We start from the raw sequence: 72,089 nt of genomic DNA on the forward strand, positions 1-72,089 counted from the left end.
TAAATTTCATAGAACAGGGTATTTATACTTAAGGGACTTTTCCCAGCGAGAGAAATTCTATTCTTATCAACCCTTTTATGTATGTACATAAAGAGAGATGTTTGTGAGTCTATAAAAAGTATCCTTGATCTTGTTTGATAGACTGCCCTCGTCAGAGTGAGCAGGCTTTCAAGTGGGTGACTTTGTATGTGAGAATGAAAGGCCATGTGTGTGCCAAATCCCTTCTCACCAGCAAATGTAACAGGATGAAAATTATTGGAGGAAAAAGATTTCAAAACAGGTCAGTTCTCATTTTCTCCTCAGCGGGTGCTACCAGAAAGCTTGAGAAAATAAGACATGACCATTAAACACAGCAGACAAAACAATATGTACATCAGTCAATGCCTAGAAACGGGCTTTGAGTTTTTATTTATTACTAGTTTTCATTAAATATGTATTACCCTAACGATGGGCATATTACAAAGACAGACATTTCAGAGACAAATTATATGATGGTCTAAAAAAGACTGTCAGTTCCTTGGCAAGGAAGGGTAGCTAAATTTTTAAAATCATATGACTGTTATGGAATAAATTTTTATAAATCAAGCATCAGTAGAACAAATCTTTTATCAGTCATGGAGAGCATCTCCAGATTTCCACACAAACCATATAGACATGTGCAATATACTCAGATGTCAGACTCTCACAGAAAAGGCACACTTTGGTACTCAAGATCTGTCCTATTTGCTTAAACAATACTGGTGTGCATACATTAAAGCAGTGATACAGAAGAGTCTCTCTGTCCCCCTTTCCAATGCAATTACAGATCGGCACCTGCAGGACTGCAGTACTTCCTGAAAAGTCAATACAGAAATCCAGTGTATGTTCTCCTCTCCCTTTATTAGAGGAATTGACACCAGTATAAACTATATTATCAAGTAGCTCTCACCAGAGAAAGCCACAGGCAGCATCACCCAAAACTCTCAGTATCTCTTACAGTGAAGTTATAATGTGACTAGACCTCTGTTGATTAAAATTTTGAAATGTAATACTTTATGACTTGTTCAGTTGTCTTGTGTTCTATACCCATTTTGTCCTCAACATTCTATATAGAAAATTACAGTCTCCTGCAAGTACCAAGTTTGTGATCATACTTGGAGTGCTAATAATGATGTACAGTGTGTTCCATCAGCTAATGGATAAGAATTAATGGCTTCTGGGTTTGAATTCGGGTCTCTAAACTCATTTTCAGTAATGAAGTTTCTGACCTCTGAGTTCCAAGATGTAGGACAAGGAGATGTCTGGTCTGAAATTTACCGGAGCAGACGTTAAGAATTCAAATCAGGACAGGCTCTAGAAACTACAGGGAAACCCTGTCTCAAAAAAAAAAAAACAAAAAAACAAAAAAATACAAAAACAAAAAAAAAAGAATTCAAATGGGTTACTTTTCGGAAGGAGGGAGAATAAATGTAGAAAATTATAGGGCTAACATTAAAACCAAGGAAAACACTATAGAATATTAGCATAGAGATATTTACTGACCATGAGAAGCATTGCAGAGAAAAACAGAAGAGCAATAGGATTTTTTCTAAAGATGTTATAGGCATGGTATATAGCTCAGTAGTAAAGCATTTTTCTAGCATAAGCAAGGCCTTGAGTTTGGTCCTGCATACTTCACAAGAAAGAAAACAAGTACTGAAGACAGTTGGAGTTTTTTAAAATGTCATATAAATCTGTGAATGAAGGAAGAACAGGAGTCTGACACAAACTTGGCTGTATTAGTTATTTTACTATTTCTGTGATTGTGCAACTAATAAAAGATGACTTTTACTAGGGCTCATGGATTCAAATTGATTAGAGTCAATGACAGTTCAGCAAAGGCATGGCAGCAGGGTCGGCTGAAAGGTCACATTTCAAACTACAAGCAGGATTCAGAGGACACACTGGAAATGGTACTAGCTTTTTAGAAACCTTATACGTTCTCTCAATACATACCTTGTCAACATGTCATGTCTGCTAATCCTTTCCAGTTTCCCCAATTCTGTACCAAATACTCAAACATATGACCCTATGTAGGTGATTGTCATTTAAACTACCGCACTAGTTTTCTTCCATCTTACTGTTTACTAAAATCACTTCATTTTGCACTGTTTGCTATACTGATACTCTATTTTGTAGTGTTCACTATACCAATATTCTGTGTATTGTGCCTGACAGTGTAATCCTAGTCAACTGACTACCTATGGTTGATAGGTTTTATACCCTAGAGGAGAAACTGTTACTGCAACTGTCCTTAAAAGACACAATTCCCAAATGTCTTTTAAAAAACCTATCTTTACATCTTCAAAGAACTGTAGCTCTCAACCCTCGTTAAAGAAGTTTTTCTTTGTAGCAGGTAGAGTCTCTCACAGAAATTCACAGGCAGAATAAATGATCCTCGTATCCAACCCCAACTGTTACATCTCTATCAAAACTATTATATCTAAAGCTTGGGAAACACTGGGCAAATGAAGACAGACATTTTAAAAGCCAGGAGACCACAAAGTCTACATGGACATAGTGTCTTCTAGAAATGACAGGGAGCAGCACTCTTGAAATCTCAACAATATATTTACCTAAGCAAGACCATACAATGACAATACCACTTGACATTTCCATGTAGATGATAAAAATCTCACAAAGCACCTCTGTCAGATGATAAACTACAGGCAGTTAATGTTCAAACACATACACACATATATGTATATGTATGTACGTATTTGATAATTACACATAAGGATGAAGAAGTAATGATGTTGAGACAGACTGGGAGAGGAACAATGAAGATATTAAAGAAGAAAAGGGTGAGGTCAAAATGATGTAAATTCAGGATTGATATTTGAAACTATCAAAAAGCAGTAAAATAAAAGTAAAAAAAAATATGAAAGAAGGTATATAAGTTGAAGGAGGACCCATTTTCAGCTCAAAGACATATAACACCACCAAACACAAAAAGACCCCTACTTTAAAAATACCAAAGCTTTCGAAGTAAAAATTACTTAGTAGCATCATTATAGGATAAACTGACTGCTTTCGAAGAATGACAATGATGCAGGAGGGACCCAGGTGCCTCATGTCCAGCTAGCCAACCACAAGCTATACCAGAGCAATATCATCACACACCTGGATGTAACTCACGTCCTCTACAAAATAATTCATGTAGCCTACCCATTATCTGGAAGAATTAAAGCTAGTCAGTTATGCAGTTTTTCTTAGGATGCGAACAACTTACAGTTTTATATTGCACTAAAAAAAGTAGACTGCAAATCATGCCAAAAACGGGATGGAAGCCATGACTGATAACAAAACAGGATATGGAAAGTGATGGATCTAATTCTTCTTAGTAACACTGAAGTCAAATCGACACCCTGTACTTTGTGCAACAGAAAGAGGTAAGTCACCATGTCTAGAAATAGCTATAAACAGACAAGAAAATTGAGAAAGGACATGAGAGAAAGAGAAGGTAGGACATCTGAAAGACAGTCACTGTTAGGGGTAAAATAATTACAACCTGTAGCCAGCAGTGGTGGCACACACCTTTAATTCCAACACTTGGAGGCAGATGCAGGTGGATCTCTTTGAAACCAAGGTCAACCTGGTGTACAGAGAAAGAGTTCCAAGACAGCCAAGGATACACAAAAATCCCTGTCTCAAAAAACAAACAAAGAAACAAAATATAACCTGTGTATTGATAAGCACTTTGGGGACACATACAAAACAAATAATGTGTCATTTCTGTGTGAGCTTGTGAAATTAGTTTTGAACATCCTCATTAATTTTTAAAAAAAATCATTAAAGTTTGTCAAAGACAAAGAAAGAATTTTTAAGGAGAAAATCTAATACTGAGAAGAGGTGCTTGAGATCAAGAAAGGATCACCGAAGTGGGGCAGAAGTGGCAGGCTCCAAAATTGTAGATTTTAGAAGCCATGTACAAAATGTCACTTTTAAGGGGTCAAAAGAAGGTGTCTGAGAAACCCAGGACTCAGCAATTGTGAGCTCAAAAAACAGGAGATGTGACTCAGTCAGTATCTGAATAATTACTCTATCATGGTTTAACTGCCTTTGAGCTACACAGACAAACACACTGAATTAACATAATCTCCTCCCCACACAGCAGGACATAACACACTTTGTGTTCACAGAAAGATGAAAAAAAGGAAAGTGGTTTTGGGAAAAACAACAAAACATATTTTAAAGACAACTAACATATCAAAAATACGCTGCTATATTTGAAGTTACAAGTTAAATACAACTACAAATTAAAATAACAACTTAATATTATGAGGAAACTAACATAAATAGAATATACAAATATTCTCTATCAAGGAAACTTGTGGGAATAAGTAAAAAGACAAAAGAAAATCATTTGGGGGAATGAAAATTAAATTTTAAGAAAGAAATTTGTGCTAGTTAGATTGATGTCATCTTGACACAAACTGTAGTCATCAGAGAGGAGGAAACCTTGATTAGGAAAATGCCTCCCTGTGAAGATGCATGGAGTCTGGGCTGCCACCTGGAGCCATGGTAGAATCTGAAGACCATGCTGTCGCTGAGCCCATGCTGATCTGAGAGGTCTGCACTGCCACCGGGACCCAAGCTGTTGCTGGTGGCCTTATCTGACTGAGTCTATGGTTCTGATGCACTTGGGGTATATGTTGATGTCCATTCCCAGAATTACCACAGAAGAGCTTGTGAACCATGTGTTGAAGTACTGAGGTAATGCTGAGCTGCTCCATCACTTGCTGTCCCTGGGATAGGCGATCCAGTTAACCCTGGTTCAGGAGAGCTGGCCCTGCCCCTGGGAAACCTGGCCCCACCTCTCACCACTGGCATGGGAGAGCCGGCTTCTCTCCTCCCCTAAAGATGATTTCAGCAGCCTGGACTGACCAGTTCAGCTACCACCCAGGCACACACCTACGGCTCCGAGTTGACACTCCCCAGCATCTTCCCAATCATCATCTAGCATGTGACATGCTAGAGTATATGAAAGGGACTGATCCTGTTGAATAGCAGCTGCATGATCTCCGTGATGTGGGTCAACAGCACAATATCTGGAAAGAGGTTAGATAAGCATCTAGTATCAATGGCATCCCAGAAGCCAGAGGCCTTGAAACTAACCAACAACATATTACACAATGATCATTCACAAATAAGTATGTCTGGACAAAAGAGTATACTGCATGACATATAGCCGCTCCCAGCACTGATAAGATGAAAGAGAAGGCAACAGAGAGGCTGGAAAGAGAGGAGCAATGTGGGGGTTTGTTTAATTTATTTTTTGCTTGTTTCTTTTTCTTTTTGTTTTGTTTTATTTTTTTAAATTAATAGTCTTATTTGAATTTTTTATTTTTTATTATTTTTTAAGCTTTCCTTTGGGGTTATGCTTCAAGGGTAATAGGCAGATATTGAGGGATGGGAATGGGTAAGATTGGGGTATATGATGTGAAATTCCCAAGAAATCAAAACAAAATTACGTTAAAAAAAGAAAATGCCTCCATAAGATTAGGCTATAGGCCAGTCTATAGAGAATTTCTTTAGTTAGTGATTGATGGAAGAGGGCCCAGCTCATTTTGGGTGGTATACCCTGTGTAGAAGGAGCAGCAAGCTGTGTCCCACCACCCAGCTAGATTTACCAAAATAATTACACAGAAACTGTATTCATTTAAACACTGCTTGGCCCATTATCTCCAGCCTCTTACTGGCTAACCCTCACATCTTAATTAACCTATATCTAGTAATCTGTATATCACCACAGGGTTGTGGCTTACTGGGAAGATTCTAACCTATGTCCATCTCGGGCCGGAGCTTCATGGCATCTGCCTGACTCTGCTTTCTTCCTCCCAGAATTCTGTTTTGTCTACTCCACCCACCTAAGGGCTGGCCTAGCAAAAGGCCAAGGCAGTTTCTTTATTAACCAATGAAAGTAACACATAAACAGATTACACTCCTACACCATTCAAGATGCTGCCTGAAATGATCAAGGCTCACAGAATGGACTTGATGATAACTCGAAATTTCCTGTAGGTCCCCATAAGATTATCAGCATCCTCAACCAGCAGGAAGTAGCCTGGAATACTCCACCCACATTCCCAAAAAATGGACTATGGATATTTTCCTTTTTTTCAAAAAAAGGGGGAAGTGGTGCAGGATAATTGTCTGTATTCTGTCATTCATGTTTTAAATAAATGCTGATTGGCCAGGCAGGAAGTATAGATGGGTCAACTAGACAGGAAGTAGATGTGGGGTGATGAGAACAGGAGTATTCCTGTTCCCTTCGCATTCCTGCCCAGACCACCAAGAAGCAAGATGTAATCTACCCAGCTGAGAAAGGTACTGAGCCATGTGGCTAGCATAGATAAGAACAATGGGTTAATATAAGCTACAAGAGCTAATAAGTAGCCTGAGCTAATGGGCCAATCAGTTTTGTAACTTATGGAGATCTCTGTGTGATTTTCTCTGGGACTAAAAGGCTGGGGGACTGGACAGGACATAAACCCCAACAAGTTGGCCCTCATGTTACACCCCTGGGCTGGTGGTTCTGGGTTCTATCAGGAAATAGACTGAGTAAACCATGTAGAGCAAGCCTGTTAGCAGAACCCCTCTATGGTCTCTGCATCAGCTCCTACCTCCGTGATCTTGCCCTGTTTGAGTTCCTGCCCTGACTTCCTTCAGGGATGCACAGCAATGCTGAAGAGTAAGCCAAATAAACCCTTTCCTCCCCAAACTGCTTTTAGGTCATGGTGTTTTATTGTAGCAAAAGTTACCCTAAGACATGTTGGTACAAAGATTGCTGTGACATTGGTACCAAGATTATCGGGGATTGCTGTGACATTGGGAATTGTGTGATCATGTTGTTTGGGGTAGGACTGTGGGAGGACTGTGAAACTTTGTACAAGAAAAGCTGTTGAGTATCCAGTGCTTGGGGAGTAGCTGTGTGGAAGCTTGAAAGATAAGAATATTGAGAGCAATGCAGAAAATGGAGGCCTGGGTTGCAAAATTTCAGAGGGAAGTGTAAAGACTCTTATCAGGGCAATTCATTTTTTTTTTTTTTGAATTAAGATTCTGTATTCCTGGTTAACTAGGGTTGAAGAATCAGCTGTGACTAGCAAGATGCCAGAACACTAAACAAAAGCTTTGTTTTGTTTCAGTACTCAGTGCTAGTCAGCGGGAGCTAATAAATTATCAGTAGTAAAAAGAAACCAGCATTATCTAAGTGAAATCCTCTGGGACGTGTTTCCTTGGGCTCAGCACACAGACACTGTGGTTGAGAGATGATCAAGGTTGTACCTCCCACTTGCAGCTGAACTTGATAGTACAGTGTCACTCAGGTGATACTTCTTTAGAAAGCATGCAAGAGTCATGGAGAGAAGCTGAGGCTTGGCACTGTGAGAGACCAGAAGATGCCATTGGTGAAGGTGCAGCCTCAGAAGCACTTTAAGGTCCAGGACTGAAAAGGTTATACAGAGAAGTTGAGGCTTGGTACCATGAAGAGAGCCTATGACAGGTTATTGGTAAAAGAGCAACCCAGTTGCAGCAAAAGTTAATTGATTTATTTATTTCTTCAAATTTAGTTTTCTTACTGTTTTTATATAATTTGGATACTCAGCCTCTTTTGCATGTGCAGTTGGTAAAATGTATTCCCATTCTCTAAGCTGCCACTAGAGTCTAGCATTTTGGAGATGCCAGTACCATGCATGGTGCAACCAACAAGATCAACAGCAGTAGTGGAGTGGAGCCTGTCCAGTCTTAGAAGACAAGCTGTGTGTGCTGTAGAGAGCAGAGGAAGAAAACGGACCCAAGCCCTTTGGAGGAGCCCAGGAGAACCAAGAGGATTTGAGCCATTGGTTATGCCATTATTATTATTATTCATTCTGTACACTGTTGGAGTTGGGTTTTATTTCACTCAGATTGTGACTGTGCCCTGGTTCTTCCCTCTTGAAGTAATAAAGTATGTAATTTATTTTAAATTGTACAAGTGCTCATAGTTGAGAGACTTTAAACAGACACTCACACACAAAGAGAGAGAGAGAGAGAGAGAGAGAGAGAGAGAGAGAGAGAGAGAGAGAGGGAGGGAGGGAGAGAGGTAGGGAGAGAGAGAGAGAAGAGTAGAGAGACAGAGAAGAGATTTGGGTTTTTACAGAGAAATTGGATTTTACAAGAGACTGGATATTTGTAAAGAAATAATTTTTGAAGTGTTTGAAGGTTAAGGTGAGACCTTTTAACTTTGGAAAATGTTTTATATTGTGTTGTCTTTTTTAATGTGTGATCTTTGTGTAAAAAAGAAGGAAAAGTGACAGCTTAACATTATGTTTTTGTGTGTCAAATTGATAAGGAGTCAGTTATGCTGGCTAGATTTTTGTCAACTTGACAAAAACTATAGTTATCTCAGAGGAGGAAACCTTGATTGAAAAAAAAAATGCCTCCATAAGATCAATTGTGGCCCAGGCTGTCAGTGGTTCTCAGCTTCTGGGTTGCAAACCTTTTATGGAGTTCATCAACCCTTTCACAAGGGCCACATATCAGAAATCCTGCATATCACACACTAAATTTTGATTTATAAGAGTCACAAAATTACAGTTACCAAGTAGTCACCACATCATGAGGAACTCTAATAAAGGGCCTCACCATTAGGAAGGCTGGGAACCATTGGAGCATTTTCTTGATTAGTGGTTGATGGAGGAAGGCCTAATCCATTGTGGGTGGTGTCATCCCTGGGTCAGTGGTCCTGGGTTCTGTAAGAAAGCAGGCTGAGCAAGTCATGGGAAATAAGACAGTAAGCAGCACTTTCCATGCCTTCTGCATGAGCTTCTGCTTCCAGGTTCCTGGCCTGCTAGAGTTCTTTTCCTGACTTCCTTCAGTGATGGACTATAATAAAGCAAACTGCAATAAACCTTTCCTCCCACACTTGGCTTTTGGTCATGGTGTTTTATCTCAGCAATAATAACTTAAGACCAAATTGTAAGAAATATATTAAATGAAAACAGAAAATCAAATCAAAATGTGATAAAAACAAAGATTTGAAAACAGATAATCTATGAAGATATGATCTGACATTCACATAAAGCCTTTTTTCATTAGATCAGGTTCTGCAAAGGAAGAGAACACATACGCATATGTATGTATGTGTTTATGTAGATAGATAGATAGATAGATAGATAGATAGATAGATAGATAGATAGATAGATAGATAGATAGATAGATAGACAGATAGATAGACAGACAGATAGATAAATATGGGAATATAAAGTGGCTTATGAGCTGAGGTTCAGGTAATCCAATTAGTAGCTGACAGAAAGGTCAATTATCCAGTTATTCTTTCCAAGAGACTAAATGTCTCAGCAGCCACAATCTGCAACCTGGTGTCACAATCCCAGGGAATTCCTCAAAAGTTATTGATCTTAGACCTGTCTATATTGGAATAAGTAGCATCTAGTTACAGCAAAGGAAGGCCCCATCAACATGCCAGATTAATTTAAGAAGGCAAAACACAAAATATTTACTTATTCATGTCCTTTTGTATGGGTTACCACCAGAAGGTTTATGGTACATCTTTGCACCAAAGTGGATCCAGTCTTACCATGGATTGTCTCACCTAAAATGATTTATGAAGAAAATATCTCACTTGGGTTTTGATTCCAAATGTAAAGTTGACAACCAAGATTAGTTATCAAAGCCGTCATTTACTCTAACCAAACAAGTGGAAGACTTGCATGACAAGAACTTTAAATCTTTAAAGAAAGAAATTGAAGAAGACACCAGAAAGTGGAAAGATCTCCCATGCTCTTGGGTAGGCAGAATTAACATAGTACAGATGGCAATCATGGGAAAACCAATCTACAGATTCAATGCAATGCCCATCAAAATCCCAGAAAAAATCTTCACAGACCTCAAAAGAACAGTATTCAACTTCATATGGAAAAGCAAAAAACTTAGGATACTTAGTAATACCACTTTTGGGTATATACCCAAAGGATGTTCAATCGTGCCACAAGGACATGTGCTCAACTATGTTCATAGCAGCATTGTTTGTCATAGCTAGAAACTAAAAACAACCTAAACGCCCCTCGACCAAAGAATGGATAAGGAAAACGTGGTACATTTACACAATGGAGTACTATACAGCAGAAAAAAATAACATCTTTTATTTTGCAAGAAAATGGATTGAGTTAGAAAACATTATTTTGAGTGAGGTAACCCAGACACAGAAAGACAATTATCATATGTACCCACTCATAGGTCGTTTTTAAACATAAAGCAAAGAAAACCAGCCTTCAAACCATAATCACAGAGAACTTAGACAACAATGAGAACACTAAGAGAGACTTACATAGATCTAATCTACATGGGAAGTGAAAAATGACATGGTCTCCTGAGTAAATTGGGAGCATGATGACCTTTGGGGAAGGTTGAAGGAGAGAGACAGGGAGAGGGTCAGAGAAAAATGTAAAGCTCAATAAAAATCAAAGAAAAAGGAAAACATTAAAAAAGAAAAAAGAAAACAAACATTAGCACTGACTCTTCGGAAGAGAATGAACTGAAATACATTGAAGGGGTATTCTTTGCAAAAATATATAGAAAATAGTTTTCCACAAGATATATACTAGAAAAGTATTGTATTTTCAAAATGATGACTTATGGTTCTCTAGAATAAAGAAAATAAGAAGCCATGTTAAACTGAGTTCTCTCAGCTTCATCCTATTGTTCTAATCATCAGTGTCAATCCTTTTAATTTAGAAAAACTTCATCTATGGATGACAAGTTGGTCTCTCAAACCACTTCTAAAAGAAAGATCAAGTGTAAAGTGTTCTGTCTTTTCTGGTCTATTTTATTTGCTGTTCTGTCTGCTTTGTTACCATGATAGGCATCTCTTTGTTTAGGCTAGTGAAATTTCCTCCTATGATTTTGTTGAAAATATTTTCTGTGCCTTAGACCTGAGTTTCTTCTCCTTTCGTATTCTTATTATTCTCAAATTCAGTCTTTCCACAGTTTCCAATATTTACTAAATTTTTTGGCCAGGAACTTTTTTAAATAAGACATTTTTCTTTGGCCAAAATACCATTTCTTTGATCATGTCTTTAATGCCTAAGATTCTCTCTTCCACATCTTGTCCTCTGTTGGTGAGGATTGTCTCTGAGATACATATTTAATTTCCTAAATATGTGATTTCCAAACTTTCCTCAGTTTGTTTTTTTTCTTGATTCTATTTCTACTTCCAGTTTTTTTTCTTTTCTTTTCTTTACACTGTTCATGTGTATATTTGCAAATTTCTTTGAGGAAACTTTATTCAATTCCTTTTTAGGTACATTTGGCATAGTTATAAAGCCTATTTTAAGGTATTTTTTTCTTGTTCTTCAGCTATGTTAGAATATTCAGGTCTTGCTATGGGAGAGTTGATTGACTCTAGTAGAGACATAGCCCTATCTGTTATTGATGATGTTTTTATTCTGGCATCTAGGTATTTGAGTTTTTTTCTTTTTTTTTTTTTTTTTTTTGGTTTTTTCGAGACAGGGTTTCTCTGCAGCTTTTTTAGAGCCTGTCCTGGAGCTAGCTCTTGTAGACCAGGCTGGCCTCGAACTCACAGAGATCCGCCTGCCTCTGCCTCCCAAGTGCTGGGCTTAAAGGCGTGCGCCACCACCGCCCGGCGGTATTTGAGTTTTTGAAGATTATAACTCTAGAAACTAGTATCTGGTCTTTTCTTTTCTGGGTGGACATTTTGTTCCTTGGATTATGTTGCCTTTTGTAGTTCTTGGGAGAGTGTGGTGGCTGTCTTTTTCCTAGTAGAAAATTCTTTTCTGATCCTGATAAGTGTGGCCACTGGTGCTTTCAGAAAAAAAAAATATATTTCAACATATTGGGAGTTGAAACCTAGGAATGGGAGTAAGGGTAGGTTTGGAGGTGTCTGAAGAAGCCATAGGAGCAAAGAAAGCAGAATGTAGGGTCCCTTGGTACAAGAAAATAAAAACATTAAATATAAAAAATAAAGAAAGAATATTAAATGTTATGAAGTAAAAAGACCAAGTAGCACATAAAGGCAGACCTATAAGAAAAACTCCTGGCTTCTCAATGGAGATACTAAAAGCCATGAAGGCCTAGACAGATGTTCAATGGTCTATAAACACCACAGATGCCATTAGAGAATACTATATGCAACAAAACTTTCTATCACAGTAGATGGAAAAAATAAAACTTTCTATGATAAAACTGATATCTATCTACAAACCAAGTCTATAGGGAAAATTCTAACATAAAGTAGTTAACTATACCCAAGAAAACTCTGGTAATAAATAATTCCAGGTAAGCAAATCAAAAGAGAAGAAACACACACACACACACACACCACCACCAACAACAATAACAACAGCAACAACAACAACAAAAGGTTTCAAATTCCCAATAAAAAGACACACTAACAACAGAATCCTTCTCTCTGCACCCAAAAATCACATTAATATCAAAGAATGAAATCTTCTCATCATAAAAAGGAGAAAAAACTTATCTCCCATCCCCCAAAAAATGGAACTAGGAAGCAAGCTGGAGTAACATTTTAATGATCTAAGAAAATAGACTTGAAACCAAATCTAATCAGAAGATATAGGGAAGGACACTACATATTCAAAACAGGAAAACTCCATGAGAGAACACTACAATGTTAAAAATCTATACACCAAACACAAGGGCACTCAAGTTTATATTTGATGAAACACTAGTATACCTCAAATCACACATTGATCCTCACACACTGATAGTGGAGGACTACAATACCTCACTCTTGACAATTCACATTCATCCAGACAAAAACCAAACAAATGCTGGAGCAATGTTATAAACCAAATGAACCCAACAAATATATAACATTCACCCAAGCACACAAGAATAAACCTGCGCAGTACCCATGTAACTTTCTCCAAAATTAGCCACAAACTCAGACACAAACCAATCTCTACAGATACAGAAAAACTGAACTAGCTCCCTGCATCTTATCTCCCACCATCTAGATGACCTGGAATGTGAGTCTGGACAGTACAGTGACCTAGCATAGAAAATAATTAATAAAATGATTACTAATGCTATTCTTCTGCTCTGCTCATAGGTCTGTGCCTAGCCCAACTGTTTTCAGAGAGGCTTCTTACAGTAGTTTATGGGAGCAGATGCAGAAACCCACAGCCAAAAATTAGGCACAGAGAGAGCCCAAATTGGAGACCTCCATCAGGTCTATTCCCTCAGAGCTTGGGGAACCTCATGAAAGAGGGAAAAGAAGAATTGTAGAATCCAGAGGGGTCAAGGAGAACAGGAGAACACAGCCCAATGAATCAACTAAGCAAGTCACATAACAGCTCAGAGAGAATGAAGTGACAATCATGGGTCTTGAACAAATCTGTGCAGGGTCCTTTGCAAATATGTTATGGGTGACAAACCCTTATTTAAATCAACTAGAAGACACAGAAAGAATATCAAAATTAACAAAATTAAAAAAGGGAAAGAAAACAATAAACACTGAGGGAACCTAGAGAATCATAAGGAAATATCTTACAAAGCTATGCTCTACAAAACTGGAAAACCTAAAAGAAACAGATAAAGGCATCATGCACTAACATTAAATCAAGACCAGATAAACAATTTGAATAAACCTGTAATCCATAGTAAAATAGAACCATTCATTAAGTCTGCCAGCCAAAAAATACCCAGAGCTGGTTTTAGTACATTAAACCAGACTTTCAAAGAGTTAACAACAATTCTCCTCAAATTATTCCACAAAACAGAAACAAAAGGAACAAGATCACAGTTACCCTGACACCCAAAGTGCATATACAGCCAATACGGAAATAATTATAGACCAGTTTCCCTTATGAAAATATATGTAATAATTCTCAATAAAATGGAACCAAATACCAGGATATATAAAAAAATATCCACCATGATGAAATAGGTTTCAACTCATAGATGCAGAGATGGGTCAACATACATAAATCAATAAATGTAACCCACCATATAAAGCACAAAACAGAAAACACATATGAATCTCTCATTATATGCACAAAAGGACTTTGACAAAAATTTATAACCCATCATGATAAAAGTCCTAGAAAGATTAGGGACACAAGAACATACCTAAATGTAAACAAGATCATTGACAGTAAACACATAGTCAACATTAATTTAAATGGAGAGAAACTCAAAGCAGTTCCACTAAAATAAGGAACAAAATGAGGTTGTCCACCTTCCCCATCCCTAGTCAATATAGTACTTTTAGCTACAGCAATGAGAAAACTGAGGGAGATGAAAGGGATACAAATGAAAAGAAAGAAATCAAAGTATCTTTATTTGCAGATGCTATGGTAGTAACAAAAGTGACACAAAATTTTCAATGGAAAACCCCTCAAATTGAAATACATTTTCAGCAAAGTAGCAGGATACAAAATTAACTCACAAAATTCAATAGTCGTTCTAAACACAGATGACAAGTTGACTGAGAAAGAAATCAAAGAAAAGACACTTTCTCCAGTAACCTCAATTAATATAGAAAACATCATGGTGTAATGTTAAATTTACAAGTCAGTGGCTTCCAGTTTAGAATTTTTATGGGATTTCTGAATGTGTGACTGAGTGGATCTCTGATTCTTGTGCCTTTTCTTGGAGTTTCCCTTCTGTTTTGTTTTTTTGTCTTGACCAACTCCAATGTGTCTTTTTTTATTTTATATTATTTATTTTGTTATCCCATACAAGCCTGTTTGATTTCTAATGAAAGACAGGGAGTGGATCTGAATGGCATGGGAGGTGGGGAGGAATTGTGAAGACTAGAGGGAAGTGAAACTTATCATGTGAGAGAAAAATCTTTGTTCGATAAAATAAAGAATAAAGATTAGTATTTACATTTTAATCTTGAATGACTTCAACAAACCCGAAGACAGAATCTAGTTTGAATATATTCACAGAATAGAAAATGAAGCAAAGCCTTTTACAATGAAAGAATGTTTCTTTAGACTGTAAAGCCTGCAGTACTTCATTTTGAATATAACAGTCTGGGGAATATTTTCATAAGAAGCTTTGTTTTTTAAAGAACTACTAAAGAATTAGTTCCACTCCACACATGGGTAATTGAAAACACTGTGGCAAAATACTAGTGTTGAGCATGGAATATGTTTACTTGTGCAGCTGAAATCTAAAACAAATATAAAGGTGGCTATAAGGAAGACAGACAAGAATATAAATACTGCATGCTCTGATAATGAAAACTTAAGACTTTTTTTTTAGTTAGAGAAAGTCAAAGAAATAATGTAGACATATAACTCAAGCTAAACAACTGTCTCTCAAAAACACCTGCTATATAAGGGAAATAATGAAAACTTAAGAAGCATAAGAATTAATTGAAAAATAGAAGGGAAAGAATGCAGGTCCACTTTGTTATTTCTAATGAAATCAAAGGAATGAGTGGTGATAAAGGTACACACACAATAAGGATTTCAGGGGTTTGGATACTACACAGAACACTAAAGAAGCAGTGAGATGGCTCAGGAGGGTGAAAGTATTTATCACTCAAGTTTGACAGCCAGAATTGAAACCCAGGAGACAATGTAAAATGGTGGATATGGTGACATACATCTGTAAAACCAGCACTCTTCTGGCAAAACGGAAGACTGATGCTATCAATTAGATGAAGGCTCACAGGCCAGCTGGGCAGGAGCATACAGTGACAGAAACAAGAGAGACTCTGCTTTAAAGAAGGTTGGAGGCAGGATTGGCTCCTGGGAAGTCATTCTCTGATTTCCGCATGTTCTATGGTACATGTGTATACACACATGTGTACACACAAATGCACACACACACACACCATATATACATACTACACTTATAAAATATATAAATAAATTTAAATTTTAAATAATTGTATTATTTAGATAACCTAAAGAAGAAAAACAAACTTTTATATTACAAATATTTTTAAGATAAAGGATGGGGGCTGGAGAGATGGCTCAGAGGTTAAGAGCACTGGCTGCAATTCCAGAGGTCCTGATTTCAATTCCCAGCAACCACATGGTGGCTCACAACCATCTGTACTGAGATCTGGCACCCTCCTCTGGTGTGTGGGCATACATTGAGGCAGAATGTTGTATACATAATAAATAAATAAATCTAAAAAAATAAGATAAAGGATAAAAAAGTATTTAATTATATCCACAAATGCTCATGTATAGTTATAATTAAAACAGCAGGCAATACATAAGGCAGAAATAAGTACTTACTTTACCATTAAAAATGAGCTTGTGTTATGGGTTAAACTGTAATAAACTTTCTCCTTTATTAAAATGAAATTTAAACTAACATTTCTCACAGGATATATACATTAGACAACACAACCAATAACTTTAAGGATACGAAGGTGAGCACAATTACACCAGACCACACAGAGACTAAAGTGTATGTGCATGCACACACACACAGGTCACATACAAAACAAGCAAAATATCAAATAAACAAAATACTAAAATAAGCATCAGTGATGAGAAGAGATGGAATTCTAAATCTGAGGTTGTTTTCATAGTACGCAGAACACTTTAGAAAGCTTTGGGATGTTAATAGTTACCAAATAAAAGCCATTTTCAGTATCTGAGCAGCAGAGAGTACATAGGACATTTCATAGAAAAATGTGAGATGATTCTGGTTGGCCAGCATTAGAAATGTATTTTTAAAGAACATTGCCTCTATAAGAAAGTCAGGTCAACTAGACAAATAAGGCATAAAAGTTCTGAGCAACATGAACAATTGTCCACCAGGCTGGTCATTTATACTGTGCTTTAAAATATAGAAAGCACTTTCTTTTCAAGAGCCCACAGAAATCAAGAAAATTGACAATATATTTAGCCAGAAAAGAAAACAAACAAAAAGTAACAAGCACAGCTTTTAAAACAAGAACCATTATAAACAAGTCTCAAGAAGAAAACATAAACTAAAATCGCCTGGCCTACCTACAGTGAAGACTGAACACAGAAGAATCCACAGGAAAGACACAGCAGACCTGTCAGGAAACTAAGGGCAATGGATGAAGACTTGTACGCTAACATATGGATCAAACAATTAGAAGATGCAAAGCAGTACAAGCAGAGAATTAACAAATAAATCAACACGGTTAGCAGCTAAATAATGTCAACCTGAATCCCTGATAAAGGTGACAGGAGAAGGGGAGAAGCAGTGTGTTCCTTTAACCATGGCCATAAGCACTAGAGGAGTTTGTTTTTAGACAGAGCAACTAGGAATTGAACTGGGATTGTAGTGTTACCTGATTTGCTACTCAATTCATGGAATCTTCTGATAAAACCTATTTTTTCTTAATGTTAGTGATTAAGGGCAAGAGTTCATATGACCCCCACTGTGTAAGAATGAAGAGGTAGAATCTAGTTATGATGTTCAACACAATGTTCTATGTCCTACTGTGCTATCCAGTGGATCTTAGGTTTATGCAAGTATGTCTAAAGTCTGGGCAAATAAATAAGTATAGAGTCCAGTTTTACAATGTTGAAAAAGATGTAAGCAGAACAGAAAATATTTATGAGTGGCCAAAAACATTAGTAGTTTTCAATTTGATGAACTTTTCCCATATCAGACTGAATATATTCAATAATTTATTGAGTTATTTACAATAATATGCAGAAAATGCATATGCAGAAGTGATATATCTCCCAAAACATAAATAATTGAAATTTAAATCAATGAAACAACTAAACTATCTTTAAGACTGCCAAAGATTAGCAAAATTGTTCAATATTAGTTTTTTTAGCAAGAAGAGGGGGCACATATTGGGTATAGTATACTAGAGGGAGATTGGAAGACACAGGCACTGAAGGATAAATTAGAAAAAAAATGGGGTGGAAGTCACTTTAATTGGGAAGGGAAAGGGTGGGGTTATACAAAGAGTGAGAAATAGAATTAACACTAACAATGTTTGAATATTTCATAGGGAAGCATCATTTTTATAAGCTAAATATATTTTACATACGTAATTCAAATGAAGTTATGTCAATACTGATAAAGCAACCCTCCAAAGCCATAGACAATCTAAAACAAACCCACAGTGCTAGACATTGGAAACATCTATTCAAGTTGTTGGCTAGGGAAATCCAAGAGACTTCCTAACAATACAGAGTATTGGCATCACCCTTGGTTGCCTCCCAGAATTTGAAAGCAAGGCCCTCTTGCTGAAGACACCACACATTTCAGACAGACTTGGAGAAATCAAACTGGAACTGACCTTGAGGTCTCTTCCCTACAGACTTGCTCTCACAGGATCTGAAGATACTATACAAGCTGCCAGGAAGAAAAGCAATCAATAGTGCTACGCAGCTGTAAAACACATGAACCACAACAGTGACCTACACAGCAAGGCATCCACAATGGTGCAATAGTGACACTTTTATCTTGGAGCTAACCAACAGTTATCTAATTGGATTAAAGCCTTACTTAATAGAAAGGAATCAATGCCTTCTATTGCAAACCTGGCCAATTACCTGTAGCTAGAAAAGTCATAGACCATGGAGAACTAGTCTGCTACTGACATTTTTGTAAATTAATATAATTTATTACTGCATTCTAAATTACTTTCATTACACCCGCAGGTAAGTGGTTTTCATTTTTCATCAAAAAAAATCTTTTTGTAACAAGGGGAGATGATTGCAGATATCCACAGTTGATATAAAGTTAGGTAATATGCAACCTTGGGGTGTCCAGATCACACTAATATATCTACAATGTATCTCCTACACATAAGGCTCAGGAAAATTCACAGAAGATGGGGCAGAAAGATTCTAAGAGCCATAGAGGGAGCATGCCTTCTGCTAGATAGTGTTTTTTAGATATGACAGGGAAAATACACTCAGCAATATAGTGCCCAAACAAAATCTGCATAAGGAGAACACCAATTGATATGTTATTGTGACTAGGGAAAATTTCAAAAAATTCCACCACTGGATGAGAAACTATAAATAATCAATGACTGCTGAGAGAAGGAGAATCAGTTTTCTCCAGGGACATTTATTATTATTATTATTATTATTATTATTATTATTATTATTATTATTATATAATTTTTACCTCCTCCCCTCCTCCCATTTCCCTTTCCCTCTCCCCATTCCCCCCTCCCTCTCTAGTCCAAGGAGCAGTCAGGGTTCCTACCCTGTGGGAAGTCCCAGGTCCTCCCCCCTCCATCCAGGTCTAGGAAGGTGAGCATACAAATAGACTAGGTTCCCACAAAGCCAGAACATGGAGTAGAATCAAAACCCAGTGCCATTGTCCTTGGCTTCTCAGTCACCCCTCCTTGTCAGCCACATTCAGAGAGATCGGTTTGATCCCATGCTCCATCAGTCCCAGTCCAGTTGGCATTGGTGAGCTCCCATTAGACTAGACCCATTGTCTCAGTGAGTGACGCACCCCTCGCTGTCCTGACTTCCTTGGTCATATTCTCCCTCCTTCTGCTCCTCATTTGGACCTTGGGAGCTCAGTCCAGTGCTCCAATGTGGGTCTCTGTCTCTGTCTCCATCCATTGCCAAATGAAGATTCTATGGTGATATGCAAGATATTCATCAGTGTGGTTTTAGCATAGGCGAGTTCAGGTGCCCTCTCCTCAGCTGCTCCAGGAGCAAGCTGGGGACATCTCCTTGAACACCTGGGAACCCCTCTAGAGTTCCGTCTCTTGCCAACCCTCAAATGGCTCCCTTAATTAAGATATATACTTCCGTGCTCCCATATCCACTCTTCCTCCATCCCAACTGTTTCATTCCCCCAAGCTCTCCCCATCCTCCCCTTCTCACTTGTCTCTCTCCCTCTCCCCTTAAGCCCATCCTACCCCCACCCCCAAGCTCTCAATTTTGCCTGGCAATCTTGTCTACTTCCAGTATCCAGAAGGATAACTACATGTTTTTCTTTGGGTTCACCTTCCTATCTAGCTTCTCTAGGAACATGAATTATAGGGTCAATAACCTTTATTTATGTCTAGATCCACTAATGATTGAGTACATACCATATTCATCTTTTTGGGTCTGGGTTACCTCACTCAGGATGGTGTTTTCTATTTCCATCTATTTGCATGCAAAATTCAATGGGTTATCCAAACCCAAGTGCTTTTGTCTCAACACATTTACATAGAAGCATCAACAAATTGACTCTGTATGAATTTTTCTCTCTCTCTCCTCTTTTTCTGTCTGTGTGTATGTGTGTGTGTGTGCCTGTGTGTCTGTGTGTGCTTCTGTATGTGTGTGTGTTTGTGTGTGTATGTATGTGTGTGTTTGTATGTGCATTATGTCTGTGTGTTTAACTCACAATAATAGTTAAAGAAGAGATTATCAATTCGGAGGATATCAGGATCACAGGGGAAATTGAAAAGAGGAGGGAGAAAACAATGTGAATATAGGGCTCATTCTTAAAATTCTCAAAACCTAAAGTGTTTTAAATACATCTTATTTGGTAAAAAACATCCTTATTTCTAGAATTTATTTGAAACAAAACAACTAATATTCCACCAAATATTAATGTATATGGTACATTTTAGAGCTTTGCCTAACATAATAGAAGCTGAGAGAAATCTAAGTAATTAACAATAATGATTAAATAAATATACCTTTGTGACATATTACTTCAAATTTTAACCTTTCATTTTAAAATCTGTATAGTAAAGTCAAAATATATGATATAATTAATGAATAAAAGCAGGGCACAGAACAGTATGCACACAAATTCTGTATTACTAGTATATGGGTGCAAACAAATTGAAAAGAGGAAGAATTATAGCATTTAATATATTTCATGATGTTAACGATAGTATTACATTGATAGATTATAATGTCTTTATATATTCTCTGTTTTTAGTATATGTCCACATTTTCTACATAGAAATTGTATTTTCAAAATTAGAAAATAATGTCACCACAGTCAGTACAAAATACCTTGACATTTCTGATTTAATAAATGATTTTTAAAACTGGTTAAAAATCAGATGCCTAATTTTCAACTAAGTACACAAAACTCTGAAAATATATTCTAATATTTCCCATTTTCACAAGAAAGCCATGAAAGATGATGGACAAACTAAAATTTTGTGAGTTTTACTCATTGGACCAAAAGTAAAAGAACATATTAACAACCCTAAGTCCCAGGATTTGCAAGAAACTGCTCATAAAGAACTATGTACTCACATACCTAGAACAGATGCCACTAAATACCAAAGAGAGGATTCAGCTTTAACAGGGGATGGTCTGGGTAATACAGGAAGAGGAAAGGAAGTGTGAGGGAGCTTATAGTTTCCTTCTGACTCTTAACAGCAGGCACATATATCAGTTCTATATTGCATGTTAAAGAAACAGCAGAAACTAAACAGCCAAAAAGATTTTGAATACAGAGAACAAAGATAGAAGTCTCACATCACCTCATGGGGAGTTAAAATAGAGCTACCTCAATCAGGTCACCATGTTATTGTGATAGAGAACAGCATCCTAATATAGAATCACAAAAATAAAGCTACCTAATTTGTGCCCAAGGTGTTGCTTCAAATGTGTATAATATGCAGATGTTATCTACCCCTGGCTCACTATTGGACTTCCTCTTGCTTAGGGTGTCCTGAAATTTACTCTGTGTAATATATATAAAGAATATTTAATGTGCTCTTGACATCTTCAGTAAAAGATGAATTATGGACTAATTAGGCAGTGATTTAGTCTAACTTAAGAATAATATATACTTATATATTGTTTTCCTCTTAAGCACAGCAAATAAATTATATGGATCAAATGAAGTACACATCAGCAAAGTTATAAGAAAGTATTAAACTCTAAAGGCACTAGTAAGAAGATGAAAGGACTGAGACATATTTTTAATTAACACAAAATTTGAAATGTGAGGTCAAAGTCATATGAATCGGATATCTTATTAAACAACTTATTTTGTAACCGGCTTTACAAAAATATCAAGGATACAATTTTGAGCCAGTTTCTTTATTCATTAACCAATGGTACTCACAGCATACAGAGGTGAATCCCACATCACTCCAGGTCTGTACTTTCCAGGATATGCTCTTAAGTTCCTCCCTTCTCATCTATCAGATGAACCTTCACAGAAATGAGCATTAGTTGCCTTCTTGGCCTCATTACTTACAAAAACAAGACCTGTCTCAGTCTTATAATGTTGCAACTCATATAGCATGACCAGATAGATTATGTAGCAGTTTTAAGTATCCATGAGTTATAAAGCCATTGGGTTGGGGAAAGATTTCTTTATCACAAGAAAGTACAAGGTTATAAACATCCTACAAAAGCTTTCTACTAATACTTTCATATCAGTACCACTGGTAGAAGGTGTAGCTCTTGCAGTAAGACACATGTTTCAATACCACTACTATGACTTCTAGCTGTAAGGTTTACCTCTTGCAATAAGATACTTGCAGCAAGACAGCAAGTCATATGTTTCTCAAGGAGCAAGCCTCCACAGTAAAAGAGAATGGATTGCTTAGCTGTTGTTTAACATTTTCCTCCCTCACATAACTGATGTGGGATTCCCTTCTGTATACTGTGAATATCATTGGTTAATAAAGAAGCTGTTTGGGGCCTGTGATAGGGTAGAGCAGAGCTAGGAAAGAAAAGATAAACTGAATGCTGGGAGGAAGAAGGCATAGGAAGAGAGAAGCCACGTAGCCCCGCTGGAGACAGATGCCAGAACTTTACCTGGTAAGACACAACCACATGGCAATACACAGATTAATGGAGATGGGATAATTTAAGATATGAGTTAGCCAGAAATGTGCTTAAGCTATTGGCCAAACAGTATTACAAATAATATGGTTTCTGTGTGATTATTTCTGGACTTAGCAGTCAAGAACAAACCAGTGGCCTCCTACTAGAAAGTGGCCCACCAATGTGGTCGACTATATCCACGTAAAACCTGAGAAAGCTTAGAGAGCAATTCTAGACATAGAAAAAAGTTTAGCTGCAGTTTGTTTCAGCTGGTGGCATGCGGAAGCTCACTTAAGAGAAAAGGCCAAACAGTTTAGAAACAGTGGCTTTCTAGGCTGTGCTGCCAGCCCAAAATCTGGCTCTTTTAGGAGGCTGAACACTTAAAAGAGGTTTATGGGCAGCGTGCTGCAAGTTACTTGGTGGCAGCATGGGCCAACTTGTTCTCAGAGTTGAGGGAGTGAAGAAGGCACCAACCCGACAATCTCAGCGGCAGTGAACAGGCTTTTGCCGTGTTGTTGAACTGGGCAGAGCAAGCAGGTAGGGCCATATTTGCCCTAGCAATTATGCTGCTTAGGTTTTTAAGGAACACCTAGCATTTTAAGAAACCATCGTGCTCAGAAAAGGATTACAGATACACAATAGGACAGATTCAGACATAAAAGACGTCTAAATGAGACACAGTTTTAAATATATATATAGGCTTTTAAGAGAGAAGAAAAAGTGTAAAGAGACAACAAATATAAGAGAGTACAGACAGTTATAGATTAAAGAAGTAAATTTGTAGAAAAATTAATAGAGTAAGAAAAATAAGCCATGTAAAGGTGGAATATACACAGAGTCTGGATTATGTATGTTATTGGGGTTTCAATAAATTTTTTGACTGTGAAGGAGCTAAGTAACTAACATATCTACTTTAAAGTTATCTTGCCTTTAAAATTTGGGTTTAAAAATTGGTTGCTTTGAAAAAGAAGTTCTATTTTGTTTACACAAAGGATGAGAACCTATGGAATCCTTATAGACTAATGTGATTTGATGAACCAAGATCCCCCCAAAAGGTCTTCATGAAGATCCCCAAGAAAATTACTTTCACCCAAAAGAAAGCAAGAAGCAGTTTGAAGAAGACTATGCCCAAATTCCCTAAAAGATTGTTTATAAATCTTTCTTTACATTTAAAGAAGGATATAGATATAAATAATTTGCATTGGTATGGATCTTGGTTTATTGATGCAGATTTTAGATCAATCTTATTATATGAATGTTTCAGCTCTTGATTAGGGCATTGTGATTGTGTAGTTCATTTGAAAATGTAATGTATAATTAAGAAATATAGGTTAATAAATAATCATCTAGAATACCTAAGGGTATAGTCATGTTAGTTAGATTTCCTGCATGTATACTGCAGTTAGATAGATATTCTTCAAATCTTTCATAGTCCTTCAGAATATGGCAATTAAAATGTTTCAGTGACTTGACAATGAGACACATCTTCTCCTGGAAGAACCAGTCTATTTCAAGAGGATGATGGGCATCAAAGAGACCACTTGTGGAATTGATTTTTCATTTGGGCAAGAGACTGCTCTTTCCTGGACTGCCTGATGTTATGCTGTGTGAGCTAGACATACAGGACCCATGGAGAGATGACTGGTGAACTTGGCTAAAGATGATATGATCCTTCAAGGTTTCTGCTTCATGAAAGAGTCTGCTAGACATTCTTTAGGATGCAAAAGAAAGTGACTGCCAAGTTGCCAATATAGGTGGAACTGTATTTGAAATTTCCTGCTTTGTGGAAAAGTCTGCTAGATACTATGGGCCTCTAGGCTGAAGATGGATGTCCCAATGGCACAGAAGAACTTTGGGTCTCTGTGAATTCTAAAGTTTTGAAAGTTGCTTACAACGAACTTTTATTTACTTAGGTAATATTATATCCATCTGGAGTCTTTGGAGGAGTTTAAAAATAAATAGTTATAGTTATAATTTTCCTTATTTATGATAAAAAAGTAGATATAAATGTTGGAACTGTAATTCTTGCTTGGTACCTATTTTGTTATATGTAATTTTACTATGTTTAAGTTCAAACCTTCCTTTTTATTTAAACAGAAAAAGGGATGTGATGTGGGATTCACCTCTGCATGCTGTAAATACCATTGATTAATAAAAAAACTGTTTTGGGCCTATGATAGGGTAGAGCAGAGCTTGGTGGAAAAAAAAACTAAGCTAATGCTGGGAGAAATAAAGCATAGTCAGAGAACTTTACCTGGTAAACCACAGACACGTGGCAATACACAGATTAATGGGGATGAGTTAATTTAAGATATGAGTTAGCCAGAAATACACTTAAGCTATTGGCCAAACAGTATTGCAAATAATATGGTTTCTATGTGATTATTTTGGGGTTGAACAGCTGGGAACAAGCAACAACACATAATAGCATTTAAAAATATTCTGTTCTTGGAAGCTGCAAAATACACAGTTTCTAAAGCAGCACAAAGACTCCAGTTTAATATACTGAAGTTCTAGTAAATTTTAGAAGACTAAAATGTTACAAAACATATTTTATTATGTCATCTGAATCTAGAAAGAAATGTCTGCAATGTATCTATACAATTAAAAATATTAGGAAATAAGAAACAAATATGTGTAAGCAACTTATGTACTAAAAAAAGATATCATAAAGGAAATTTTAAAATAATAGAAGCTGAATGAAACTTCCAAAACCATGCAAAATCACATGCAGAACTGTGCATAGGAGAAAATGCAGATCACATCTTTAAATATAATATTTTGTGAAAAAGAAATAAAAAATCAAAGATCACATTAAAAGACTAACAGATTCTGATCTATGAATATAGCTCTGGTCTCTGATTCTCGGTCACGCAAGTAGTATGAGGCTTGGGTGCTATCTCATGTAGTGGACCTTAAGTTAAATCAAGTATTGGGTGGTGTCTTAGTTAGGGTTTTATCTGTGAAACAGCATATGACCACACAACTCTTACGAATGAAAACATTTAATTGAGAGGGCTTGCTTACAATTTCAGAGGTTCAATCTCTTATCATAATGTCAGGAAGCATGGTGGCATGCAGGCAAATATAGTGTTGGAGCTAAGAGCCCTACATCTCGGCTCAGAGGTAATAGGAAGTCTACTGACTATCACACAAAGGGAATCTTAAACAAAAGAGTTTACTCCCACAGAGACACAGTCCTCCAACAAAATCATACCCACTCCCACAAAGCCATACCTCCTAATAGTGCCATTCCTTATGAAATCATGGATGCCAATTACATCCAAACTACCACAGTTGGCTACTCCCACAAGTTCTGTGTTCCTATTGTCATAGCATATAGATCAATGCCTTATTCGGTCAAGTTCAGATAAGTACCTCCTGCAGCACATGGAAACATGATGAGACTCAGAGCTAGATATTATACAGAGAGAAAAAGTCTGGGGAGAAACTGAGAGGAAGAGAGGGAACAAAAATTGTAATCAGGAAATATAGTAGGAGAAAGAATGTATTTTCAATAAAAGGGAAAAGTTTAATTAAATAAACACAGTTGAATTCAGTGCTAAATATGAAGGAAATGTATACCATAACTAAGTGTGGTTGATTTCAGGAATTCAAGATTAGTTTATCATTAAGTCACTGATCAACTTGGAAATTAAATTTGGAAATTGAAAGCAATAACTCATAATCTCATATTACTAAATACAGAAAAAGTACTTAACAAAATATCAACTCATATATTAAAATACATTGTAACCAGAAATTGGAAAAAATTCTTCAGTTCAATAGAAAGCAGCCAATATCTTACTTGTGAAATATGTAACATGTCATATAATATGGCAAGAAGTAAAAATTTAAGTCTTTGAACACATGTAGAAAACTGAATGTCTTAGTGTATAAGACCAAAAGTAAATAGCAAACACTAAAAATAAAACATCACCCAGGCAGTGGTGGTACACGCCTTTAATGTCAACACTCAGAAGGCAGAGGCAGGAGGATCTCTGTGAGTTAGAGGCTAGCCTGGTCTACAAAACAAGTTCCAGGACAATTAGAGCTGTTACACAGAGAAACCCTGTCTTGAAAAAATAAAAATAGAAGAGCAAAACATCTTTAATGTAATATATTTTGCTATATGAAACCTCAAAAAAGTATTATATATCTGCACACACCTGTAGTCATAGTTACTTGAGAGTCTGAGGGGGAGAGAACCACTTTTATTCTGAGTTCAGAGTTGTGGAACATAGCAAGATCATATATATATAGCTTAAAATAAAACTAAATTTACTATATTTTAGGAACATTCTCTCTCCTCTTTTGAAGATTATTTACAATTACATTGTTTCTCCCTTCCATTCCATCCTTCCAAACACTCTTATATAACCATATTTACCTCCTTTAAGTCTATGCCGTCTTACACATGCCATTATACACATACACATGCTTATATATATTCATGTATATAACTATATATTCTTATTATATACACACCCAACTATATGTACACATGTATATAAAATATTCCTATATATTTTCCACTCAGTTTGTTTGCTGTTATTTTTATGCATGTTTCCAGGGTTATTTGTTACTAGATGACCATTTGTGTACTTTTCCCTGAAGAAGACTATTTCTCGCACTTTCAGAATTTCTTATTTTCCTGCAGTTTGTAGAGAGTTGAAGCCTCTTGGGCTTTACCCTGTTTGTTAAAACTTGTCTATTGTTATTTTCCTTGTTCAGTTCATGTTCATGTAGTCATGTTGGTGAGACTTTAATCAGTGTAGCTTCTGAAATTACTAGGAGATAAAATCTCACAGGAAGCTCCCTGATCCTCTGATTCTCACAGTCTTTCTGCCTCTTCTTCCACAATGTACCCTAAGCCTTGGGTGTGTGTGAAAGTGCTTTTTAGTATCCATTTGGTATCCATTTGATTGGACTCCACAATTCTGTGTTTTGATTGGCTGTGGTTTTCTGTAATGTATTTCATCTGCTATAAAAAGAAAGTTCTTTGATGAGGGGTGGAAAATGTTTTTATTTGTGTACAAGGAGAAACATTTAAAATGTAGTTAGGGATTATGCTGGTTTAATAGAGAAGTAGTTGTATGTTCTTCTCTGGGATGACTTCATTAACCCTCGGCAGTTGTCTAGATTTCTATTACCAGACATAATTTCTCTCTTATTTGGTGGGTCTTAAATCCAATTAGACAGCTTTTATTTACTGCCAATGTATACATCCAACTACTGCACATTACAGTTGTGCCCTGCAGTTAATTGTTGTGATTCCTACTTGTCATAGTAGGTTAATACTGCTCGTTACTTCCCTCCTTTTGGAAACTTACATGACACCTTTTGGTATTATAAAAGCTAGTCCTCAGAGAGGAGGCAGTCAAGTTAGTTACAGATAAGGGGTCTGTGGGTTTCTGAAGTGCATGGTGTCTTCAACGATGGGAACTTAACCTCAACCTCTGTGGAGATGCAACCAAAGGCAATATTCACAACCGATAATGTTTCGGGTATCTCCTGACCAAGAAGCTCAAGAGAGGGCTTCTTATGTCTGGTGCTGGGGCTTTCCTAGGTTGTCTTTGGCTCTGGAGGGAACATCATTATCCCACATGAGAAATTTTCATTCAAAATACATGTATATTTATATAGACATTGTGTGTGCGTGTGTGTATGTGTGTGTGTGTGTGTGTGTGTGTGTGTGCATTAGGAAGATAGCTAGAAGAATAATTTCTTTCAACATTTTCAGACATTGTAATTGTTATTGTATTCTCTTCACTCTTTCTTTATATAAACCTATCTCTCTATCTATAATTAGACCAGACATTTTTTCAGTTTCAATGACAAGATCACTTGTATCCTGGTATTCCCCTCTTCAAACTGTTTTTAATCATAAATTAAATGACCAAAGAAATCAACAAAATGAATATTCTAATAGACAAACTGTAGAGCCAAAAGTCAATCTCAAAATAAGCTTCATTTTTATATTAGAAGCCACAAAAAACCACCAAAAATATTCCATTCATAAAGTTACTAAAACACATATTTGAAACAAAATATAATAGAAATAATTACTACCTCTCTCTATGATTACTGCTCCTATGACTGAGATGTCTTTCAGCCTCAGGCAGAACACTTATTAACTGCCTATGGGACTGCAAACTCTGTACCCACTATAGGAAACAGTATGAAGGTCCCACAAAAACTAAATATGGACCTACCATATGACCGAGTTATAGCACTTGGGGGTTTATAACCATATTCTAGTCTAGAGATAATTGTTTATCCATGTTCATTGCTCTCTTCTTACAACAACCAGGAAATGGAAGCAGTCTAGATGTTCACCAACCAATGGATAGGTAATAAAATGTGATATATTTAGTCAAATACTATTCAATCTTTAAAAAATAAAATTATGAAATTTTCATGTAGATGAATAAATGCAGAAGCAATGAATCTCAGTGAGGCTGTTATGTAGAAAGATATGAATTCCCTTATCTGTGAATCTTATTTGAATCTTTAGATATGTGTGTTTCATTTTAAAACCCAGAGATTTCAGAAAATTATTGAGGGACAATGAGGAACACCTCTCAAAAGAGGGAAGTGAGTATTCACCGCCAAAAAAGGGCTAAAAGAGATTATCAAAGCAGGAAAGGAAAAGCTGAAGTATAGGAGAATTAAAGAGGTTAGGGTAGAGGAGTGGGTATGGGGAAAGATAGGTAACTAGAGACTTTTCAAAGAAACATGTGGAAACCTACTACTATAGAAGTGTCTAAATATAGTCATGCAACACACATTTATATCATATACAGATACACATGTGTATAAAAATAGTTAAAATGAAGTCACCTGATAACATGGCAGTAATACACCTATTAAACACCCAAAGGTAACAAATAAAAAGCTCAGAGACAAGAATGGGCTACCTCTTTTGAAACTGTTGGTCAGTAAGTTTTCCTAAGATCGCAAATACTATAGGTTATTGTCATTGCTTTCAGTTACCATCCAGAACTTGGTTATATAATCCCTGAACACAATGCATGCTTAAGTCATGGAACAGATTAAAGAGAATCATTTAACTTGGTAAGTCCTGGGATTCTAAAGACAAGGGCAGAAAGAGTCTAAGAGCCAGAGGTAGTGGATGACAAAAACATGACTTTCTGGACACTTCAGGAAAGCTGCACATATAGACTCCAAGTGGCTGCAATAGCATTCACAAAACCTGTGCAAGCCCAGGCTAGACCAGAGCATGGAGAGAGGAACTATGTACACAATTCCACCTCAACCATGGAGCTCTTGACCTTATATATGAAGGAATGAAGTGGCAGTTTTCTCCAAGAGTATAATCCCTGATAAATTGACCATTCTTCAGTGGAAAACTATACACCCAAGAATATTAAAGTAGTACAAATTGGTCTTGAAAGATTTTTTGAAAGGACATAAAAGTGGTGTCTTAGGGTTTCTATTGTTATGAAAAGATACAATGACAATGGTAGCTCTTATAAGAGAAAGTAATTAGTTGGGGTTAGCTTATAGTTTCAGAGATTTAGTCCATTATTGACACACAGGACTTGGTGGCATGCAGGCAGAAATGGTGCTAGAGACGAAGCTGACAGTTTTTTATCTTGATCTATAGGCAGCAGCAGAAGAACTCAACTTCTGAGACCTCATAGACTACACCCACAGTGATATACTTGCTTTAACAAGGCCACACCTACTCCAACATGGCCACAACTTATAATAATGTCACTCCCTATGGGACAAGCAAACAGATGAGTTTATGCTGGTCATATCTATTCAAACCACCAGATTCCACTCCATGACCCGCAAAGATTTGTAGCAATAACATAATGAAAAAATGCATTCAGTCCAACTTCGAAAGACCCCACAATCTGTAACAATCTTAAACTCTCTTCTGAGATTCATGGTGTCTCTTAAATGTAATCTGTTATAAAATGAAACTCAGAAAACAAATCAAATGCCTCTAGCTGAACCAAAACAAGACTAAAAACCAGCTGGGCAAACTCCAAATTCTGCATCTCCATATCTAATGTCAAAGTGCTCTCCAGATCTCTAACTCCTTTCAATTTTGTAGAAATCAACACACATCTTTCTCTTGCGCTGGTTCCACTCCCTGTCAGCAGGAATCCCAGGATTCTGACATCGCCAACATTTTGGGATCTCTAAGGCAATCCAGGCCTCACTCATCTTCACAGTTTCACATGATGATGTCTCTGAGCTTCCATGCAGGACACCCCTGTCACACACCTGGCTTTAGTAGTTTCCTTTATTTGTGGAGGGATGTTCCATAACACCTTTCTTCTACCTTTGACTCTAAAGCCAGAACCATGCAGTTGTAGCTGTTAAATTCTGCTGCTGAAACATGCCTCCCCTCATCCAATCACATACTCATCAGTTTTCTGTTTGCAGTGGTTTCCTTCATGGCCTAAGCTTGTCTGTCCTGAAACTTGATCTGTACACCAGATGTGCCTCTGCCTTCTGAGTGCTGGAATTTAAGGCATGAACCAGAAAACCTTGCTCAAAGCTTTTCTTTTATTCCTTTTCTTCAGTTGGATGCTTATCAAGGTGGGATCTCTCCCTAAGGTCTTCGTTCTCCTTATTCCATTTAATATCAGTCTTTTCTCCAATCTGTTTATCTCCTTGAACACAGGACTTAACCCCATTCTACTTCTTGGTTTCCTTTTCCATCTTCAAAACATATTTTTCTTGCCAAGCTTCCTGCTTTTCATTATAAATCTTCATAAGGGTAAGGACTAATAATCACATGACAGTGTTAATTCTAGGCTCCTTTGAGATTTCGTCTGTGCCATATCCTTCTTCTGGGTGACAACATATGCCAGGTCCTGCATGGTTTATTCATCTGTGCTTAAAGGGAAGCATGAGGATTAAAAAGTGCCAAGTAGTCAAGTAGAAAAATTAAAAATACAAAAGAAAAACAGAGACAGGGGATAGAGTTGGGAGGGCAACCCAGTGAATACTGAATCTACCCACATTTATTTCTCATAGGCTTTATATTTGAAAGAGGATAGGGGAGAGAAAAGTCTTCTTTACCACAATACAAAGAACAAACAAAGTAATCACCTTCTCAATACCCAGAGCATCAAGTAACCACACCCTAGGTCAAAACATCTTGTTAGTAACCACACCTTGGTTCAAACCTCCTGTCAATAACCTTGAAGGAGCAAGAAAAAGCCTAAACTCTCTGACGTTTTGGTCAAGGTAGAACAAATCCACATCCTGAGGGCTCCTGCGTATCTTCAAATGCAATTAATCCAAAACTCTCTAATTTAGCCTTGGGTAGACTTTTCAGACAAAGGCAGGAAGCAGCCACATTCTTCACCAAAATATTACAAGAATTGTCTCTGGGCCACATACTAACTTTCTTCTCCTCTGAAACCTCCTGAGCTGGGTCCTCACAGTTCAAATCACGGTCAGCATCACTGTCATCCATGCTCCTACTACAGTGAAACTCGGCTTAAACCATTCAACTGCTTTTCTAATACAAAATCCAAACTGTTCCCTATTCCTCCAAACAAAAGTATTGCCAGGCCCATTACAACAACACCCCAGTACTTGATACCAACTTATGTCTTAGTTAGGGTTTTATTGCTGTGAAGAGAAACAATGACCATGGCACCATATAAAATAAAACTTTTAATCATTGCTACCTTTCAGTTATCTTCATGGCAGAACATGGTGCTGAAGAAGGAACTTATAGTTCTACATCTTGATCTCCAGGCAGCAGAAGGAAAACTAAACAGAACTTCTGAGACCTCAAAGCTCACTCTCATGGTAGCATAATTCCTCCAAAAAGGCCACACCTCCTAGTAGTGCCACTCCCTATGGGTCAAACATACAAACACATGAGTTTAGAGGGCCAAATGTATGCAAACCATCAAAGATTGGTAGGTATAAAAGTGGTAGTATATTTGGGAAGTATTAAGGTGAGCTTTGAAAGTAATCAAAATGTGTTGTAAAAATTCTCTAGGAATCTAAATGCTCAGGAGATAGTCAAGAAAAGAGAAAAAAGTGAAGGAGGAAACTGAATAATGCTCAGCAATAAAGAGGAGACAATTTCCCCTCTAAAGGTTTAGGGAACACTACGGAGGAGGAGGAGGCAGGAAGTATATAAGAGGTGAGGGATAACTACAAGGGCAAAAGTAGAACAGCTGCAAACTTGACTTCACAACAGCTATGACAGCATGTACATGTCTTGTGAAAGACCAAGCCAGATGAAATCCCAGCATGCAAGAGGAGTTGGACAAAAATGCACCCTGCACTGGCAGTCTTTGTCTTCTAAGGGAAGAACAGCTTTCTCTATGTGCCTGAAGCTCCTGACCATGTTCCAATAGGATATACATCTAAGAATATTTGGGCTATAGAAGTTGGCCTTGATAGCCCCACAATGAATCTGGGAAGAGCTGATAGTAGGGTGAATATGCTCAAAACATGCCTCATGTAATTCTGAAAGAGCAGATAAAAATAATATGTAAAAGAAGATAAAGTATCAAATGAAAGAAGAGATTTGGCACATTTTGTACTTCGATACACCACTGGTGACGAGGAAAGTGACACAAGCAATTTGAGGAAACACAGCTTTGCTCTTAAAGTGAAGCCCATTTCTTTATTAGCCAATAATTCTAGAGTTAGGTATTTATGTAAAAGCAATTAGAACACTCACCCGTCAAACACTTCTACAAGGCTATTCACAGCAACATCTTTTATCATGAGCTGAAACCAGAAAAAGACCTAATGTCTGCCACAAAAAGCCTGTATAAACCATGGTGGATTCCAACAATGCAATAAAAAATAATAAACAACTGTAGGTGAATCTCAGAGATTCAATACTTTGAGACGCAGACGAGAAAACATTTCCATTTATATGAAGTCCTAGAAAATGCTAAAGAAACCGATAGTTTTAAAAGTCAAAAAGTGATTGCTTGTGGAAGAAAAAGATTGACTGGGAATAGGATGGCAAAACACCTGACAAAGTGCATTCTGCTTTTAAATAGACATGTTGGTACATTCATCAAAATATATTTATTTGTATGCTTTGGATGTGTACATTCACTGTTTGTACATTTAACCTTGATAAGGTAACCAGAGATTTAATTCTAGTGGGTAGGGTTAGGATTTGTAAAGTGTGTTGTTTATTTACCAGCTTGATAAAAATTTTAACTAATTTAAGAATAATAGAAGTGACATTTCTATAACGGTTTGGTTGGAAACATGATTTAAGGATATGAAAAGGCTAGAATATAGTTTTTAGTACTAGGTTGAAACTAGAGGTGTATGTAAAGATGTTATATACATTTAGCTGTATCTATATACTATCCATATGTGTAGTTTCTAGAACTTATGATGAAGGTCCTCAGGAGTAGGCAGCCATCGTTCACAAGGAACACTCCTGGCATCAGAATCTTCCTCTATAAAAACCATTGGCCACTCATAGAAAGTAGGGCTTTTTAAGGGGAAGGCCTAGATCCTCTTACTGTACTGAAAAGTAAGAGAGCACTCAATGATGCTGAGGATATATGAAAAAGATCCAGGGGCCACATTAAACCAGGTCTCACTCGACATTTATCCAGAAGCTCAGCATGAAATAATTGCTGTTGTAAAAAATGTTTTATGTCCTTTTAAGTAAATTAAAGTCCAAAGCTCAGTTAAATATAAAAACTTCATAGTCAAAGGAGACAAAGAACAAGAAACTCTTCTAGACTGGAGGAGAGAAGACGATGTGAAGTTGCTACAGGAGCAGGATCTTTTGCTAAATTCTAGTTCAAAGAGAGCAAGAAGGTGCTGTGGAAGGCATTGCAATAATGAAATGTGAATATGGACTTGAGACCAGACAACAGAATTACATCACTGTTGAGAGGGGCTGTTCATTTGTTTTCTGGCTGCCCAGGTCCAAAATAATCACACAGAAACTATATTAATTACAATACTGTTGACCAATGGCTTAAGCGTATTTTTAGCTAACTCTTACATCTCAAATGAACCAATTTCTATTGTTTTATATTTTAGCACAAGGCTTGTAGTTTACCAGTACCACTGCAATAGGCCCAAAGTAGCTTCTTTATTAACTAATGGTATTCATAACATACAGAAGGGAATCCCACATCACATCAGAAATAAATTTTCTTACTGATATCTGTGCTATAATTGTGTAAGAGAATAAGCTTGCTCTTAAGGGAAAAAAATTAGTGTGGTCTTTTGGAATAGACAGGTGCAATATAGTCAATTTATTCTCAAGTGATCAGGAAAAAGATATGAATGTATAAATGTATAGGTCAAATGTATAAGTCAGTCCTCATTATTCATGGCTTCCACATTTGTGAATTTGCCTACTCAGTAAGATTTATTTTAACCCCAAGTCAATAAAGTGTTTCAGCAATCATTTGGGAGCCCAAGCTGTGCAGACAAATATCTGATTTGCTGGGTTCCAGCTGAGCTCAAAGATGAGCGTGTTGCTTCCTTTGTGTTGTAAACGCAGATGTTTATTGTTTGTTTGCTTGTTTGTTTTGATAAGGAGACTATTTAGTGATACATTTTCATGACATTCTGATTTCACATGGCTGTTTTAGAGTTAAAAATGACTCACACTTGCTATCTTTTGTTTGTAAGAGCAAGAGGCTTGCAATGTTCCTGAGGAGCTAGCACACACATTCAACAAGCTTCATTCAGACACAATCCTGCTGTTTTATCATAAATTCGATGCTAATGAATCAATAGTAAGTATTAATTAAAGCTGGAAAATAGAAACATACAGAAAACAAGACCCTGCACTGATCGATTGATTAAAGAAGGCCATATCAGTTCATGGTAAACAAATACTTTATTTTCCACAGGAGTTGTAGTTCAATATTCACAGCAGCATATGGACTGTATTTACTATGAATAATGAGACCCAACTCCATAAATATAAGTATACACACACAGAAAGTACAACAGCAGGAAATGTCTGTGAATCTGAGCATGGGCATTTAGGAATTCCACTTGCTACCTTGTACATTCTTGGCAAATTTCAAATGTCATAAATTTTGACCAAAACATTATTTTAAATAAATTATTGCTATATATTTCTACTCTTAAAAAGCACAAATTGGAAGCTTTTCCTTGGTAAGTCTTGAATTCTGTGGAACATCATATATGTGTGACTTCCCATGAAAAGCTAGCCTGAGAAAGATGCCAGTGTGGCTGAAGGGGAGGTGACCAGAGAAATAGACTGAATAGAAAAACAAAATCACCAAAGTCCACAAATAGTAGCCTTGATATGCTGGTGACAGCTGAGCCTCGGGGAGCCTGCTTCCAGGTCATCAGGCAGCAAAAAGGAGAGAGTATGTTTATGCTAAGGGCATACTAGAGAGAGATAAGAGGAGTTTCTCCAATTCTAAAGACATAGTCAGACCCTACAGTGATGGTTCTCAGCCTTCCTAATGCTATGACCATTTAATAAAGTTTTTCATGTTGTGATGATCCCTAACCATAATATTATTTTCATATGCTACTTTATAAGTGTAATTTTGTTACAGTTCTGAATTGGAATATCAATATTTGACATGCAGGATATCTGATATGCGATCCCAGAGAAAGAGTTACAACTCAAAGGCTGAGAACCGCTGCCCTAGAGAGATAACTTCAGTCAGTGAAGAGTTTGCCTACAAACATGAGGACCTGAGTTAAATCCCTAAAACCATGTTCTAACATGCCAGGTACAATGACACATTTGTAACCCTAGGGTTGGAGAAACGGGTGAATCGATAGATTTTGTTGGCAAGCTAGTATACCCAACTTGTTAAGCTTCAGGGTCACAGTGATGTTTTGTCTTCCAAAAGAAAATTACCAGCACTTGGTGAAGCTTACCATAACTGTTCTCTGGCCTCCTCACACACAAACATACATATACTTGTGCACCCACGCCCACACATATGCAACCACCCCACTCACATATGAATAGGCACACACACACACACACACACACACACACGGGATGTAATCTCAGGAAAAGAATCAAAGTCATCGGGAAAGGAGACAGTCAGTCTGTGATACACGTACCTTATACATGAAGTTCCCTTCTGAGATAAGCACACGGACTGAAAAAGATCTATTTAACTACAAATGGCTCTCTGCCCTTCTCGTCATTTCTGACGGGCAGCCATTAAAGAGCTGATTGCAAATAGGCTGTGGGTTTCACTATTAATCAAGTACATTCCTTATGCCATGAACCCATTAGTTCTGCCATTAGATTCTACAGTTTATTTCTTGTACTAATGGGTTTGGACACACAGCATGTTTAGTTACACTTTTAGAGTTAAGGCTCATATTTTTCAGTAGGGAATTTCTTTATCAAGGAGACTGACATTGTTACACAAACAGAGAAGAAATGGATACAGAGTTTCAATGGTATTGAGTGTCTGACTTTTAATAAAAAATATAAATCTGGCTACTATTTCTATGTTATTCTTTTCACTTTAATTTTATAAATATAGCCCACAAAAATTCACACAGTGATTTCTTCATTCAATGAAGAAAAAATTAAAATAAAAAATCATTCAACATATTTATTCAAACAGACTGTAATGATATTCTTTGAGACCATTGTATAAAAACTGTTAAGGAAAAAGACCAAAATCAATTCAATAAAGAAGGAAAGAATATTTTTGTTAACATCAATAGATACTGGAAAGTCCCTCCTTTCAAGAAACACTCATAGAAATACACAATCACACACACACACACACACACACACACACACACAACTGTAATCAGTGGCATCACAGCTGGTTGAAGTGGTAGTGAATTTAGGAGAATAAATCTAGAACAGTATGTCTACCACTGTGCAGTTCATTTCAACATTACAAATACCTCATAATAGTATATTTCACAGGCAGTTCTTGAGGTTCAGAGCATGAAAAATCTGCTCATGGTTTAAAACAATGGTAGAGTCAAATTCTCCTCGATATCAAATAACCATTTCCTTGTTGAATTTTAAAAGATCAAACATAACACAACAAATAAAAGTGTTTTTAATTCTACTTATATGAATTAAGGAAAACTTCCAAAATATTAGGCTTTGCGTTGGTTCTTGTGTTTAGAAACGCTGCTGACTAGTTGGTAAAAGAAAGTGGACTATCACTTCACAAAGAAAAAAGCAGGCAAAGTGTGGCTTGAATAAGAATGGTCCCTGTAGGTGCAAGTGTTTCATGTTTGGTCCACGGTTGAGTAAACATTATGCTGAGGATTAGGAGGTGTGGCATTGGTGTAGGAAGTGTGTCATGGGTGGGGAGGTTGAGGTCTCAAATTCCTACTGCATTTCCAGTTGGCTTTTACTGCCTCATGTGTCCCCAAATGTGAGCTTTCAGCAAGGGGTTCAGCACTATGCCTGTCTTCCTGCTGCCACAGCCCATATCCCCATGGCCATAGAATCTAAGCCTCTGAAACTGTAAGCCAAAAACTAATCACTTTCTTTCATATTCTTTCTTTCACATGGTGTTTTATTACAATAGAAAAATGACTGGTCCATGGAGCAAATTCAGTAATGTATGCTATATTATGATAGGCTCAGGGACTAGTGAACTCTATAGAGGACTAAGTGAGGATTGGTAAAGTATTACAGGATTAGTGGTAGTGAATAATAATAAAAACTACTAACATTGAAACAGAACTGAATAGAATTATGGCTGTAATGTTTTCTGCTGGGAATATGGTCTTCTACTATTTGCATCTTCTACTACCATGGAAAAACTAATATTTTAAAATTTGAGAAGAGTATTTGAATTGCTTATCTAATTATTCTTGATCAATAAAAACTCAGGAGTCAGATGTTGGTGGAAGAACATGATTGATCAGAGAAGTGGCAGCGAAGTGATCACTGAACTCCTCTGTCTCTCCTTCCTTGATTTCAACAAGTCCAAGAATTTTTCTAAGACCCACACTATTATTTTATGTATTTCTCTATATGTCCTTGGTCCTCCATAAGTTCTATGGCTAATTTTGGTCAGCTAGTCTCTAGGTCTGCACTCCAAGTCAAAGTAAACATTATTAATTCCTCAGGTGTGTCAGAGCACAATCAAAAATATCCCACAACATCTCCCTCATTTTGTCTAAATAAAAAGGGAAGGTTTCAACTCTAACACAATAAAACTATATACAATAAGAACAATTATTAGGTAAGAATTACCTTCACAATTTCCAGTCCATTTGAATTTGACAAATTCATAGAAAATACTCCGCTATCTAATCTATTTGATAAATCCATAGTTTTATACCTAATTCACTTTCCATCCTAACTTGTATTACCAACACAAAACTATCTTTTTAGACCTCAAACATTTTCTTAGATAAACAATTTAAGCTTCTATGTATCTCAACCTTACATACCTCTTTTCTGAGTTTCTCTTCTGAATTTGGTAACAAGGAAAATAAAAACTATAACCATCTAGTCTTCAACCCCATCAAAGTCTTTAAAAGGATATAATACCACCTGAGTAAACAGGATGTGCAGAGCAAACAACTTCCAGAGATAGAGAAATTAAAAAGAAAGCTGGTTTTGTGGACAGTCATCCTAGGTTCCTCTGCACATGTTTCAGCATCCATCTTCAGCCTATAGGTCTAGAATATCTGTTAGACTTTTCTGTGAAATAGAATTTTTTTGAGGAATTGTATCACCTTGTCTTGGAAAAAATTCAGCAGTCCCTTTCTTTTGTGTCCTGCTTATTCGATTTGCACAGCATACTGCCAGAAAAGCAAGGGCAGTTTCTTGTCAAAATGGCTAACTTTGCCACTTTGAAAGCAAACTACATATGAAGGTTCTTCATTGCCTATCATTTTTTTCTGAAGTAAATTGGTGCTGCAATGAGCAGATTATTTTACTGTCATGAAAATCCTTATACTGTTAAAACATCTTAAATGACATATGCTGTAGTGTTTGAAAACCACCTATCCATTTAAATATATTTGTTTGACCTTGAAAACATATATAACATGGCCACAAATTTGATAGTTAAAGTTGACTAACTACTAGCCTATATTTCTTAATTGTCTTAAACAGTTTGTAATAATGGCCTTTAAGGACCAGAACTGTACATTATATTTTAAAATAAGCTGCAGAGTTATATTACCTTAAACAACAGTAGAAACAAATATATAATATATCAAATATATTAAAACAAAAACAACCTTAAATGTGTATTAATATAACTATGTCCATATTCCCAGATATTGTTTATAAATGTTATTTTACATTTAAAGGGGGATAGGATATAGCTATAAATAATTTGCATTGGTATGAATTTTAAGGTCAATTTTGTTATATGTATATGTATTTCTGCTCTTGATTAAGGTATTGTGATTGTGTAGTTAATTTAAAAATGTAATGTAAAATTAGAAAATATAGGTTGTTAATGGATAATCATCGATAATAGTCAAATTGTAGTCATGTTAGTTAGATTTTCTAGATGTGCATAGATAATATTTCAGATAGGCATTCTTCATATTTTTCAAAGACTACAGAATATGGCATTTAATGTTCTAATAACTTAGGGCTGTTCATGACATTGAGACACATCTGCTCCTGGCAGCACCAATCTACTTTAAAAGGAAGAAGGACATCAAAAAGGCTCCTTATGGAGTTAGATAGCCATTTGGTCAAGAAACTGCTCTTGCTTGGACTGTTACATAAACTGGACACAGAGAACCCTCAGAGAGAGGCCTGCTGAACTTGCCTAAAGGTGAGATGGTCTTTCGGGGTTCCTGACTCATGAAAGAGTCTGCAAGACATTCTGCAGGACACAGCAGAAAGTGACTAAACTGCTTTCAAAATTTCCTGTTTCATGGAAATGTCTCTGGATACTATGGGCATGAAGGCCAAAAATGGATGCCCCAAGGGTACAAAGAACTTTGGGTGACTGTACAAGCAGCGAGATGTCTTTGTCATGTCTAGAGTTGTGCAAGTTGCTTACTTCTTATTTACTTAGGTAATATTATATCGTTCTGGAGTCTTTGATGGAGTTAAAGAATGGTTAGTTATAGTTATAGTTTTCCTTAGTTATAATAAAAGATAAAATAGATCTAAATATTGTAACTGTAATTCTTGCTTGATAACTGTTGTGTTATATGCAATATTACTATGTGAAAGGGAAAGACTTTCTTTTTTGTTTAAACAGAAAAGGGGGAAATGGTGTAGGAGGGTCTTCTGTTTTGTGTTGACTTCATTGGTTAAATAAAGAAGCTGTCTTGGCCTTTTGATAGGCAAGCCCTTAGGTGAGAGGAGTAGACTGAACAAAATGCTGTGAGAAAGAAAGCAGAGTCAGGCAAACACATGATTCTCTGACCCGAGATGGATGTAGGTTAGGATCTTTCCCAGTAAGCCACCACCTTGTGATGCTACACAGATTATTAGAAATGGGTTAATCAAGATGTGAGAAGTAGCCAATAAGAGGCTGAAACTAATAGGCCAGGCATTGTTTAAATGAATACGTTTTCCATGTAATTATTTTGGGTGAAAACTAGCCAGGGAGCCGGTTTGCAGGAACTCAGTCCACTGTTCCTTTTACACAAAAACATCTTGAACAAGAGTAGAAAAATATATACAGTATAACAAAATAAACGTAAATTTATATCAATATACAAAAATTCATAACAATGTGAAATATTTAAAATAAGTAGCTGCTTTTTAGTTTAAAAGTACATTCAGTAGCCTACCCTTTTATTCTGTCATTCTTATCCTCCTTTTTCTTTTCAGAAATAGATCCCTAAATCTAATCTCCTTTACTTAGTTTCCTCCTGATTACATGTACCAACACCCACTAGTGATAAACATCCCTAAACCACTGAAAACCAAAAATCACCCACCCTACTTCTTGGGAATATGGGCATCATGTTCTAAAAATTATATTCTGTTCTGTGGGGGTGATGGTGTCTTTATCGAATTCTGAAAAAAATAGATAATGGTGAAGTCATGAGACAGATAATCTGGATTGTCTTTTAGTAAGAATGCTTGGGTTTAAAAAAGGGGAGAGCCACACTCAAACTCCAAAATCAGCTTTAATTTTTAATTAGAATAAGACTACAAAAAGACTAATTTTCTTATATGTCTATAGAGAACAGCAGAAACAAATATTTGAGAAGAGTTATGAAATTTTACTCAGGAATGTGCTTTAGCATTAGGTCAATTTACTCTTCTTCTGAAACATTTTCTCAGATGTCTTATTTTTTTCAATGGTCTTTAGATTTTTTAGTTAGATTTTTTTTATACTCCTAGAAAGACAAGAACAAAACCCTGCCCCAATCCTAACTTTGGGGAGTTTCCCTTTTTGGAAGATAAGATTTGATCAAATTTATAAAATTTTATTTATTTGTTAGTCTTATTTGTTAGTCTTAGTTTAGAACGAATGGCCGCTGTCTGATAAATGAGTGCCTGTTCTAATCAGGAGGTCTCTCCTGTTTGAATCTAATCTTTATCAATTTTGGTGGTATCCAAAGCTTTTCTTTTCCTATGCGGATAAAAACCCAAAACCTCTTTCCCAATGTAACACATATCCTGGCTTCCCTTGTGAGGTCAACGCATCTTTAAAGTATACAGGGTGATTTAAAGTTAATAAAGAATTATGTAATCTGTCTCTGGGGGTCTTTATTACCCCTTTCTGTTTATTAAGCATATATTTTAATGTGCTATTAGATCTTCATATAACTGCTTGTCCTTTAGGATTTTGTGGTATACCTGTAATATTTCATGTTGTAATATGGAGAAACTGTTTCATTTTCTAGACATATGCTGGAGTATAGTCAGTCTTAATTTGTACATGTATTCCCATAATGGCCTTATCTTCTAATCAGTGTGTAATTATAGAATCAGTTTTTATAGAACTTAAAGCAGTTGCCCAACGAAATCCTGTATATAAATCTATAGTATGGTGCATATATTTTAAGTTTCCAAACTCTTGTAAATGAAACACATCCATTTGTCAAATTTTATTTTTTCAGTACCTTTTATATTACTTCCTGCAGTAATGATGTTTGATTATATAAAGAACAAGTAGGGCATTTTCTTATAATTTACTTGTATTGTTGCCAAGTGAAGGAAAATTCTTCTTCAAATTTCTCTCTATATAAGAATTACCATGAAAGAATGCTTAGAAGGCAAAATTGGCAAGCAGGCAGCTAAAACAATCAAGCTCTGGATCCATGTGATCCACATATGCACCCTGTAGTTTCTTTTCTACCAAAGCCAATTCTCTTTCAGCCTCAAATGATAATTTCCTTGAACTGTTTAAGTACTTATCATGTTGAAATATTTTAAATAATTGCTTAGTCCTTAAGTTGTTAATCCAATTGTGTGTCATAGCTAGATAATATATCCCAGCAAGTTTTGAAAATCATTTTAAAGACTTCTTAATTGTTCTCTCCTTATTGGTATTTTATTGTAAACCTATCTTATATCTTAGATAATTAATAGAATTTTCTCTTTGTATTTTTTCAGGAGTAATTTGTAATACCCCAAAAGATAAATTTTCCTTTACTTCTTTAAATATATTTTAAGGTATCTCTGTCTGAATAAGCTAATAAGATAGCATCTATATAATGGTAAATTATATACTGAGGAAACTGTTTATAATTTTTTTCCATGGTTTTGGTACAAAATATTGACACAAGTTAGGAACTTTTCCGTTTTCAAACCATCCATTGTAGAACCATACAGAAACCTAACTCCTTCCCTCATGATACTGTTTCTCTTTTTTTTTTGTTTTTTTGTTTTTTGGTTTTTTTTTGTTTTTGTTTTTGTTTTTGTTTTTCGAGACAGGGTTTCTCTGCAGCTTTAGAGCCTGTCCTGGAGCTAGCTCTTGTAGACCAGGCTGGTCTTGAACTCACAGAGATCCACCTGCCTCTGCCTCCCGAGTGCTGGGATTAAAGGCATGCGCCACCACCGCCCGGCCTGTTTCTCTTTCTTAGTGTGGGAAAAAAAAACCACTTAAGAACAACAAAAAACAAACAAACAAGAAAGAATTTCCCACCCTAAGAATTCCCAAGTGTTCCACTGGGTCTGATGATGATGATGTAGAGTGTGTGGCTGGCTGTCATTGTGGGGCACAACCAGGCAGCTGCTGGCAAGTAGCAGGGGGCAGGGCTGAGAGTAAATGGTCAATGGCATAAGGAGTAGGTACGTCCCATAGGCAGAGGGAGTCAACTGCCTGAAAAGTGGACACAAAGGCATGTGCAGAAGAAGACCCAGAATGACAGATCTTGCCAGACCTAGGCAGCGTTTGGTTAGCAGAAGTCTGTGGCATTTGGGGCTGTGGATGGGTAGCAACTGGAAACTGTTGTAGAAAGGCTGAAATGGAAAAATCTCAGAGTGTTGGGGAGGGTGTAGGGTGAGGGAGGAAGAACCAGCACTGATGACACTCAGACAGCTGTAAAGCCTGTGATGAGCAGCTGCCTTGTGATTTTGTGCCTCACACTGGGAGCCAGATGAAGCATTTATCTAGTTATTCTTTATCAATAAATCTCAGGAGTCAAATATCAGTGTAAGAACCTATTGATCAAAGAAGTGATAGAGAAGCAACCATTGACTCCCTCTCTCCTTCCTCAAATTCCAAAAGGCCAAGAATTTTTTCTAGCCCCACCTTACTACTCCCTCTGTCTCTGTGTATGCACTCAGTCCTCCAAAAACTCTATGGCAAACTTTGGTCAGGTAGTAGCTAACTCCACTCTATGATTCAAAATAAACGTTATTGGGAGCCTCGGGTTTGACAGAGTAAAATCAAAATATCCCAGATTGTTTATCAGGTCTCTGTCTTCTTTGAATAGCTGAGCATATCTAGGTGGGATCAGGAAGGTAATAGCCCCAGAAGGTAATACAACACATGCCACCTACCTCTACATGACATCAATGATGAAAATGTCAGCTATCGACTCGTGAAGCCAAATCAACTGTCCATGCACATCTGGAAGGATGAGCATAATACAGGGCAGTTTCTGAGGATTCTAGACTTAGTGATCCTTCTCACTAAATTAAAAAGCATAAAATTGAAAACAGGTTTGTGAAACAATATTACACACTGAAATGACTGATTTACAGCAAATTATTTTATAAACAATTGTCTTTATATTAACAGCAAAAGAGAAGATAATGAGAATTGGACATGAGAGGAAGAAGAAAAGTATGCTTTTGGAAAAAAGCTTCAAGCCAGGCCTAAGTCTGAGGTTTTCCCAGAAGGTGAACATTATTTGTTTTTTGACAACATGCTTGTTTAGACCACATTGTTTTAAATTTATTTATTTTCCAATGCATAATGGTAAAATTGTAGGCAATTAATTAATTAGAAATTTCAGACTTCGTGAACTGCTAGAAAGTAGGACAGGAATACTTTTGGAAAACAAAACACAACAATAAAATGTCAACATATTGCACCTTTGGATGTCAAAACCAAGACAGTTGTACCGACTGAGTGAAGCTTGAAATTGAATCACGGACTGAGATTTAGAAGTTTTGAAGATGTTCCAAAATTCATTCCCTCTAACCCTGAATTGTCAGTGTTCTGAGGACAGCTCTTGCAAGGACAGCTGTGGTAATGTGACATCAAAGATACTAATGCTGCCCACTTATTCATAGATGTTTATTGTTCTACTTGTATATTGATGTCCTTCAGTCTTCTCTCCCATTTTAAGGATGAACCAAGAGAAAAGCAAATGAATAGGAGTAGCGTGGACCATGGAAAGCATTAGCAATGTAAAGCTGTTGTTGCTCAGCTGATGTATAGCTTAGCTGTCTCCTGCTAAAGCAATACACGCTCTGTTCACTCAGATGTTGTCTGCTGCTCAAGGTATGCTGCTTGCCCTTTATACCCAGGGATCACCAAAACTTGAACTCACTTGTATTTCAGACATGTGAATTTATATAAATTTTTAACCTACATCTATTCGGGTTCAACAAGTATTTTGCATTTAGGAAAGACTCTTGTTAATGACTAGTGAGATGATTCAGGGCTATCTGCAATAATCTCTTTCAAAAATAATGCCTCAGTTGTTTTTTATTTAAATATATTTTGATATATTTAAACAGATGGTTCTCCAAACTAAAGTTATTTAGTATATAGGAAGTATTGATAATGGTGTCTAGTATATGGAATAAGTGATCAAATTTTTTGTTTGTTATTTTTATCATAGACAATGCCAAGAACACTACTAACAGTTATTGGTACATTCAGATTAAAGAAATAAAGAACTAGGAAAGGAAAATGGCAAGAGTTTCTTTGAGATGGCATATAGCAATAATAATAATAATGCCATCCTAGGTGGGCGGTGGTGGCGCACACCTTTAATCCCAGCACTCGGGAGGCAGAGGCAGGCTGATCTCTGAGTTCGAGGCCAGCCTGATCTACAAGAGCTAGTTCCAGGACAGGCTCTAGAAACTACAGGGAAACCCTGTCTCGAAAAACCAAAGAAAAAATAATAAAAATAATGCAATCCTATGAATGCATGGTACTTATCATAGATTTTATACTACTATATACCAGGCACTATTATAAGTACTTGGCATTTATTAAATCATCTGGTTCTATTATTCTTGGGGTTTTTATTACTGTTAACATGATTTATACCTGAGGAAGTAATGAAGAAATAATATAAATGACCTGATCAACATTCTACAGCCAAGATTGATAAACTGATACCTTCTGCCACTTACCTTCCTCATCTAGAACCAGAATCATTACATGTGGATAACAAAACACACCTACTGATTTACACAGCGATAGGAACAACAAACCAATATTTGAGAACCACGATGCTCCGAGCCTCAGATTCTGGTTTGGCCTAGCTGTGTCCTATAGTTTGTCTGTCTTGTTCCAAGTCCTACACTAGATGTACCACTGAGGTTTCAGCTGTCAAAAACTGGCACAGATCAGGGAAGGAGGCTCACATTCTCCAACATAAACTCACTACTTTTCTGCTGAGACACTAACAATACAACCTTGTCCCTCAAAGATGAAGAATGAGTCCTTTTCTCATAATCTAGAGCTTTAACTTTTCTAAATGAATCTGCAAGAAACAGTAGGCAGCTATTTTGGGCAAGGAATGAGATCAAGAGACTAAACCATTCAATTAACCCATTTTAACTAGGGGCCATATTTTAACCCCTTTGTTCAAGAAAGGATGGACACTAACTGCACTTCCTCAGAAGCAAACCATTCCCTTCCACACAGTTGGATGGAAGAAATAGGTGTCTGGCCGTGAATATCAGCACGGCCTTTTGTTTTGTGTTGGCTTCACATTCCTTTGACTTCCTGACTGAGCCATCAGATGGCCTGATAGTTCATTTCAATCCTATCGGCATAGCCTAACAAAACCTCCATTTATTCTGGAGCATATTAAAGAATAAAGGACCATTCTTTCCTCCGCTCTTTGTATATGGTTGCTCTCTTACTGGATAACAAAATACTTTGACGTACATTTTCCCCTTTACTAGTTTTAGCTTAGGGCCTTTATCCATGACATTTTCAGTATGAATTTTACTTACAGATAGCAAAAATACAGCTTTATATTTCAAAGAGAAACACTTACCTTGGCTCATAAAAAATGTATAAAACTCCTTCAACATCAAATAACACTTAGAATACTACAGTCCAGTGGACTAAGTGTAAATAAAATAGAGGCACACTCAAAACACAAATACATTCAAAATTAAAAAGAAAAAAAAAGACTCCAGACTTGCATTTTAGTCTTGCAAGAGTTCAACTCATGGAGGAGGTTCCTTATAGCATGTTGTTAAAATCATTGCAGTAAGGACGCCTTTTCCCCAAAGAATTATTCTGTGGACCAATGTAGATGTGGAGAAAATATACAATCTTTTCAATGTCATGCTTTGAAACTGAAGCAGCATGTGCTGTCTCCTTTTGCATGTGCCCATGTGTTCTTCCTGTGGGCCATTAAAACTTGGCCAGGGAAGCAGCAGCTGCATGGCACTGGAGTGCGAAATTACCTTTTAGTGTATCTGGTGCAGTTTATTCTTTGTCAGCCTCTTAGTGTAGGGAGAACCCAACATCTGAGCAGAACTGGACAAAACACACTTCTGTTCCTCCTTGCTCACACACAGTAAATAATCATATCTACCAGGAAATTTTCTATTAAAGTTGCACACAAAGAGTCATAATATTAAGGAAGTTTAGAGTATTTCTCCATTTCACTTTTCCCCACTTCCCTGGCTTTCTGTGCAGTTTCACTGGAGTACTCTTAATTCATAAGACTATCTCCATTGCAAACTTTTGGGTAATTTAAAAACAAGTGGAAGTCAGTGCAGCATATTTTAATGAATGATTATGAAGCTGCTATCAGCACAGTTCCACCAAGAAGAAGAGTTCAGTGGTTCACTGAGAACAAAAGCCAGGGCTTGCTCTACAGTTAAGTATGAAAATTGTAACAACAGATTAGGCCCTTGAATGAAAATTCCCCTTATCTACAGAACAAGTATAACTACAGAGAAGTAAGTTATTCCCATCAGAGATGAGAAACTCATATCTCTCCCTCTGTGCTTACGGAGAGTTTGCTATTTAACAACACAAGTGAGAGGAGGCCAAAACAGGAAAAACTTCGAGTGAGCAGACCTGAATGGCTTGGCTTCCTCTTCTCACCTAGGATAATTATAACTACCCCCAATCTTCCTGAGTCATGAAGAGTTTAACCTGTGTTCATTTTTTTACATTTTTCTCTTAACACCTTAATTTGAATACATGTAAGTATATGTAAAGTAGCAACACCAACATTCTGTGCCATGAATCCTTCTATCTGGACCTCCCATCCCAAGAAGTATGGTCAATCTCATTCTGGTAGAAACAGAGGTCACACTAGGTCAAAAAGCTTATGAGGTAGCTCAAGGAGAGTTGAACCGAAGTGTGACCTCAAAGCTACAAGAGTTTCTGACACATAATCTATAGCAAAAGTTCCAGAGACTATGTGTGTGGGTAGGGCGGAGGGGGTTCAGAGTTCTTTATGAGTTTTCTTCACATTACTATAAAAAGGTGCTGGAAAATTTGCAGTCTTCCTACACATCTGATAAATTTATGTATGACTGAATTTTAAGTGCTAACTGTAATGTTGGACCAGTGGGTAATGTGTGATTCTCTAAGCCTGGAGAACCTTGTTCAATCCCTGGTAACCTTATGGTAGAAGGCTTGAACCTATAGTTGGATATTTGTCCTTTCATAGCCAAACAAACACATGTATAAACACACATAGTATAATCAAAATATTTTTAAAAAATTACATTCTGCATTACTTGGATGGTGACATTAAGATAAGGAATTATTTGTTTTAGGTATGACAATAAAAGTCCCAAAGACATTTTAACTGACTATTATTGACCTTCAAGTCTTAAGAAGAGGAAGAGGAGGAGGAAAAGAAATGTTTAAGAATATTTGATTCGAGAGTACTATAGTCAGATTATTTGCAAACATGCACCGACATTCTACTCTTCCTACTTTTTAAGTTCTTGTTTTTAATTAATTTTTAAAGGTTTTTCCTTACCAACCACTGTTCCCCCTCCCTCCTCTCCTGTTGTTCCCTCCCCTGACCTCCCCTAACCTTCCCCCACATCCACTCCTAAGAAAGGGTAAGACTTCCCATGGGAGTTAACAAAGATGGCATATCAAGCTGCGGCAGGACCAAGCTACTCCACTCCTGCATCAAGACTAAGGGAGGCAGTTCACCATAGGGAATAGGATCCAAAGAGCCAGCTCATATACCTGGAACAGACCTGATTTCACTGGCAGGAGCCCCACAAACAGACCAAACTACATAACTGTCACCCACAAGCAGAGGGCCTAGGTCAGTCCCATGTAGACTCCTTAACTGTTGGTTATAGTTCATGAGGTCCCACAGGCTCTGGTATTCTGTCTCTCTGAGTTCCCCTGTCATGATCTTAACCGGCCCCCACCTCCCCCCACACACACCAGCTTACTTATATAATTCTTCCTGCCTCTCTTCAACTGTACTCCTGGAGCTCGGCTCAATGTTTGCTGTAGATCTTGGCATCTGTGCCCATCAGTTACTGGATAAAGGTTCTACCATGACAATTACAGTAGTCACAAGTCTGATTACAGGAGAAGGCCAGTTCAGGCACCCTCTCCACTGTTGCTAGGAGTCAGTAGCTTGTGGTTATCTTGGTAGATTCCTCAGTTTTCTTGGCACCAGGTTTCTTCCTAACCCCATAATGGCCCCCTCTATCAAGGTATCTCTTTCGCTGTTCTCCCTCTCTGTCTCTCTCCCAACTCCAGAGCTGGAGAGATGTCTCAGCTGTTAAAGGCTAGAATCACAACCAAATATATAATATAAGCTTTTCTTTGTAGAATATCAAGAAATTTTTAGTATTGTTATGTTTTGTAGTGTGTGTGTGTCTTTTTGTCTGTGTGTGTAAGTGTTTGATACCTTATTTTTGGAGGTCAGAGAACTTTTTCTTCCATTATGTGAGGTCTGAGAATCAAACCAGGACAATAAATTTGAGATAGGTACTATTACCTACAGAACTATCTTTTCAGTCCTGGAATTTTTAACACTATAAGCTGACAAGCAAACACCTTGAGTAACTTTTAGTTACCAATAAAAATTCAGCACTTAGCTTGCTGTATGATGATCAACATGACCAAGTTCTTATGTACTGCAAAGACCTGCTTTTTGACTTCCCTTGGCTGAAGCTTCTGCAAACCTCCCGGAGAGCAGAGTGTAGGAGAGCAGAGTATAGTCCAAGAGGGTAGGAGGGCAGAGTCTGAGGCAGAATTGTTTTTCTCCAATATTTAAAACAGGGCCTCTCAAACAATGAGCACTCTAAACTCTAAAGCCTTTAAATAAATATCCTCAGCTTATTGAGATCACCAGATTAATGACCCATACTATTTCTTCATGCAATTGAAAAATAACTTTTCCCCATTAATAATTATTCTATAGTTTTATTTGTAACTTATAAACTAATATTGCTCATTAGCTTGTACATGTGCATATCTTTCCAGATTATTCATACTTTCTCTCCTGCCCTTCCCCTTTCTTTCTTATTCTTTCTCTCCTTCTCTTCTCTTTTCCTCCTCATCCTCTTTTTATTTTATTCTTTTAAAAGCCTTGAATATTTATACCAATCAATTATTCAAAATTCCTTTGGGGCCTATTTTGTCATTAAACAATACTTTTTAAGTATTTAGAGTTTAGAGAAAACAGCATGAGAAAATCAGGCAGATAAGATAAACAAATGATGTAATATATCAAAGAAAGGTCAACTTGTAGCATGTGTCAATGAATGAATAAACTTTTTTCAGTAGCTTTAAACAGAAAGGAGGAGGAAGGGTAGGTCTTCCCACACGCTCCCCACAGCTGACTTGCTGAAGCAATGTTCTTCTCTAGCTACAGCAAGCCTTACTTTAATTCCTCAAAATAGCACATTAGTCATATTGAGTTACAATTGCTAATTTAAGTTTGTTTTTATGCTTTCAGTTGAAGTTAATTTGAATTTCAATTACATTAAGATATAATTTTATATTTTACATAAAATTATGCCCTAATACATATTGTATATTTTAGGCACTTTTGTACTATAGATAAATTATGGATTATTTATAAATTACATATGTAAAAATTATTTAAACACAGTCAGCTCATGGTTTCTTCAACGATAAACTAGAACTATTAAACAAATATTTTAATAGATTCATGCATTACTCATGACAGAAATATGGCTTGATTCCATTCTTCCTCCTACTTCATGCTGTAAAATATCTTTTGAAATGAGTTAGATCTTCACTAATTATTAAATATGAATTATGAATGAAGTATTGGCATATGAAAGTTATTTGACAGGAAAGACATTCGTGTGTCTCAAAGAGTCCAACCTACCATACTTCAAGTAATTAATGATAAGAGAAAAGAAAATACATGAACTAAGTCAGTGGCTCTCATATGTAACCCAGATTAGCCACCACAGAAAAAGAAAAGTCACTTTAGACCAGGAGTTCTAAGGATTGTTCAGTGGGCCATGTCCTGGCACTCCCTCTGCCTTTTCACCTTGTTGAGATTGCATGGTTAGAAAATGACTATTAATATTAAGAATTTCATCATAGAGAAATTTTATTTTTCTAAAAAGGATTATTTTATATTTTTATTAAGATTTATTTATTTTTATTTTATGTGTGTAAGTGACCACCTGTATGCATGTCTGTAGTGACAGCAGAGGAAGAAGAAAGTTTCAGATCCCGTGGAACTGGAATTGTGTGATGTGGTCTGTGAGAACCAAAATTACATTTTAAGTTTTAATTACTGTGCCTAGAAGATTCGTGAAATAAAATGTCTCTGATCTGCAAGACCCTTACTCAAAGACAGATCCTGAAATGCCGGAGTCTATTGTTTATGGGGGGGATAATAAGCCACGCATTTCCACTACACTAAACAAGCTTGTTTGAGCAATCTGCACCAGACATGCTTGATCATATATAGGTGGGAGGTTCACAGGCAGGAAATAAGTCACGATATACAGTTGCTCCTGATTGGATGTCGGTCAGAGGTAAGTCAGAAAGCATTCCTGATTGGACCTAATAGGAAATATTTAAGCCACTACAAACTGTGACTTGGGGCCATTTTTCTGAAAAATCAGAGATGGGCATGTCCAGATCCTATCTCCTTAGCCAGCACTTCAAATCTGACTTTAAATTGTGGTAGTAGTCTTATTCTCAACCTGTGGGGTTAATGGCATGCATGCTGGGAACCAAGCCTGGGTCCTCTACAAGTGCTGTACCCAGTGAACTATTCCCGAGCCCCAGATTATTTTATGTATTTTAACTGTAAATTATATAATGGTGGTAATCTATGTAGTGCTTATCTTCCAGATTCTCGTATCTCCCTTTCTTCTCCTTTTCTCTTCTTCAAGCTGGGAAGGTCAAGCCCAACCAAACAGACAAAATACCTTTGGACAAAACAAAACAAAACTAAAATCTGTTTACTATTTCTCAGATCCAGCTGTAACTGGTAAGAAAGCAGAAAAAAAAAAACAGCCATCCCACCACTTTCCCTTTGTCCAGAGTGCTGAGGGAACAAAATCTCATACAGAATTCTCAACAGTCTTGAAGATGAGGTTCTGGACATTTCTCAAGACCAATTAATTGCATGATTAAGTAATCCTGACAACTATGCTGCCATTACCTTTGCTGATTCTGGCCTCCAGAACTCTATAGTTCTCTCACAAGGGACATCCTGAAAGCCAGAGGGCTCCAAAAAGCAATTGAGCTACATCAACTTTGCAAGTCTGTCTTGCTAAGTATGTGGGGAAGGTAACATGCTATTCCACTAAGGAAGCCCAGAACAAAGGACCAATTATCTATCTTACAAACAGCATATAACATAATACATTGTTTTGCCTCAAGCATTTCTTCATCAACCCCTGAACAAATTCTTTTTTTTTTTTTTTTTTTTTTGGAAGACACTGAGATAAAACTCACTTTGAAAAATGCAGGTAGTGGAAGATGTATTTATCCTCCAGTTTCTGCAACTCTTTTTTTTTCTCATTTTATTATTAAAAATTTCCATCTCCTCCCCTCCTCCTCCCACTTCCCTCCCCTCCCTTCCACCCATACCCCCATTCCCTCCCTCTCCAAGCCAAAAGCCATCAGGGTTCCCTTCACTATGTTAAGTCCAAGGTCCTCCCAACTCCCCCTAAGTCCAGGAAGGTGAGCAACCAAACTGACAAGGCTCACAGTGAGCCCGTCCATGCTGTAGATTTCGTGCTCATCGCCGTTGTCCTTGGTTTCTCAGTCCTCCTCCACCGTCAGCCACATTCAGAGAGTCTGGTTTGGTCCCCTGTTCCATCAGTCCCATTCCATCTTAATTAAGGGAGCCATTCTAGGGTTGGCAGAGAATTGACTTTAGAGGGGTTCCCAGGTGTCCAGGAAGACGCCCCCAGCTAGTTCCTTGGGCAGCTGAGGAGAGGGTGCCAGAAATGTCCAGATCCTATTGCCATACTCATGAATATCTTGCATATCACCACAGAACCTTCACCTGGCGTTAGATGGAGAAAATGACAGAGCCCCACATAGGAGCACCGGACTGAGCTCCCAAGGTCCTGATGAGGAGCAAAAGGAGGGAGATCATGAGCAAGGAAGTCAGGACCGTGAGGGGTGCGTTTACCCATTGAGATGGTGGGACAGATCTAACGGGAGACCACCAAGTCCAGTTGGAATGGGACTGACTGAGCAAATTCTTGTATTGTTTAAAACTATAGCAGAGATTCTTGTCTCTAAGTCAAGACTCAATGTGGAGTCACAAATTGTCTAGGACAACAACAATAGCTTGTGGGTGTCAGTCTCAGTCTTAGGCAGCAGGGGTCTGGCACCAAGGACTGTCTTGGCATCAGATCTTCTAACAATTATCAGGTAGGAGAGAGATGTGGTTTCTCTGGAGACAGAAGTCACAGCACAGTCATAAGCCAGGAACCTCTTGAGGAAGTCTCCCTGGCCCTGGGAAGTCTCCACAGAAGGGAGGAGAAAAAGGAAAAGGAAGAAAAGTCAGAACTGAAAGAAAAGGAATCTTCTGTGAAGGATACACTCTTACTAGGCTACAAGAAAACCTTTGCTAGAATGTAACCTGCTCCACTCCAAGGAAAAAACAAACAAACCAAAAGACTGTTGTCCTGGGATTCTGAGGGGATGCATGACTATCAGTGCTTGCCATTCCTGCTCCCCGAGGCATGAGAAGTAGGAAGAATCTGTTTACTCATTTGTTAAAACTGTTATCTATATGTGTTCTTGCTAAATTCACCCTCTTTTCTATAAACAATTATCTGAAAGCTGTAATTCCTTGCAGAGTGCAAAGCCTCAAATAATTTCAAAAGTTTCCTTTGAGCCAAATCTATAAGAAATTTTGTAACAGCAGAAAAATCTATATTCTTTTCTAAGGAAAAAATGATAATAATCAACATAATTTCTTTGGCTATGTCTTCATAGCATGTAAGATACAGCAAGAAGATAACACATGAGACATAAAAGCAAAATAAATATGCAAATCGGTCTTAAAGCGTAAAAATGTTCAGTACACATATTTCTAAGGGAAAAAATGCCAGAAAAGCTCTGCTTTTTATGGCACATATGTAAACACAAGGAAGAATGTGATCTTAAGGCCTGAAAATCTATTTCCGTGCTTATTTTGAAGCACTTAATTCTAAGACAAAAACATTTAAAAATACAAATAAAAGCAGCATTAATCACTGAATGGAAAGACCATAGGTTTGGTGGCCCAGTTGTGATTTAAAATCCAGATACTTCCTAGACTGTCTGGGTTGGGACAAACAGCAGGAACCCTTAAGTTCTCTCTAACTGATCTAATTGACATTTATTGATAACTTTAAAACTTGCACCATCATCAGGCTATTGGAAAACAGAAAGGAGTAACCCAGAGACTACTACAGAGGCAGGTGCTTGAGCAAGAGAGAAGACAGTTGTCTTCATCCAAACAACTGATGGAGGAATGCCCTTGAGTAAAGCCCTGAGGTACTGAGAACTTTGAATTGCATCCTGGGTTAGAGAGGAGCCACTAAATTAATTACAAGGGAAGGGCATAATGGGCTTCATATTGAAACAGGAGGACAATCCCAGCTGTTTTGGAGGAGAAAAACCACTTAGAAGGCCTCCATGAGCCTAGAGTTGACAGATAATGTCTTCACCGGGGTGTATCTGGCTAGTAAGTATTCCCTGGATGAACCTTAAGGATAGAGCCAATGGAATTTGCTGATAGTTTCAATAATGGCCATGAGAGAAAAAGAGAAATCAAAGATAATGTCAAGATATTTGGTTTGAGTAAGAGGAGAAATGAAGCAGTCATTAACTAAGACTATGGAAAGTATGTGTTAGTGTCAAGGAAAGGTGATATTTCTGGAGCTCAGCTAAGACACATTTGAGATGTCTGTCATGTATCTAAGTGGACCTGGAGAACAAAGAGCTGGCATTTAGTTAATGAACACAGGATGATATCTAAGCACTATATCCAGGAGATTACTTTGATTAGAGAACAGAGATGAGGAGAAAATTAAAAACAATACTGAAGTAAGACCTGAGGAGTTTGAGCAAAAACAAGAGACATGGTTTCTGGGAAGCCAACTGATGGAGCAATTTCCAGGAGACAGCAATGCACTGTGTTAAATATTTCTCAGAGGTCAAAGCAGAGGGAGACTCATATTCAGCCATTAGATTTAGCATGCTGAAAACCATTCAGTAATGATCTTCAGTGGTTGACCCTTGATAGGAGGGGAGAATGATGTCCTGATTGGAATGGTTTCAAGAAAGAAGAAGAGAGAAATTGGAGTCTACAAGTTACAGAAACCACTAAGGAAATTTTCCCATAGAAGGAAAGATAAAAAGGGCTAAACAGCTGGAAGGAGAGCAGTATCAAGGAACATTTTATATCTTTCCTGGGAAGGAGCAGGGAGGTCGAATTTTTAACTTAATGTTTTTATTGATTCTTTGAGAATTTCACATCATACACCCAATCTTATTCATTTCTCAGTCCTTCCATAGTATTGGGTTTGAGAAGGGCATTTTCATGTATAATACACTTTGAGCATATTCCTTCCTATTCCCACATACTTTTCTTTATTCTCCCTGCCAGCCATCTTAGATACATTCACATCCCTACATACATTGACTTCTACTTTCATGTCACATATATGCACACTATTTTATGACTCCATATAAAAGTTAAGGATCTATGAATGTGAGAAAATATGTGGTATCTGCCTGAGTGTGACTAATTTCATTTAATATGACAATCTCTGATTTGCATCCATTTTTCTGTTCATGAATCTCTAGACTGATCTCATTACTTTGCTGTTACACATGGTACTTCATTGGTGTATAAATATTTCTGAAATGTGTTAATTTAGAATGCTTTATGTAAATTCATTACCTAACCATGGTGGAGTTGGGTTATCTGGTCAATATAATTTGGAGTTTTTTGAGGAAACTACATACTGATTTTTATTGTGGCCGAAATAACTTATTAAATCTTGTCAATATTGAATAAGGATTTTCTTTTTCTATATGGTCACCAGTTTTCTTATTTTTCTCAACTTTTCTCAACTTTTATTGATTTTCTGTGGATTTCATATCACACATCCTGATCTCACTTATCTCCCCATCCCTTCACTTCAACACTTTGCCTATGCAACCTCCCCCCCAAAACAAACCAAAATTTAAAAGAAAAACCAACAACCAAACAAAGAAGAAGAATCTCATCATGGGAGCTAAAATGTGGCCTATTGAATCACACATTCATCTTTACTTGTAAGTGTAAGAAAAGCCTCTCCACCAGCATAAAGAACTCCAATCAAACCAGATTAAGCCAAATAAAATGCCCTTATTTAATAGATGGCACACTCCCCAGTGGCCGGGAGCATGACTGGGGGAAGACAGAGGGAGTGCGCACACAAACCTGAAACTACATGTTCCTTTTTTTTGGCATGACCCTGTGGGAGAGGTCAGTGTTTGGCAGGCTAGGAGTTGGAATCCAGACCAACATTGCAGACTCTTTGGAAAAGGGATGTGACAAGGAGCTGAGGTGATATTTATGACCAACATATTAGGCTCTCTTTGGATAAATAGGCATTGGCTCAAGTCTGGCTACTTCCTGTGGGTAGGCATTAAGAAACATGGGAGAGAGTAGAGCTGAGAGTTGGCATGCTCACACTCATTAAAGGGTGGCTGGGGTGGCATCCGGTTTGCTGTTATCCTGGAGTCCTCAGGCAGATTCTATTTGAGGGAGAAGAGAAGGCAGGTGGCTAGGAGAAAAAAAATGTTATTACTGGTCCTATGCCTTAACTTCCAGAAAGAATGGAACAGGGAAATGCATTTGGTTGGACAGGTAAGGATCAGATGTATCAGATACAACCAGATTTTACTTGGTAGGTGTCCTTCATCTAGGAGAGTTGGTACCAATGGTGAAGTCTCAGGAGCTGGTGCAGGTGCTTGGTGTTATCTGGAGAGAACTGTGTGAGTTGGTCTTAGCTCAGGGAGCAGGAGTGACCTGTAAAATATGCTTGAAACTGGCTTGGGTGAGCAAAAGGCTCTGGAGACTGTTAGTTTTTTACCAGACCTTATTTTGATACAGCGGTAGAACATTTCCAAGAACCAGTAATAGAACTGAAACAGATTTACATCATAGCAAAAGGCTTTTTTTAAGGTTAAAAGGTATGAACATTTAGAATACAGTTAAAGTGAATGGGAACTCTGAGCCTCTGAAGATACACCTGAAACTTATTAGTATTCATTGCTGAGACATTTGTCTGGTTTAAGGTCTCTGGCTTTTGTTACACCATTAATAATGAACTCTCTCTGGGGCTCCTCTTGGACATTCTGTTGTTATCATGTGTCATGGAGATCCTGCTGTTTTAGATCTGTAGGTTCATCCCCTTCACATGCTCTAACAGTTTGCAGATGTGGTAGATGTTGGAGTGGGCCATCTCATAGACCTGATTCTGGACCTGGGTGGTAACTGGTTTGGTCAGCCCATCAGTTTTCCTTCATCATCATTACTCTGGTGAGCTCTCCAGCACTGCCTCAGCTACCTCACCCAATGCAGCCTGCAGCAAGGGGCAGAGCAGTTCTTTTCTCAGGTCCCCATATGATGGAGGATGGTCATCTGTATATCTGTTGTTTCATTGGTTAATTAATAAAGAAAACTGCTTGGCCTGATAGGTCAGAACATAAGTAGGCAAAGTAGACAGAACAGAATTGTGGGAGAAAGAAAGCAGAGTCAGGCAGATGCTTCAGGCAGTCACCATAGACAGTCACCATGCCTCTCCTCTCTGAGATAGATGCAGGTTAAGATCTCTCCTGGTAAGCCATATCTCGTGGTGCTACACAGATTACTAAATATGAGTTAAAGCAAGATGTGAGAATTAGCCAATAAGAGGCTGAAACTAATAGGCCAGGCAGTGTTTAAAAGAATACAGTTTCCGTGTAATTATTTTAGGTGTAAAGCTAGCCGGATGGCGGGATGCAGCCCCGCCGCTCCATCTACACCCATATCCTTCCCACTCACATTCATACCACCAGGGACAGTTCAACTGTTTTGCGCAGGTGAGGTGCAGGAACCTCTCTCCTGATTGCTGCAGGGAGTATGCCAGGGTCAGCTTGCCTGCCCTCTAACCCTCAAACTGTCTCACCTGCACACCAGACAACAGGGCCAGCTCTAGTGTTTTGTCCAAGAGGGGTGCAGAGCCAGCTCTCCTGTGTGCAGTAGCCAGTGAGGGTCAGTGCTAGTTCTCCCATTTTCATGATCCGGACCCAGCTCTCTCACCTGGATAGGTGGCAATGGATGAGGAGTAAGGGCATCTTTCTCTTACCCATGCCTTCATACGGCTGATGACAGTGGAGAGTCACCTCTCCTGCTCTGACACCCTTAGAGTTGGCTCAACTACAGCAGGTTCAGGTCTAGTGTGGTGCCCTGGTGAGTTACATGCCTATGGTGAGGAATGGGGACATCTATCCCAAGTGCATATTGGTGTGGGGCAGACCTTCCCTGAGACGTGAGTGCAGCTCCCTTCCTACAGTGTCCTGTAAGTAGCAGGGCATTCATCCCAGGGCCAGTGAAGGTCAGGGCCAGCTCACCATAGCCCTGGGATTCCACATTTGTGGTTCCTATGACCCCCTGTACTAACACAAGCTATGGACATCATCACAGACCTCAGTTGCAGCAGGAACATGGACCCAGACATTGTCTTCAGGAGCAGCTGGGGCCCTGAAATTCACCATGGCCCTGGTGGCAGCATAAGTTCTCCACATCAGTATGACCCTGGTTTCAGTATGTTGCTTGGACCCTATGGTCCCAGATGGTTGACCAGATCCTGGGCATCGTCAGAGGCCTTGGTGGTAATTGGGGTCATGGACATTACAACAGACTCATGCCACTATAGGGCCAGGGACCCCAAAATAACTCTAGGCAGTGGCCTGGGACCAGATGTCTCCATGAACCCAGGTAGTAGCATAGGTTAGCCAGATCATTATGTTCCCCACTCCCACAGTGGCATGGCCCTTAGACACTAATGTAGTCTCAGGAGGATGACCAGGCCCCAATTGTCTGCATGATCCTTGGTGGTAACAGGATCTGTATATCACATCAGACCTGAGTGTCATAGGGATATGGGCCCAGATATGACCCTTGGCATCAGCCCTGATCCAGATAATACCATGGCCCTGGGTGAGGTGTTCAGTCACTCCGACATCATGACATCATAGTCTTTGGTAACTGTTTAGCAAGTCAAGTGTTTCTGTCATTACATTGTTTGTAAGTTGCCTGTTTGCACTTCCTGCTTACTCAGTTAATATTATTTCCTTCTTAGGTCTCAGTTATAGTTGTAGTATCCATTGTTTACAAGACTCAGAAAAGAAATTCACAAAAGAAATGTAAAGTATATAAAAGTGAGAGATATCAAAGGATAGTTTTGCATGGTAATATAAGTTGTGATAGAAAGCAAATTAGGTACAAGACTTTAGACTAACCAAGATAGGATAGATGTAGAGTATTTTCTTTAAATTTGTCAAATGCAAATGGACTAGACATTGTTGATATATTTATTGCCTGTATATATTGTACATAGTTATTGTACTTATTGTGTATAGTTTTTCTTACATTAGTTATAGTCTTCTTTCTTTTGAAAAGTGACATCATGGCTCTAGCTGCAACACCTAGACAACCACCTGACCACAGGCGGCTACCCAGACCCTAGGCATCCATGTGGTCTCTAGCAGCCTCATGAGTCATGAATATCAATAAATGTGATTTTCCCCCTGTATGCTGTGAATACCATTGGCTAATAAAGGAGTTGTCTTGGGCCTGTACAGGGCAGAATAGAGGTAGGTGGGAAAAACTAAACTGAATGCTGAGAGAATGAAATCAGAGACAGAGAGGCCATGAAGCCTCACCAGAGACAGATGCTGGACAGAACCTTGCCAGTAAGCCACAGTCATGTAGCAATACACAGATTAATACAAATGGGTTAAATTAAGATGTTAGAGCTAGCCAATAAGAGGCTACAGCTAATAAGCCAAGCAGTGATTTAAATAATATAGTTTCTGTGTGATTATTTCAGGAGTCTGGGCAGCCAGGAAACAAACAAGCAGTCTCATACTACAGATTGACATGCCAACATGGTAGACTATCTCCATGTAAAACCTGAAAATGCTTAAAAAGGAAATCTAGACAAGAAAAAACAAACAAACAAAAAATAGACAGAGTTTAACACAGTTTCTTGCTCTGTTTGCTTGTGGTGTTCTGTTTGGTTTTGAAATGACGCTTTCTTGGCCGTGCTACCAGCATGAACTCTGGCTCTTTCAGGAGGTTGGGCTGTGAAGTCTTTAAATGGGGTTTGTGAGTTGAGTGGTACAACTTGCATAATGGCAACATAGACCCTCTGTATGTCTGAAAACTGGGCAATGTAAAGGCTCTCAGAGACAGCTAACATGTCTCTGCCATGTTAGACAGGCAGTGCCACAAAGTTGGCCTTAGCCATGCCTGATTAGAATTTTTTTTAAAGGCACTTCTAAAAAATGGAAAAAGGCACTTCTGGTCAGAAAAGGATTATAGATACACATAAAGACAGATTAAGAAAAAAAAAGACCTCTAAATGGGTCACAGTGTTGTATAAATGTACATGGGCTTGGGAGAGAAAAAGATTATAGTTATAAAAAGAAGTAAATGGTTTTTTTAAAATATAAAACAAAGTCTTTAAAGAGACAGAGTAAACTTGTAGACAGAGTAATAGAGAAAGAAAAATAAGCCACATAAAGATGGAATATACATAAAGAGTCTGAATTATGTATATTATGTTTTCTTTAAATTTATTGACTACAAAGGAGCTATGTACAGAGAGACATTTCATTGTATGGGCTGTTAAACTAAACCAACATATATATTTTAAAGGTATCATGACTTCAGAATTTGAGTCTAAGAATATGTTATTTTGGAAAAGAGGTTTTTCTTTTTTTCCACAGAGGATAAGAAGCTGTGGAATCCTTCCGGACAAATGTGGTTTGATGGACCAAGACCCCTCCTGAAAGGCCACCATGAACACCCCCTCCCCAAAAACTACGTTTCCCCCAAAAAGCATGAACTATGCCCAAATTTCCAAGTATTAATTGTAAATGTTTGTTTACATTTGAATGGGGATATGTTATAGAGATTTGCATTGGTATGAATCTTACTTTATTGACACAAATCTAAGGTCAGTTTTGTTATATGTATATTTCTGCTCTTGATTAAGGTATTTTGTTTGAACAGTTCATTTAAAAATTTAATGTATATTTAAGAAATATGGATTAATAGATAATTGTCTATAATAGTCAAGCTTATAATCATGTTAGTTAGGTTTTCTAGATATATAGAGATATATTCCAGTTATATAGGTATTCTTCAAATCTTTCAGACACCTTCAGAATATGACATTTAAAACATTTTAATAACTTAGGACTTTTCATGATGATGAGACACATCTGCTCCTGGTAGCACAGATTACTTCAAGAGGAAGATAGGCATTAAAGAGGCTCCTTATGGAGTTGGCTAGCCATTTGGTCAAGGAACTGATCTTGTCTGGACTGCTTGATGTTATTCTGTATGAAATGGACATGCAGGACCCACAGAAAAATGACTACTGAACTTCCCTAAAGGTGAGACAGTCCTTCAGACTTTCTGCTCCATGAAAGTGTCTGCCAGACATTCTGAAGGACACAGAAGAAAGTGACTGCCAAACTGCCAATATATGCAGAAATGTTTTTGAAATTTCTTGCTTTGTGGAAAAGTCTGTTAGATACTATGGGCCTGTAGGCTGAAGATGGATGCCCCAATGTTACAGAAAAACTTTGGGTGACTGTCCAGGCAGCAAGATGTCTCTCTCAATTCTAAAGTTTTGGAAGCTGCCTACACTGCACTTCCTATTTACTTAGGTAATATTATATCCTTCTGGAGTCTTTGAAGGAGTTAAAAAATAAATAGCTATAGTTATAATTTTCCTTAGTTATGATAAAAGATAAAGTAGATATAAATATTGGAACTGTAATTCTTGTTTGGTAACTGTTTTGTTATATGTAATTTTATTATGTTTAAGTTCAAACCTTTCTTTTTATTTAAATAGAAAAGAGGAGGTGATGTGGGATTCCTCTCTGTATTCTGTAAGTACCATTGGTTAATTTAAAAGAAAAAAACTGTTTTGAACCTGTGATAGGATAGAGCAGAGCTTGGTGGGAAAAACTATGCTGAATGCTGGGAGGAAGAAAGCATAGTCAGAGAGAAGTCATGTAGCCCATCCAGAGATAGACTCTGGAACTTTTCCTGATAAGCCACAGCCATGTGGCAGTACACAGATTAATGGAGATGAATTAATTTAAGATATGAGTTATTCAGAAATACACTTAAGCTATTGGTCAAACAATATATGGTTTTGTGTGATTATTTTGGGAGTCTGAGTAGCCAGGAAACAAACAAGAAGCCTCATACTTCAATAGTAGAACCATGGACCCAAATATAGTTCTAGGCAATAGCCCAGGCTTTGATGTCACAGTGGTCCCAAGTGGCAATGCAGGACATCTGGATAGGCATGCACCCCTTGCCATTGGACTTATAATTGCAGCCCAGATCCCTGGAATTGGCATGCCCTTTGATGGTATCAAGAGCTATAGACATCAACACAGATTCTGGCTGCAGTAGCCCAATCCTAGATTTTACCATGGCCCCAGGTAGTAGCATAGGCTACCCAGATTGGCATGATCTGAAGGACAGTTTGGCCTTGAACACCATCATGGCCCCAGGTGGCCTCAGCTGCTTCAGGGCCTTAAACCAAACCTTGGCCCTTGGCAAGAGCACAGGTCCAGACATCTTCCTGGACTAGAATGGCAAGCAGTCCATTCATATCAGCCTGTTTCTCACCACTATCACCTCTTTAGGTGAGTCCCTCTCTCCAATCCCTAAACAGTCCTGCCTCTCTCTCTCTCTCTCTCTCTCTCTCTCTCTCTCTCTCTCTCTCTCTCTCTCTCTCTCTCTCTCTCTCATCTCTTCCATTTCCCCACCTTGTACTTGCTCACCATATTGGTTCCCTGATACCTTGAAGAACTCGTTAAGTAAAGGTAGCACTTGGTTGAATACTACCCACCCCAGCCACAAGACATGGTGCTGAGATGTTGCTTGTCATCTTGTGAGCCAAGACCGCAAGGTGTGTGTGTGTGTGTCTGGGGACATCTGTGTGGTCCACCACTCAGGCCTAGCAAGTGCCAAGTGGATCCTGGGTAGTTGGTCTCACCACTGCTCAAGCCTAAAAGATCTGTTAGTTTATTTTCTCAATGATTGCTTCTATGACTGGAGTGAATGGAAATCTCAGTGAGGATTTAATTTGTATTTCCTTGCTGGTTTAAGGTGTTAAGAATTTTTTCTATATGCTTAGCAGTAATTGGTACCTCATCTTTGGAGAACTATATATCCATTTCTTTAGCTCATTTGCTGGTTAGATTGTTGATTACTCGATATTGTTTTTGAGTTTTTTCTTATTCTAATATTAAATTCTTTCAAATATACAAGTGATAACTTTCCCTCTCATTCTGTAGGATGTCTCTTCACTCTATTGTTTCCTTTTCTGTCCCAAAACTTTTAATTCCATGCAATCATATTACTAGTTGTCATTATTTTGTACATGCGCTAAAGGATTTACAGAAAGCCCTTAGCTGGTATCTTGATCCTCATTGTTCTGGACCTATGACTTTTCTTCTAACAATTAAACTTTCAGATCTTACATTAAGGTTTTTTATGCATTTGGAGTTGATTTTTGTGTAAAGAAAGATACGAGCTCTAATTTTACTTTTTAGACATAAATATTTAGTTTTTCTAGAATCCTTTATTAAATACACAGTCTTTTCTAAAATAAGTGGTTTTTGAATCTTTAAAAATATTGATGTGGATGTAGATCTGGGTCCTTTGTCCAATTCAACTGAGCTTCATGTCTGTGTTAGTTGCTGCACTGTGTTTTATTTTTTTTCTCATTTTTTTATTAAAAATTTCCATCTCCTCCCCTCCTCCTCCCCCTTCCCTCCCCTCCCTTCCACCCATACCCCCACTCCACCCCTCTCCAAGCCAAAGCGCCATCAGGGTTCCCTTCACTATGTTAAGTCCAAGGTCTTCCCAGCTCCGCCTAAGTCCAGGAAGGTGAGCAACCAAACTGACAAGGCTCACAGTAAGCCCGTCCATGCTGTAGATTTCATGCTCATCGCTGTTGTCCTTTGTTTCTCAGTCCTCCTCCACCATCAGCCACATTCAGAGAGTCTGGTTTGGTCCCCTGTTCCATCAGTCCCATTCCAACTGAACTTGGTGGTCTCCCATTAGATCTGTCCCACCATCTCAATGGGTACATGCACTCCTCACGGTCCTGACTTCCTTGCTCATAATCTCCCTCCTTTTGCTCCTCATCAGGACCTTGGGAGCTCAGTCCGGTGCTTCTATGTGGGGCTCTGTCATTTTATCCATCAATGCCAGGTGAAGGTTCTATGGTGATATGCAAGATATTCATGAGTATGGCAATAGGATCTGGACATTTCTGGCACCCTCTCCTCAGCTGCCCAAGGAACTATCTGGGGGCGTCTTCCTGGACACCTGGGGATACCAGAAAATGGAAGGATCTCCCTTGCTCTTGGATTGGGAGGATCAACATAGTAAAAATGGCAATACTACCAAAGGCAATCTATAGATTTAATGCAATCCCCTTAAAGATCCCATCAAAATTCTTCACAGATCTTGAGAGGACAATAATCAACTTTATATGGAAGAGCAAGAAACCCAGGATAGCCAAAACAATCTTATACAATAAAGGAACTTCTGGAGGCATTTCCATCCCTGACCTCAAACTCTATTACAGAGCTACAGTATTGAAAACAGCTTGGTATTGGCATAAAAATAGAGAAGTCGACCAATGGAATCGAATAGAAGGCCCAGATCTTAACCCACAAACTTATGAACACCTGATTTTTGATAAAGGAGCTAAAAGCACACAATGGAAGAAAGAAAGCATCTTCAACAAATGGTGCTGGCATAACTGGATGTCAACCTGTAGAAGAATGAAAGTAGATCCGTGTCTATCACCATGCACAAAACTCAAGTCCAAATGGATTAAAGACCTCAATATCAATCTGAACACACTGAACCTGTTAGAGGAGAAAGTAGGAAGTACTCTACAACATTTGGGCACAGGAGACCGCTTCCTACGTATAGCCCCAGCAGCACAGACATTAAGGGCAACATTGAATAAATGGGACCTCCTGAAGCTGAGCAGCTTCTGTAAAGCAAAGGACACTGTCACTAAGACACAAAGGCAGCCTACTGACTGGGAAAATATCTTCACCAACCCCACAACAGACAAAGGTCTGATCTCCAAAATATATAAGGAACTCAAGAGACTAGACTTTAAAATGCTAATGAACCCAATTAAAAATTGGGGCACTGAACTGAACAGAGAATTCTCAACAGAAGAAGTTCGAATGGCCAAAAGACACTTAAGGGCATGCTCAACCTCCTTAGCAATCAGGGAAATGCAAATCAAAACAACATTGAGATACCATCTTACACCTGTCAGATTGGCTAAAATCAAAAACACCAATGATAGCCTTTGCTGGAGAGGATGTGGAGTAAGGGGTACACTCATCCATTGCTGGTGGGAATGCAAACTTGTGCAACCGCTTTGGATTGCACTGTATTTTAAATTAGATGCAGTGTAACCTAAGACATTATTAGTTCACTTCAGATTTTTCTAGCTTTCTGGGATCTTTGGGGCTTCGATATGAAGGTTAGGGTAATTTTTAAGTATTTCTGGGAAAAATACCATGTAATTTTTCAATGCAATGACTTTGTAAATTGTTATGGTTATGTATACATTTGCATACTATCTATTTCACCAATGTTGTAATTTTCCAATGTCTTCTTTAATTTCTTCCTTCAGTCTTAAAGTTATTATTGTGGAGGTCTTACACTTGTAAGATTTTTTCCTAAGACTTTTTCAGATAATTTTGAATAGCACTGTTTTTATGATTTCTTTTTTGTCAAGTTTCTGATTGTTAAATAAAAAGGCTACTGGTGATTGCATGTTGTTTCTCTAGCCTGCTACATTGATGAAAGTGTTTTCACTTTAAAGAGTTTTCTGGTGAAATGTTTTGCATCATTAGCATATAAAATCATATCATTTTCAAATAGCAGTACTTTGACATCTTCATTTTTGAAATATATCAACTTTGTCTTCTTTTCTCCTCTTATAGCTCTGCATAAGTCCTCAAGTATTGTACTGCCTCAAAGTGTAGAAAGTGAACACTCTTGTTCTTTCCTTATTTTAGTAGAAATGTTTTCAACAGGTTTGTCGTATGTAGCCTTTATGTTCATATATGCTCCCACCCAGTTACTTCAGTGATTTTGGAATAAATGGACAATAAATTTCATTTAAAAGTCTTTTCTAATATATTAAAATGATTGTGTGATTTCTGGTGTTGAGGCTCTTTATATTCACATAATAGCTTATATTTATTGATTTGTATATTTTGAACAAGTCTTTAATTTCTAGAATGAAGTCAATGTGATCATGGTAAATGATATTTTTGATGTGTTTTTAAATTCCGCATTTCTTCCCTTCATGTTTTTTTGAAATAGTTTGAGAAGCATTGGAGTTTTTTCTTTATTAGAGGTTTAGAAGTATTCAATACTGATTTTATAGAAGCTTAGACCTTTTTTCCCTCATTTATTAGCAAGGAAGTCTTTGTAAATTTGCTGCTTTAACCACATTGTGTTTCTAGATCCATTTAAGATGTTTAGATCCAATTAGTTAATTTTTGGTAGATCATATTCATGTGTCTTAAAGGACATTTTATCTACTTTTCAATATTTTCCAACTTATACTAATATATGTTCTTAAGGCATATCTTAGTAATCTTATGAACTTTATTGATATTGGTCACAATGTTTCTTTTTCAAGTCTGATTTAATTAATTCAGGTCTTCTATTTCATTAAATTAGTTTGACTAAGGATTTTCAATATTTTCTGTCTTTTCAATGAACCAACTTTGCTTCATTAAAGCTTTATATTTTTATTTCAATTGCATTTATGTATGCATTGACTTTTATTATTTCTTTCTGTACATTGATTTGTTATTAATAATTGGCTTATTCTTGTTTTTCTCAAGCTCTAAAATGCATTGTTAAAAAATGCATTGCTAAGTAATTTAATTCATATCTGTCTGATTTTTTAACATAGAGATACCTTTACCTAACTAACCATTACAATTATTTTTATTTTGTCTTGTAGAATTTTGTATGTTTTGTTTTCACTTGATTTTAGTATTTTTAAAAATTTCCTATTTATTTTTTAATGATCCATACACCACTCAAAAATGTCTTGATAATCCTCCCTGAGTTTGTATGCCTTCTGTCATTTATATTTTCTTGCAAATGGTTTCCTGTTTATTCCACTATGATCAGAGAGATCACAGGAATTTTCAGTCTTCCTGTATTTGTTAAAACTTACCTGTCACCTATTACGAGATATAATTTTTAAAAACATTGAGCTGTTAAAATAATGTGTATTGTGGAGTTTGGTAGGGCATGCTATGTAAGTATCTGTTATGCTTATGAAGTCATTTAACTCAGATACTCCCTTTTATTTCTTATCTGGATTGTTCTCTATTGCTGAGAGTGGGATGCTGTCATCACTATTACTGTGTTAGTGTTAATTTAGGTCTGAGGTCCTTATATTTAGTAATAATTGTTTCATAAAACTGATGTGCTAATGTTAGAATTGCTATGTCCTTATAATGAATTGTTCTCTTAATCAATATGTTGGTTTATTTGCATCTTCCAATATTTTTATTTAAAAACTATTATTTTGATTACCAGAGTGTACTTGCTTAGAATAACTTTTCTCTTCCTTTCACCCAAAGATTACTTTTGTCTTTGATGGTGGAATATATTTCTTGGAGGAAACACATAAATGAGTCCTCTTATTTAAACCCTTGAAACAGTTCAGAGTATAGAAATAAAGAGATAAATGAAATGAGAGATTTAATATGGGGTGTGAAAGCAGAACTTCTTATAGTGATAGAAACACACAAAATGAAATGTTCATTAAGTTCATTAAGAACCCATTAAGAGAATGGGTCAAATGGACAAATAACATCAGAAATAAAAGTCAAGATGCATGAATTAGAGCATTCAGACAGTGACACAGATGGTATAAGAAAATACAAATAGAACATATGAGTTAAACAGGGCATCATTAATAAAGATAGAAGAAGGAAATTCTGGATGATGGTATAAATAATATACTTTCGTGTCTTCTATTTATGTAGAAATAATATAACACTATAATAAAAGTGTCCCAACTCCAGGAAAGATAGAATCACTTAATTCAGGAAGAATTTAGAATATTAAACATACAAAACCAAGAAAAAGCCTGCCTATACCAATTATAGTTAAAATACAATGTATAGAGAACAAAGAAAAAATATTGAAGCTGCAGGAGAGAAGAACCAAATCATATATAATGGCAAGCACATTGAAATTAGAGCAAATGTTCTCACAGAAAACCTAACATCTAGACAGATGTTTTCTAAACTCTGAAAAACACTAGATGCTGATCCAGATTATAATGCCCAGTCTCCATCTAAACAGTCAAGTCTAATCCTATGTTTTTGCGCCCACAGTATATCTAGTCTATGGTCAGGCTCCACAACCTAGTTTCTAGTTTCTCTGTTTACAGATCACTGTCAGTGTTGGGCTGGTGTCTACAAAAGGACAAGGAGGACTTCACTGGAATTCCTAGAGGAACATTACCAGGAACACAACTATGGCATCAGTCAAAACTGAGTAGCTGGGATGAAGTTCAAAGACTCTGCAATCTGTTCCATATAAACATACAAGCCATTTTCTCCTTAATTGTCGGCCATTGTCTTTTTTAGAAATACTGATTACTGATTACTATCTTTATATACTGTGCTAGAAAGTTTTATGTCAATTTGAGACAAACTAGAGTCATCTGAAAGGAGGAAATTTTTTTATTTTTAATTTTTATTATTAAAAATTTCCACCTCCTCCCAACCTCTCATTTCTCTCCCCCTCCTTTAACTCCCCTTCCCCTCCCTTTATAGTCCAAGGAGCAGTCATGGTTCCCTGCCCTGTGGGAAGTCCAAGGTCTAACCCACTCCATCTAGGTCCAGGAAGGTGCCCATCTAAACAGACTAGGCTCCCCAAATGCCAGTACATACAGTAGGATCAAAACCCAGTGCCATTGTTCTTGGCTTCTCAGTCAGCCTTCATTGTCCGCCACGTTCAGAGAATCCGGTTTGATCCCATGCTTTTTCAGTCCCATTTGAGCTGGCCTTGGTGAGATCCCATTAGACCAGCCCTGCAGTCTCAGTGGGTGGGCACACTCCTCCCGGTCCTGACTTCCTTGCTCATGTTCTCCCTCCTTCAACTCCTCATTTGGGCCCCAGGAGCTTAGTCCTGCACTCCAGTGTGGGTCTCTATCTCTATCCCCATCCATTGCCAGATGAAGCTTATATGGTGATATGCAAGATATTCATCATTCTTGGCTATAGGAAAGGGCCATTTCAAGCTCCCTCTCCTCAGCTGTCCAAGGAACTAGCTGGGGACATCTCCATGGATACCTGGGAACCCCTCTAGAGTGAAGTCTCTTGCTAACCCTAAAATGGCTTTCTTAATTAAGATACCTTCTTCCTCGCACCCCTATCCACCGTTCCTCCATCCCAACCATCTCATTCCCCCAGGGTCTCCCTATCCTCCCCTCCTCACTTTTCTATCCACATCTGAAAGGAGGAAATTTTAATTGAGAATATGCCTCCATAAGATTTGGCTATAGACCATTTTCATAATTAGTTATTGATAGGGGAGGGCCCAATTTCATAATTAGTAATAAATGGGGGAGGACCAGCCCACTGTGGATGGTGCCATCCATTGGCTAGTGGTTGTGGGCTTTATAAGAAAGCAGGCTGAACAAACCAGAGGGAGCAAGCCAGTAAGCAGCACACATCCATGGTTTTGCATCAGCTCCTGCTCCCAGGTTCCTTGCCCTGTCTGAGTTCCCGTCCTGACTTTCTTCAATGATAGACTATAGTGTAAAGTACAAGTCAGACAAACCCTTTTATCCCTAACTTTCACAGATTATAGTGTTCCATCACAGACACAGTAATGCTAACTAGGGCAGATAGGATATAGAATGGGTGTACAGAGTGTTCAGGGCCTAAACAGTAGGTACTTATGAACACGGAGTGAGAATTGCTGTTGAGCCACCTGTGGTGTACTCATTTGCCAGGACAGAATCCAGACTTTGGAAAGAGACAAGGTTAAAGAAGGTTATTTGACAAGCAGGCACTGTATAACATCAGATGAGTACAAAGGAGATGACACTAAATACAAGGGAGTGATTACAGTGACCAAGCATGAAATTAAAGGTAGGTAAAAAAAAATGCACATGAGGTAGGTGATAAACTTTTAAAATGTATAAGAATGAATCAAATAACTGATGATCGCTGTATCAAAAGGAGTTATTAAACAGAGAAGAATCAAATCTGGAAATCTTTTGAGAAATAAGAGTCTGGGAACACCAATGGAAAGCCAAACAGCACATACTTTGTCTTCATATTTTTTCAGGTATTTGAGAAAGAAAGAGAAGGTCCTTGAGAGGGCCTCTTGGTAAAGCAGCAGAAAGCCTTAAGTTTTCCTCAATTTGAGAAGGTAAGAGGAATAGTCCCAGCAGAGGAAAGACTTTGGACATCTTCAGGAGGTGACTGTAATAGTGTCAGAAGTTGGAATGTTGTGGCATTATTGGTGTACAGGTTTTGGAGTACTGGATATCAGCCATAATCCCAGAGCCTGAAGTTTCTTAAAAAGAAAACCAGACACAATGAGATGAGACTATTTGGCTTCCTGAAGTGTGTCTTATAAGGCTTATAAGGACATCGGCATATGAGAAGCAGAATGAAGTATAAGGACTGATCTAGAAGGGTGCTTTCTCTAGATGGGTATTGTCTATGTTTATTATCAGTTATGTGTTGGATCTTGTTGCTGTCTTACCTTGAAATTCATACAATTCTTTGTGTTAAATCTTAATCTCAAAACATCAAGTAGACCTAACCATGTAAACTGTGACTTCTTCAAGCTAGCCTTGCCTCCAGGTAGTTTATTTTTATTTTATTTTTTATTTTATTTTTTATTTTTTATTTTTTTTTGGTTTTTCAAGACAGGGTTTCTCTGTGGCTTTGGAGCCTGTCCTGGAACTAGCTCTTGTAGACCAGGCTGGTCTCGAACTCA

Source organism: Arvicola amphibius, chromosome 12 (genome assembly GCF_903992535.2).
Source record: "Arvicola amphibius chromosome 12, mArvAmp1.2, whole genome shotgun sequence".
In the NCBI taxonomy this organism is placed as follows: domain Eukaryota; kingdom Metazoa; phylum Chordata; class Mammalia; order Rodentia; family Cricetidae; genus Arvicola; species Arvicola amphibius.